This window comes from Nicotiana tabacum, chromosome 23 (genome assembly GCF_000715075.1).
Source record: "Nicotiana tabacum cultivar K326 chromosome 23, ASM71507v2, whole genome shotgun sequence".
NCBI classification, from domain to species: Eukaryota; Viridiplantae; Streptophyta; class Magnoliopsida; order Solanales; family Solanaceae; genus Nicotiana; species Nicotiana tabacum.
In genome coordinates, this window is record NC_134102.1 from 100,229,969 (window position 1) to 100,302,057 (window position 72,089).

The window sequence follows — 72,089 nt, forward strand, 5'->3', positions numbered from 1 at the left end:
GTCAGAGCGAAGCTCTCTGATTCTAGGTTCTATCAATTAAAACGGTTTTTAATTCCGACATTCCAACATCGAGATACAAAAATTTTGGTGAAGTCGCGATTATCTGAAACTGATGGCGCGTTAGAATATAGAGTTGACTTAAAAACATCATCTGGAGCTATCCTAAAAGTATTTAATTCTGAATTTCGGATATGTTGTAGATCTTGAATTCTAGTTTCTGATTAATCAAACGGTTTACAATTTCGAGGTCCCTACATCAAGATATAAAACCTTTGGTGAAGTCAAACAAATCTAAAACTGATGGCGCGTTAGAATATAGATTTGATTTCAAAAAAATTATTTAGGATTATCCTGGAAGTTTTTAATTCTGAATTTTGGATATATGTTGTAGATCTTGAACTCTAGTTTCTGAAAAATTAAACGGTTTGTGATTTCGACGTACCTACATCAAGATATAAAACTTTTGGTGAAGTCGCACAAATCTGAAACTATCAGCATGACAGAAATTAAGGCTAGCTTCGAAAATTCACCTAGGGTGATCCGCGAAGATTCTAATTCTGAATTTCGGATATGTTCTAGAACTAAAAGTCTAGCTTCTGTAGAATCAAACAGACTGTGATTTGAACTTTTCTACTGCAAGATATTAATTTTATACCACAGATATGCTGGCAATGAAAAGGTGACAAAATTTGAAAGAAAGAAAGAAAATTTACCTGTCGAATATGGGCGATAGGCTTCTGAACTTTAAATTAATACTCAAAGCACATGAAATATGGAGTTTATATAAATGCTTCAAGGAGGTTATAGGGATATAAATTCCGGTGTGGGACTACTCTAATTAGACCTCAAAAAGGTGTCAAATTACAAAGTGTTATTCTTCTGATTGGAAAGGATTTCCATTAGGCAGTGGGCGTTTCCTACTTGCGAGCAAATTTGGGAAAGATCTTGGAGTTATAATAAAATAAGAAAAAACATCTTAGTAGGTGTATTAGTATCGACATGCAAGAGAAATCCAACTCCTTTGATGATTAGGCTAATAGGCTATCTGAGAATCAAATTGATGTCCCTACAAATTTGATATTGATCTACGTAAAAGGAATGCATTTTGCTTTGTTGAAAACTAAAGCATCAGTTGTCTTATTAATGCATGTGAATGGAAAAGTGAAATCCTCACTACAAATTTCAAATGCAAGAAAAAAAGTCACTTGCAAACTTTTAGAAATCAATAAGAACAGTTCGTCAGTTCATTTAAAATGAGATTTGACGTACTATTACTCTTTTCCTTACTTTAACATAAGGCTGGCAAGTGGGCCGGTCCAGGCCCGGGACCGGTTCGGGATCGCGGGCCAAACGGCTAAACGGACCAGGATCGTTTGGTTCGATTTTAGCGGGCCTGGTCCGGTCTCGTGGGCCGGTCCTATGATTTGGGCCCGTCAGACCCGGGACCGTTTGACCCGCCTGGGGCCCGGGACCGGCCCGGTCCCTTAGCGGGTCCCAACGGCTAAAAAAATAAAATAGCTGTTGGGCTGTCAAAAATAGTCGTTGGGTTGTCAAAAATAGTCGTTAGCTATTTATAAAATAGCCATTTAACCCTCCCCCCAACTTTGTTTTAATCCCAAACTTTTTATAATTACACTTTTTCCCTATTTTCAACTATAAATACCCCATCATTATTTTATTTTTTCTTACAAAATCATCAATCTATCACAATCTCTCTCTAATTTACTTCTATAATTGCTACTATTGCTTACTTTATTGTTACAATTTATGAAATAATTGTGAAGTTAGTGAATTGAAGTCTTCAACGACAATCAATTTTCAACAAGTTGTTCGTCAATTCGGTAAACTCGTTCTAACTCTTAAGTTTTAATATTATAATTTTGTTTGTTTTATTTACTTTGCTTGATTAATTAAGATGGATTATACCTTAAAAAATATGTTTAGTAAAAATAAGGAAAAATCGAAGAGTGGTGAATCTAGTGGCCAATATGTTCCTCCTTCACTTCCCCCGGCTCCCCGACCCAAACATGTTACCCGTCCTACACCTCCTATTCTTGATAGCGATAATAGTTTATTACAATTTACCGAGAGTCAATTTTGCCATAATATTGCACCCGGTGAACAATTAAACCATGAATATATGAATGCTCTTTATGGTAATCCAACTATTGATGAAAATGATAATGAAGAAATAGATTTTGATGAAACGCAACCGGATGACGATACACCCACTAGTCCTGCTCCTGAAGTTAACCCAACTAATAATAATCTAGATGATCCCCCGTCTGACCCTCATGTTACTGCCCCTACTTTTTCTAGACAACCTTCTAAACGGGCAGAAACATCTCTTGTTTGGCAATTTTTTTACTCAACTAAGAGAAAAAAATAGGGCTAAGTGTAAAACTTGTGGCAAAGAGTTAGTTTTTAAATATGTTGGAAGTCGGGGGGGAGGGGGGAGTTTGACTAGACACATATTGCTACACCCTCAAGATAAAGCTAGATATTTTCGTATGAAAGCTTTGGCTGAGGGGACAAGTGCACCTAGTCAGGCTGACCTTAGTACCGGGTCAAATTAATTTCAACCGGGAATTAACACTGTTACCGGTGGTATTTTATATTATGATCCAAAAAAAGATCGGGAAGAATTGACAAAAATGGTTACTGTTATGTGCTTACCCTATAGTTTTCCTTCTAATCCCCACTTTGTGCATTATATTAGAAAAGTTTATAATCATACTTATAAAGGTTTTTCTCGCATAACCGTAAAGAGTGATATTTATAAATATAAACATGAATATGAACAATATTTGCGCTATTTATTTACTCATATAAATTGTCGTCTTGCTATTACAACTGATATTGGTAGAAGTGGTAATGACTGTGATTACCTTACTGTTACCAGTCATTGGATTGATGAGCATTGGATAATGCAAAAGCGCATTATTGCTTATAGAATAATTAATTCACGTCAGACAGGGCAGTTTATTTCTAGCACGATTGCGGATATTTGTAGATATTTTTGCATTAGTGATAAAATAATGTCAGTTTCAATGGATAATGCTACTAGTAACACAAATGTTGTAGCCTTGCTTACCACTACACTAAGTCCTGTATTTAGTAACATTTTTCATGTTAGATGTATTTGTCATATTTACCATTTAATTGTGGGTGATGGTATACGAATTTTAAATGTTGAAATTGAAAAGGTTAAAATATCTCTTAATTGGCTTTTTTTATTCAAACCATAGAAGTAGACTTAGAGAATATTTTAAAAGATGCGATGAATTTGGCCTAAGAGAAAGAAAGGTTCCTAAACCTTGTCCAACTAGATGGAATTATATGTATGAAAGTTTAGTTGTTGCATATGAATATAGAAACCCCATAAACTCAACGTTTAATGCTCATGTAAGTGATGATGATGAGCACCTTACAAATGCGGATTGGGCTAATGTTAAAATGCTTGTAGATTTTTTAGAAAAATTCCATATTGCTACAAATGAATTTTCTAGGCAATATTATCCTACTATTTCTAACTGTTTAGTTTATATTGCAGAACTTGCAAATTTGTTTGATCATTTTTCAGAGGGTGGAGAAATTTATCAACTTGCTATTGATTCCATGAGAAAAAAGTTTAAAAAATATTTTTTCCCTATTCTCCCTATTTATGGTATTGCTGCATTGTTAAATCCTACTATGAAATTAGGAGGTCCTCAATTTTGGTATGAAACTGTTTATAATGGTTTAGCACTTGAAGATGAGGAGTTGTCTAAACTTCCGAACGCAATAGCCTCAATTAAAATAAATGTTCAAACTATTTATAATGCTTATCAAGTTGCATTAGATCATGCTAGACCAAATGTTCCAACTCCTTCTTCTTCTAGTTCTCAATCATCTAAAAGAACTGCGGGAGTAAGAGCACTTAGTGCTTGGGCAGGGTTCAGGGGTTCTCAAGATTCTAGTACTAGTGATTTTTCACAACTAAATGAGATTGAAGTTTATTTGTCACAGGGAATTGAGGAAGTGAATCCCGACGGCTCCTTTAATATTTTGGAATGGTGGAAGGACAAAGAAAAATACTTTCCGATTCTTTCAAGGATGGCCCGAGATATTTTAACTATTCAAGCTTCAACAGTGGCATCAGAGAGCGCTTTCAGTCAAGCAAGACTTCAACTCGGTGATTATAGAGCGTCTATAAGGGAGAGCTTGGAAAAATCAGTACTTTTCAGAGATTGGATCCGTTCGGAAAGAAGAAATTTTGGACTTGCTGAATCACAACCAGAGGTAGACGAAGCTTACGAAGAAATGCTAGCTAAACTTGCGGAGGATGATGCTTCGCCTGGAAGCGGTGATGACCAAGCTTCATTTTCGCCACCACCAACGGAAATTCCTCCGAACCTTGAAGGATTTATGAAATTTGTAAGAGATACCATGCAAATTAATATGTAACTTGTATTTTGGCACATCTTGATTAGTTTCTTTTTCTTCTCAATGGTGGTATTAGCACCTTGTTATGCTCATTCCATAGGGGGGAGGAAGACTAAGAAAGATATTGCCATAATTTTTAATGCTATAATAAAAATATAACGCATTGATTTGAATATCTCTTTACAATATTTTTGTCTTTTTATATATCTTAAGCTATACATATAGTATAATATAGTATAGTATAGTATAGTATAGTATAGTATAGTATAGTATAGTATAGTATAGTATAGTATATAGTATATATATATATATATAAGCTTATATTTATACTATACTATAGTCTATACTATATATACATCTCATAAGATATATAAGCTATATTCGATATACATATATATATATATAAGCTTATATATATACTATACTATACTATATATACATCTTAAAATATACTAAGTATACTAGATATATAGTATATATAGTAGATATACATGTATATATAGTATATCTTAAGATGTATACTATCGAATATGGCTTATATACTATGTATATATAGTATAGTATAGTATAGTATAGTATATATATACTATATATACAACTTAAGATATATAAGCTATATTCGATATACTATATATATATATATATATATATATATATATATATATATATATATATATATATATATATATATATATATATATATATATATATATATATATATATATATATATATATATATATATATATATATATATATATATATATATCTATAATATACTATATATACTATAATATATATACATAGTTTATAAGTCATATTCGATAGTATACATCTTAAGATATACTATATATACATCTTACTATATATATATATATAGCTTATATATCTTAAGATGTATATATATATCTTAAGATATATATATATATATATATCTTAAGATCTACTATACTATACTATATATATATATATAGTATATCTTAAGATGTATATATAGTATATTTTAAGATGTATACTATGTATATATAATATAGTATATATATATATATATATATATTTTAAGATGTATATATAGTATATAAATCGAATATAGCTTATATATCTTTATTACTATTTTTTTCTCTAACTTTTATAAAAAAAAAAAATTAAAAATAGAAAGTTTCTGTTGGGCCCGTTTAGGCCCGGGACCGGCCCACTCAACCCGGGACCGTTAGTTCGTGGTCCCGGTCCCGAGCCGGTTCCAGCAATAAGCCCGCAAAACCCGCGAAGCCCACTTAGGATCGGCCCACTTAGGACCGGGCCCGCGAAGCCCACTTAGGACCGGGCCCGGCCCACTTGCCAGCCTTACTTTAACAGAATGAGTCATTTTGAGCTATTCGTAAATACTTTAAGCTAGTAACGGAGATTGCCTACTCAAAAGTCCTGAAGTAGAGGGCAGGCATATAAATTTGATTAAAATTAAATTCATAAAATAATTTAGAATATATTTTAAATTCAAGATATATTGTTCCAAATAAATATAATGGGCTATTATAATTGAAATTAATTATATAACTCCAATATATATAGATTAAATAAATAAGTTTTAATTCATTGGGCTAGTCCATTTAGTTGGGCTACAAATGATGAGCCCACTTCATTAGACTCAATATGACATCTTCTTAGAGGTCCGGTTTGGTACCACGTGTCAAATGGCGTGGCACGCCAAGTCAAACAGAAGAACCAATGAGATCATGCCACGTGTAAAAATGACAAGGCATGTCAAGTCAAATTAAAAGGCCAATGAAACCGCGCAACATGTGCAAGTGACATATTCTGTCCAATCAAATGCGGCATTGTCACACTTCAATCTTATTGGTCGGAAAGAGTTTGTTCTTATCATAACTCTTTCCCCCCACAACTATAAATAGGGGTATTCATAACTCAGAAAAGACACTAAAAGTTATAACAAGAAGCAAGAAAGAGCTCGTAGATCAAACACTGTAAATTCCTCCACAAGTTCAAGTTCAAGCAATCAAGTTCAAGTTCAAGCAATCAAGTTCAAGTTCAAGTTCAAGCAATCAAGTTCAAGCTCAAGAACGGAGAACAAATCAAGTTCAAGAACGAAGAACAAATCAAGTTCAAACTCAAGGACGAAGAACAAATCAAGATTCAAGGAGTACGAGTTCAAATCAAAGTTCGTGCTAGTTGAATTCAAGATCATCGTTCGTGGAAACAACTACATATTCAAGATGAAGCTCAAAAGTCTTTGGATTTATTTACTATTGGAAAGAAGAATCAGAGGAATCATATAGATTGTAACACTCAAATTACTCGAAATCAAATACTACGATTGTTGTAATATATTCCAGTCTCGATTATTTTCTTGACGTAAATTTATTGTCTACAATGTTCATAAAGAGATCAAATTGGATTAACATATTAAGAATAGGATATGTTGATTCACATTAAAAACATTTGTAGTTGCTAATATTTTTACCAAATAAAGGATATATTAAGAAAATGTGTTAATGCAGGTGGGGATATATGCAGAACAGGGCATGGAATTAGATATGGAATAGTAAGTGCATGGCCGCACCTAAGATGTATACCAGGAATAGTACTTGGCCATAAGTGCTGGTGCTGTGCTACTACTTCTGGCGTTGGATGTTTTACTAATGTGGCTGATTGTCTTAACAATAGAAAATGTGATGTTTCTAACTGGAATTTATTTTAATTTGATGTTCAAGCTTTCTTTTTTTCATGTATTTTAATTTTGAGCTTGATTAGATGAATGACAAAAGTTGAAGCGGTATAAGCTTCATATGTACTGTTACGCGGCGCCTTCCTGAAGTTCCTTGGAAGGGCGACGTAAGGCTAAGCAACCGATGTCAGTGCGGTTGCTATGCGCCAACTGAGGCCCTCGCCGTACGCTAGACTAGATTGTCAGTGCCGTACGGGAAAACCAATGTCGTGAGCAATTGAGCAGCGAAAAATGAGCAATTGATGATGAAAGCTGATGATTGTATTGATGATGATGAAAGCTATTACAAGATGAAATGCGGTGTCGGGGGGGAGAGACACCAGTACAGAGAATTGTTTGAATGTTTGAATGCTTTGGTCCCCTTTAATAATGCTTAAAAAAAATAAACCAAAGTTACATGAGTTAACCTAAGAAAGCTGTAGAAGCACACTGAAAATGAATGAAGTAAAACTACTCCATAATTATAATGAAAAGGACTTAGTCTTCTATGGAAGCAAGTCCGATGGCAGCAACTTTGTCTTGAGCAGCAGGGTCTGCGCGCGCATTGCTGTGGGCACGCGCGGCACTATTTGGATCTGCCAGCGGCTGGGCGCTGGTGCTTGGCATTGGGTCTGCGCGCGGGGCACTGTCTGGGTGTACGGCGCTGATGGCAACATGATGATTTGTGCACGCGGTATTGTCGGTGCGCGCGGCACTGATGGCATTGGCCAGCCGCTGGGCGCTGGCATTGATTATCGGTGGGGCGACAGAGGCGCATGCTCGCTTGTCACTTGGCGCTGCCGAGACCACGGGGCCGACCATGGCGCTAGGCGTTGGGAGGCTTGCCGGGACGCCACGGGGCGCGTCCAAGAGGTCATGGGTCGATGATGGAAAGCAGCCCATGACATTCTCCCCCACCTGAGTTGGCGACGTCCTCGGAGCCTTACCTGCAGGATGATGATGATTGGTCAGGCTCTTGATGGCTGGGAGGTCTGTTCCCCTCGGTGCTGTGAGATGTCTTTCTGAATGATCTTCCATGCATTTCTGAAATGGCCTGAGGCGGCTGACATGGAAGACTGGATGGATTTTCCACCAGGCTGGTGTGTTCAGCTGGTATGTGGATTTCCCGATGCGCCTTTCAATGGAAAAAGGCCCGATGTAGCTTGGCAATAGGAGAGGATCTTGGGTCCTCTTTGCAAACAAGTTTCGCCTCGGGGTTCTTACCATCACTTTGTCCCTTGCTTGATGTTGGGCAAAGCGACAGTTTTGTTCGGCATGCCTCATTGCCCTGTCTTGGGCATTGACAAGATAGCTCCGCACTATCTTCAAAGTTTGTTCCCATTCTATAGAGAAACTGGCAGCTCGATGAGATGATGGTATGGTTGGTGCATTCACATTATGTGGGAGTAGTGGTTGCTGTCCGGTAACAATTTCAAAAGCGCTTTTGTTTGTATGGGCACACTTTTGTGAATTGAAACACAGCTGAGCAGCATCCAGAAGCTTCACCCAATGTGTTTGTGACCCGGTAGCAAATTGGCGGAGATATTCCTCCAGCATGTCATTGAACCGGTCTGTTTGATCATGTGTTTGCTGATGATGATGGTTTGAGTTGTAACTCAATTTGGATCCGAGGCAACTGAAGAGTTGGGTCCAAAACTTGCTAGTGAAGCGTGGGTTGCAGTCACTGATGATGTTGCTGGGCATACCCCAATGTTTGACAACATGGGAGAAGAAGAGTCGAGCTGTTTCTTCTGCCGACATGTTCTGTGGGGCTGCGATGAAGGTAGCATACTTGGAAAACAGGTCTACTACCACCATGATGGTTGCATGATTTCCGACCTTGGGTAATCCTGTGATGAAATTCAGGGAAATGCTTTCCCAAGGTCTCTGTGGGACAGGTAGCGGCTCCAAGAGTCCCGCTTGTGCTGGGTGATCCGACTTGGCCTTTGGGAATGCTTGGCAAGTCTTCACACAATGAGGGGCGCCATGAGCTGTTGGACCCCGATGATGTGATGCCTGTTTGATGATGTTGAGGGCAGCCGGAACTGTGGGTTCAGGTCTGTTGGTTCCCTCCTTAAACTGCATGGCCGTGATGTTTCCAGCGGCCATCTTCTTGGATATGCATGGTATGGTGTGGGGTTTGGCCCCGTTGTCTCCCATCATTAGGAGCATGTTGGCATATGGTACCGGGATGGTGTTGGTCTGCCTGAGGAATTCCAATCCCACTATCAGTTCGAAGTCATCGATGATAGCTATGCGTAGGTCGAATATTCCCTTGTATGGGCCAAGCTGGATTGGCGCTTCTTTGGCTATTCCATTCACTTGCTGAGATGGAGAGTTGATAGCCTTGACATGACCCTTGCATTTTTGCACTGCTAGACCGAGGAGTTGCACCTGAGTTGAGGCCAGGTAGTTGTGGCTAGCACCCGTGTCTATCAATGCCCAAATAGGTCTGCCATTTACTTTCATGTCAACGAATATTAAGGTCCTCTTTTGTGATGTGGGAGGCCTCTCGTCCGCCTTTCCTTTCCCTTTCTTGTCGATTGGGAATGCCTTCTTCTTGGGGTTGCCAGTACTGGTTCCCACCAAGGTATCATGAATGGAGCCGATAAATGCGTTGAAGGCACCTACTGGATCGGTACCGTCTAAGTCGTCGGCATCTGACTCGTCATCGCCAACAGTTTGTTGAGCATTGACTTGTGTATTGGGGCATTGATTGTTCCAATGTTCCCCGCCGCAATGACGGCATTCTGATGGGGGCTTTCTCCCCTGATGGTTGTTGACTGATGCAGTAGTGTTACTTCTTGAGGAAGGATTCTTGGATTTGGATGCACCTCGATATCCTCCGTTTCTGTTGGGGCCACCGTTGCTAGGTTGGCTCTTGTTGTATCCCCCTCGGACAGGCAGCTGGGGCCTATCCTTCTGAGTTTCCAACTGATAATCCCCAAGGCACTCTGCAGCTTGAATGGCCTTGGTCAGGGTATCTACCCGTTGTCTTTGCAGTTCCATACGAGCATGAGGTTTCAAACCTTCTATGAATGCGAACAGTTTGTCTTTGTCCCCTATATCCCGTATGTTTAGCATGAGTGCGGAGAATTCACGCACGTAGTCCCGCACCGACCTGGTGTGGCAGAGTTCACGCAACTTTCTCCGTGCATTGTATTCCACATTTTCGGGGAAGAACTGCAGGCGTATGGCGGCCTTCAGTTCTGCCCATGTCTGGAGAGTATCTTCACCGGCCCTGATGGCTTCGTATTTGACTCGCCACCAGAGTTTTGCATCGCCTTGAAGATACATGGCAGCAGTTGCTACCTTTTTGGATTCTTCCAAATGTCCAACGGCATCGAAGTATTGTTCGATGTCGAAGATGAAGTTTTCCACTTCTTTAGCATCCCGGGCTCCGTTGTATGGCTTGGGCTCCGAAATTTTCAGCTTTTGTGGAATGGGGGCAATGTTCATGGCACCCCTGATGTGGTTTTCGCCTCCTTTGAGCAGGCTTTGTAGTGCAGCATTGACAACATTGAGCTGGCCTGTCAAGTTGTCTATGGTTTGCTGCATGACTGTCAGTCTGTCTGCCTCTAGTTCCCGATGGGCTAAATCCTCGGCACGCTCCTGTTGGAGGTCCTCGAATTGGCCATGAATTTTGGTTGCCTCGACGGCAGCTGTTTGTCGGTCTTCCTCAGAGTCTTGACTGATGTTTGCTATGTCATTTTCGGCCTGCCGCATTCTGCGGTCCAGGTCGTCCAACCTTTGCACTAGGCTGGTTTTTAGATCAGGCAAATCCACGATGGGCCGTAATGCGTCAACCGTCTCTTCTAGAGTCGTGATGCGATCCCCGTGATTCACTATGGTCAGAAATGGTGATGATGATGCCAATGAGTTCCCTCGTCCAATGTCGAGCCTAGGCTCTGATACTAACTGTTACGTGGCGCCTTCCTGAAATTCCTTGGAAGGGCGACGTAAGGCTAAGAAACCGATGTCAGTGCGGTTGCTATGCGCCAACTGAGGCCCTCGCCGTACGCTAGACTAGATTGTCAGTGCCGTACGGGAAAACCAATGTCGTGAGCAATTGAGCAGCGAAAAATGAGCAATTGATGATGAAAGCTGATGATTGTATTGATGATGATGAAAGCTATTACAAGATGAAATGCGGTGTCGGGGGGGAGAGACACCAGTACAGAGAATTGTTTGAATGCTTGAATGTTTGAATGCTTTGGTCCCCCTTAATAATGCTTAAAAAAAAACCAAAGTTACATGAGTTGACCTAAGAAAGCTGTAGAAGCACACTGAAAATGAATGAAGTAAAACTACTCTATAATTACAATGAAAAGGACTTAGTCTTCTATGGAAGCAAGTCCGATGGCAGCAACTTTGTCTTGAGCAGCAGGGTCTGTGCGCGCATTGCTGTGGGCGCGCGCGGCACTATTTGGATCTGCCAGCGGCTGGGCGCTGGTGCTTGGCATTGGGTCTGCACGCGGAGCACTGTCTGGGTGTGCGGCACTGATGGCAACATGATGATTTGTGCGCGCGGCATTGTCGGTGCGCGCGGCACTGATGGCATTGGCCAGCCGCTGGGCGCTGGCATTGATTATCGGTGGGGCGACAGAGGCGCATGCTCGCTTGTCACTTGGCGCTGCCGAGACCACGGGGCCGACCGTGGCGCTAGGCGTTGGGAGGCTTGCCGGGACGCCACGGGGCGCGTCCAAGGGGTCATGGGTCGATGATGGAAAGCAGCCCATGACAGTAAGTATGAACAAATTCAGACTGTGAGATCACTTATCAGTAATCAAAGGGCTCGATTCTGAATTCTGAAATTTAAAAATCTTTCGGCATAAGGCGCTATATCACTTTGTGAGATTATATATCCGATACGAATTCGAATTAGCCATGCCAACTTCGCACGCCGAATGGTTAAACTGAAGAACGCACTCATATGTATTTGCACCTCATTTGGTTTTTGGCGCAATAGTTGAACTATCTTAACATGGGAAAAAGAATAACATATGCTTTTGTTCCTCTTTTTGTTAAATCATAAAAATCATATCGAAAAGATTGTGGTTAGAAAGATCTTTACATGTTAATTAATACTGAGAAAAAGAATGCAAATCATCAGTTTGTGCTCGAGACACTTGTGTCCTGCAATGCAATTGGATATATATACTTCATCTGCTATGGAATTCGATAATCAAGCTAGATCGAGTAACTGGATTATAGTTTCATATGAGACTAGAAAAATCATAATAGAATGGATACTTCTAAACAGATTCAAGTAATATATATTCCTTACATATTTACAATTAAATGTTAAAGTTGTTTAATTGGGTATAACTTGTCCCTTTTTAGCTAATCAACTTAAACTTATCATGAACGGTTGCTTGTAGAGATTTAGAAGTAATGGTACTCACAGAACGATATGAGTACGTAGGTTAATTGGATTGTCACATCGTTGTAGAATGGCCTAGCTTGAGGTTTTGGCCCACAGTATCATCAAATGGAAATGTAACAGATTGTGGTTTTCTCTATAGAATTCATTTCATGTTTACAACAAAAGAATGAAGACATCGCTTCAATTTCGAGTTGAGAATTTTATAGTACCAAAAGGAGCATATGGATACATGCTTATGTTTATGAGGTTGAATAAATGGCGTAAATTAATTCAACAGCTGATACATGAGGTTATTTACTAAACATATATGAATCTCGAAATAGACATCTTATCCTAATGATCTTTGACACGAAGAGTACAATATTGAATTATTGATGAAATTGTCAATGAATTGGATTTAGACATTTAATATCATGTTCCAATGTCTTCTAAGATATCGCTTATAAGAAATACAATAAAGTTCTCTCATGAAATGATTTTTTAAAATTGTTCTTTTTTAATTAATCCACTTGTATATGTTTATGCAAATAGGATTACTATTTCCTACCTTTTAGCAGTATATAATAATTTAAAAAACGAAATACAATATGTTTCAACCATTAAAATCCATAATCTTGTTTGTAGCTTCATCAATTGCCAAAACCTGCACATACTCTACTGCACCAAATCTTGAATATGTGGAGACTAGTAGTGGACGTTTGAACATAAAAGACATGGTATTTAAAAGGGGAAGTTATATATTTTGCCACTCACCTAAAATTATTTATATCCATCAACAAATATACATAAATTATACATATATTATACATTGAAAGAAAGAATATGATAAATCTTGCTTGCTCTTTGTATCTTATTTGTCTCATTTAAAAGCTAGCCATTTTAGTGCCTTTATTCCACACGAAAAATAGAGGGTGAAATTGTATTATCAAATTATTGATAGTGATCTGAATCAATATTTTTCATAAAAATAGAAAAATTAATGTGAATCGAATATTCATTGATCAAATTATTCAATTCATTCACTCCATAGTCTCATAGATATTTTGACGAACTGATTAATCGGACGAGAATAAAGATAGAGTCTTGTTCTACATGTCAATACCGGCAACAATAAAATTTATAGTAAGGAAAAAATCTGTCAGACTTTAAAAATCGTGAGAGTTCAAGTCCCTTTATCCCCAAAAGACTATTTTTATTCGACCCCTTTCCTTAATTAGCAGTTCTAAATTACTTATCTTTCTCATTCACTCTATTCTGTTAGAAATGTAGAATACTTGATCTTAGCCAAAAGGCAGATAAGGTATAAGTAGAATGGAACACGGAAGCATAGTGATGAAGAAAGGTGAGGAATAAAATCATTGTCTATTCATAATGCTTTTTCCGTAGGCAAAACTCAAAAAGTAACAAAATCTTAGGTGATAGGCTTCTCGATTATGTCTCTTTCTTGTTCTTTCCTTTTTAGCCACTTTTTTATACAACACCAACCAAATCTTCAAAGCACTCAATGCTTATTACTGGGGGCAGTAAAAGGCAGGACGGTTGGATATAAGCGGGTCAAAAATAGGTAATACAAAAAATAAATAAAATATTCGATTCGATCCATATTTGATATGGATAAAAATAGATTAACCGGCGTATAATATGAATATTCATTTTATCTATTACTTCTTGAATATGATTACTTTTAGGAGAATTTCTAATCTCCCAAATTTGAAGAACCCCAATTTGAGTATTTACTAATGTAAAACAGTAAAAGTTAAATCTATTGGTTATCCATTTTTTAAAGTGGACAATATGGATCTTATTCATATTTGACCAATTTTTAAAAAGTTCATTATTCAACCTATTTTTAATAGATAATTAATTTTTATTTATTTTGCCACCGCTACTTAATACTGATTTTCAAACTCACATGTCACAGTTCCAATTTCACAAGATAAGACTAACTGTTATGGGGCAACACATTTTTGGAGTCATCTTCTGATTAATTTATATTATCCTTTGTGTACCATAAATAATTGAAATATTAACCTTAACACAAACGACTCCTCCCCCAACAAACAAACAAAAAACACATCTAGCTATAAGCTGATTATTAAGCATCTATTTTGTTGGACAAAGAAAAATTACAAAAAGCAACCCAAGAAGATGGAAGAGAAAAAAGGGGGGGGGGGAGGGAGGGAGGGAAAAAAGTGCATAAAAGTTTGTGGGTACTTTATAAGTAAATATTTTATTTTGTTTAGTGTAACTTATACGATATAACTCTATTTATGACAGGAAAAAAGAAGTTATCCAGATCCAAAATGCTCAAGCATCTGAGCAGAAGAAGACTTTCCTAGTTCCCTTACCCTGAAAATATACATTAGAAAACAAACTTAAGAAAATTGCGAAAGAAAAAGAAGAAGAAAACTTTCATAAAACTACCTGCTACCGAAAGTTTTCTGTTTTGTTAGAGGAAAAAGATAAAGTGATATATATTCTACACTTTTCTCATTAAAGAAAATAAAAGAAGATATTACGTACTACTGCATGTCTTATACTCCAATTTGCATTTCTTATATATATAGTTATATACTACCCTTTTCTCGAAAAAAAAAAACAGAAGAATGAAAAGATTAGTACCTACTGCTGCATTTCCTGTACTCCAATTTGCATTTTTATGCTACTCCTTTCTCTTTGCTAATCTCTTTGATAATGGAGTAATAGAAATTATTAATATTATCTTGTACCATATAGAAAAGATAATATAGGGATTTGGGGTGGGACCTGTTTTATCATTTTATACTCTATAAGAAAACTAAAAATCAAATATTAACAAGAAAAGTCAAAGTCTATATAGAAAAGGGAACTGGAGGCCAGGTTGAAGCTAAACTCAAAAAACCCAAATATCTATCTAAATACTCAACAACCCCATCAACCAAATGAACCGCGCCTTGGAATTCTGTTATACTCTCCTTCAAAAAAAGATTGTATAAAAAGAGAAAGGAAGAATAACATTACAAGGGGAAGAGAATCAAAGCCACCCCAGAAGTTGTGTTTCCCTTTCCCTGAATCTTGAAACCCCATATAGGAAACCTTACAAAGATTGCATTTTTATTTTAAAAAGCAACACCAGAAGTTTGTTTTTAATCTTTCTGAATCAAGAAACCTCAGGTACAATCAAAACCCATATAAGAAACCTTACAAAGATTCAATTTTTTTACTTTCAATCTAAAAAAAACAAGAAATAGAAAATGGTGGAGGAGGATGGTGAAGGTGAACCGAAGGGTTTCGTTTCAAGAAAATCTGAGCCGTCCAATTGGTGGACAACTTTCAATCGAGATCTAATGGCAGGGGCATTGATGGGGGGTGCTGTGCACACGATTGTGGCACCAATTGAGAGAGCTAAGCTATTGTTGCAGACTCAAGAAAGCAATATAGCCATATTGAGTGGTCCGCACAGGAGGTTTAAGGGCATGTTTGATTGCATAGTACGTACTGTTAAGGAAGAAGGGGTTCTTTCTCTTTGGAGGGGCAATGGTAGCAGTGTCCTCAGATATTACCCTTCTGTTGCTCTCAACTTCTCTCTTAAGGTAAACTACTCTTCTCACTATTCACATTTCAACTCATTTTGTGTTTCTGTAACATTGGCAAGAAATGGATTTCTTTTTATTGAACATTTGCTTTGTAACTTCTTGTGTCTGTGAATCCCTGAACTAATTATTCTGTGAAAAGCAACTGTAAAGTTGTTTCTATGTGACCTATAGGTCACAAGTTCGAGCAGTGGAAGCAGCCACTTATGCTTGCATTACATCGTGCCCCTTGGGGTGCGGCCCTTCCCCGGACCCTCCGTGAATGCGGGATGCTTTGTGCACGGGCTGCCCACCAATTTCAATAATGTATGATGATATTGAAAGTTCGCTACATTTAGTTGACTTGATATTCCTGTTGGTTATTGATTTCATTTGACAGTTCTTTATATTGGTAAATGTAAATGTTTATAGCTGATTAAGAGTTCGGAATTCTATTCTGTCAAGGTGAATAAAGGCATACTGTCACTTGATTTCATGAAATGGAAACTATATTTTTCTTTGGTAGTCTTGAGCACAAGTATGCTGAAGTTTCGAAATGTTGGTTGTGTTGGAAGAAAGTGACATATGCGTACAAAATGTGGTTCTTTTTTGAATGGTTTAGAGGATAAGGTAGCATGACTTCTCAGAGAGACTTTTATCACTGCGAGTAAGATCCAAGTTTTAGTCTTTTATTTTTGTCCTTCTCAATAGTTTATCACTAATCTGGTGCCTGCTTCCAACTCCTTCCCATATCTCTACCTGTAAACATCAAGTCCACTCTAATTTGGTCATCCTTTTTGTCTTTAAAATGCTTAGAACAAAATTGTTGCTTCTGAGGTATCAGAAATTGAAAAACCAGATCGATTTTTTATGCTTCTGGAAACATGACGCTATAAACAAAATCAGCGTTTTTTCAGCAAGAAATCAACTTCCATCTGATGACCTTTCTGTGTTCAAGTATAACTTTCCTAGTTGGATTAGTGACTGTTCAATCATATAAGTTTCTTTATTTTCTCAAATGCTAGGTTGCTTTTTGGAGAAGAGGCTTTTAAATAACAATGGCAATGGGGCGGTTTTGTCTTATCCCGCTTCAACACAGTGCTGTTCCTCAGGCTCAATAACCCACTAACGATCTGTCCTGCATACCCCTTAACTACCCTCTTCCGCAAAATCACCTCCAGCTTTCTTTCCTAGTTCATATGTTCTCTCTAAGGATATCCAGAAAATCCAGCAACCATGAAGATAAATAGACCTGGAATTTCATCTAAAGATCATTTACTAATCATTCTTGGAAGAGAGTTTATGCATCCAACACCAACCTCCTCTAGAAACTAGACGTTTGTAGTTTTAGGCGTCAAATTCTTATCAACTCTTTTCTTCTTCGGGTTGGCTGCAGCAATGTTGATCCACTGCATTCAAATTCTTCTGTACAAGGGATTTGTTTCGGGTGATTGAAAGAGTTTGGTTAGAGGAATTTTCTGTAGAGAAAAACTTTTGGAAGTGGAGGGACTTGAAGGAAAGGCTGTTATGGATGAGGGTGGAAAGTGCCACCTATGTGTGGTATTTTCAGCTGAGAATTGGGCATGCTGCTGTAAAAGGAGAGGGATGAAGCGCTAATGTTAAGAGAGACTGGAGCCGTTGTTTCGCTCACTTCACTCTGTCCCACCTCGGCTTGCCTTCTTTGAGAGGTTCTCTTTGCTCTGGCGCCGACTAACATCTCCCCATCGCCGCCCCACTTTACTCTACATGTGGCAGGTCATACTCTACCCTGGTCCATTTCCATCTCTTCTTTCATGTTCATTTGGAAAAGCAATGGCCGTCAGTCCTTTCCAGTCTGGACTTCACCACACTGGCTAGATTGGAAGTACCAAAGCTAAGAGTTTGCTAAATGAAAAAAGCTAAACAGTAGTAATAATAGAAAGAGAAATTAAGAAGTTAAAGGATAAAGAGGAAGAAGGAAGAGGGACGCCTTTGTCAAGAAGTGTGTGAATGTTCCGCTTGCATCTGTATGTAACATATGTCATTGGATTGAATACACCCAAGATTTATTTCAGATCTTGCCCCCTTAGATGCTGGTTCAGCGGTGAAGGAAGTACGATGCAGGATGTGCGGTAGGCATATGTCACAAGTTTGAACCTGCCGCTGACCAAAGTCTGATATTTAAGTGGGAGGAGGGTAGACTGGCAGGCCCATACACCACTGGGCACGAGCCAGCTAACCTACAGGGGATTTCTTGATTATAAAAAGAAAAGAATTATTTTGAATCTTCTGCTAAAGTCTAAGCGGCATTTCATGTGAACATGAAGATGTGAATATCTTGAAAACTAAGGGGACACATCATGAACTAAACAGAGATACTAAAGAAAAATTATGAAAAGACAGAAAGGACATAATAATTTGGTAATGTCATTGATTCTAGCGTAGAGAAAGAATGTTGTCAAGTAATTCAACATTACAACCATGGTAAATATTCAACGCAACCACATCCTAAAGAGAGCATAACGTTACAGTGCATGTGTAATCTATTAGAAGGCTCTCATCATTTTCTTCTAATGCTGTCGTGCTCGAATCATGTTCAACTGATTCTGGCATCGGACTCGACTACAACAGTATGTTACCTTAGGGTCAATTGTCTAGGATGGGAATGGAAGGAACAGGATGGAAATAATGGATCTTTAAAAGGCAACTATTTTAATTAGGTCCTTTTTCTTTCTTTCCTGCTCCCTCTGACCTAGAAACCCCTATGTTTTGTTTCCCTTATTCTGGAAGAACGTGTAAGATAATTAATGTTGAGTTACGAGACAAAGCAGTAGCTGTGGTGTCAACATGTTCATGGTATCCATGATTCCTCCTTTATGCATACTACGCGAATAAATGAATTTGGCTTGAAAAGTTTGTGTTAGTTTAAAGTTAGCTCGCTAATACTCTAACTAGCACATTCCACTATCATATTCCAGTGCTGAAGCTAAATTAAAAAGATGAATTGACAGAACTAAGGATGGCTCAGAAATATTTCTATATACAAAAGATAGTCTTTAAAAGAACTTAATCCGTTGCTATATTTGCTTGAATTAGGGCTGTAAAGCTGAAATCTGTCACCCTTCTTGTTCTTGCTGGCAAGTATCTTGATACAGGAGCTAGGAATGACTCTTTGCAAGAAGATTTTTGAGTTCTGAGCTGCATGTTTTACCTGTTTCTCTGTTTTCAATCTTCTGGATTCTCATGTGAAAGGTCATTGGAGAATGGAGATCCATGAAACTTGTTAATACACTAGAAAACAGGCATTTCCAAGGCTTTAGTTTACGTCGTAATAGTCTGTATTGAAAATTGTTTCCTCGATTGTCTGCTAATATAGGAATTGGAAAGCGTTTACACCATAAGTTACAAGTCATTTCGTTATTTCTTTGTTGAAAGAAAAGAGACCCTTCTCCTTACCTTATCAAAAAAAAAAGAAGAAGGGGGAGACCCTTCTCTACATTGTTTTTCTGACATGTTTTTTTTTTTTAAAAAAAAAAAAAATTCTTAACCCACTAAAGGCACTCCAACTCAGTGATATGGGACCCAAAATACCATAAAACACCAGTACAGAAATTGAAGCAAATTTTCCAATTTCAGTTTGTCAGTGACAATCTCATCACAACCCCAATTTCGAAACTTCACTTGCTGAAATGGAGGTCGATTGAGGAGCTTAAGGTGATCGTTCAAGTTTTTCCGGGTTAATAGCTCGAATCAAGGTTTGAAGAATATATGGCTCCACTCCATCATATTTAACTTCCATAGCTTTCAATGGTCAAGATTTTATCCTTGATTCTCATAGCGTTGGCACCCTCTTCTTTCTTTATTTCCTTAGCACTTTTCTTTATGATGTGATTTCTTCTATGGTCTTTGTAACACCGCGATTGTCAGGGGAGGAAGGTGGTTGTACGGTGGATAATATAATGGTGGTGGGGTTAAAGGGTACTCATTTTTTAAGGTGGGAAGGTTGCCAGTTTGTTCGGATTGTTATGGAGCTGATGAAGGATGAAAATAAGTGGTGTTTCAGCGGTAAAGGTGGAAGGTGAACTGGTGGTGTTTCTTGCTTATAGGAATGAGGTGGTTTTTGGAAGGAAGGAGATGGTGTGAAAATTGTGTCGTTAGATTAGAGCTTGTTATGATCTACTAGTTATGGGTGTTTGTGAAAACATCTCAAATATGATGTTTGACACACAATTATTTTTTGGTGGAAAGATGTGGCAGTTTTGTGTAGGTCGAGAGGTGTTTATGGTGGAGATGGACTTAAAATGGTGGTGCAAAAAAGGAGATGAATTATTCTGACATGGACAAAGTACTTTATAATGGAGGAGGTTGAACCAGTTTAGAGTTTTCGGGTGGGTTTTGGTATTAGTGAGGAAAATGGGTTAGGGTGTTTAGAATGCCGCCACATGTCCACCTGAAATGGAGGGGTAAATATGTTTAAATGGGTAACGGTAGGGGTAGAAAGCATCGAAAAGTATAACGAGGGGTACATATAAACCTTTTCTGATAGTACAGAGAGGGACACATAGTTTTCTGACATGTTAAATCCATCATATACTACTTTTTAGGGGTAGTTGTTAAGAGTCAGCAATACTATGATATCCTGTTATTTTCTCTCCTCATTGGCCCGCATGCACAGAGCTTTGAGTCAGATACAGGGTTTAAAACACATTTAATATTGAAGAGATTTTGTCTCAAGAACTGATCGCATGCTTTTCTGAACACAGGATCTCTATAGGAATATCTTACACAGCAACTTTCGAGATGGTCACCTTTTGGCTGGTTCATCGGCTAATTTTGTTGCTGGGTCTGCAGCTGGTTGTACAACATTGATCATCATCTATCCTCTAGATATTGCACATACACGGCTCGCAGCTGACCTTGGTCGGTACGAAACTCGTCAGTTCCGTGGCATTTACCACTTTCTGAGGACAATACATGGGAAAGACGGGATTCGAGGCATTTACAGGGGGCTTCCTGCATCTCTTCATGGAATGATCGTTCACAGAGGGCTTTACTTTGGGGGTTTCGACACCATGAAAGACAAGATGGCCGAGAATTCTGAAGCGGATGTACCATTATGGAAACGATGGGTGGTAGCTCAAGCTGTCACAACATCTGCGGGCCTGTTATCCTATCCATTGGATACAGTTCGGAGGCGAATGATGATGCAATCTGGCTTGGAGAAGCCAATGTACAGAAACACATTGGATTGTTGGTGGAGGATTTACAAGACAGAAGGATTTACTTCATTTTACCGCGGAGCTCTCTCGAATATTTTCAGAAGTACTGGAGCAGCAGCTGTTTTAGTGTTATATGATGAGGTGAAAAAGTTCATGAATTGGAGCGGATTATAGCACAAGATGTTTCAGGTCAATGTTAATCAATGACAAATGGGATTAGAAGATTCAGCCATGGTACAAAGACCAAATTAGATTAGCCTTACTCGGTAAAAGGATGCATTTTGATAGACCTCAAAGGTGACAAATATACAATGGTGTAAACATGTCCAGATTCTTTCCACTTGGTTCACAATAAAAATCAGAACTTTTACTGTTAAAGTTACGCACATTGCAGTCCTTTACCATTTACAATTCCTATTTTGAATTTTGTAGCAAAAATCTTGCCGGAATAGAGGAAAATATTTCCTCAGTGTGAAGAAAAATATTTGCCTTGTGTATTTGCAAGGTGTGGTATATGAGAATGTGCAAGGTGTAATATATGGTATGATATGTTCTGGTGATGTTTTGGATATTAAAGATGTATAACAATGAAATATCTCTAAAAGAAAATGACTTCCTTCCATAGGGAAGGGAAGTCATTTTCCCCATTTTGGTGGAATACATTTTCCATATTTTAAGGTAGCCAAAACATTGAAATTTGAAAACCAAATATTTTACTTCATACCCCAAAGGATTTTGTTCCATAATATCTAAAGAAAATGACTCCATATGCCTTGAATTCACCAGATAAAGCTACTTCCCAAGTTAAATTAGTAAATAATGAGGAATGAGCAATAGAAGTGATAGTTATCAGGAAACTTATGTTTACCAGTTTGCTACAAATAGGAATTATCTCACATGAAAATAGGAATTGTCTCACATATCAGAAAAAATCAACACTGCAAGCTCATGAATCTGCTAAATTGCTGGATAAACCATTTAGCTGCTTGTTCAAAAATAGCAACTGTCTTCCTGCCCAATGGCTATTTTTTAGAGAAACATATAAGATAATAAACAAATAAATAATAAATAAATAAATAAAATCAATATATTAAGCAAATGGTTTCCACAACACAAACTCTGAGCGGCTACTCAAACCGCTACTGTCCGCTAGTTTCTGCACTGCCATTTCCCTGCAATTATCAAAAGTGAAGAAGTGTATTATTTGGACTAAGAGAAGGAAAGATAACAGGAACAACAACAACAACAACCCAATATAATCCCATTAGTGGGGTCTGGGGAGGGTAGTGTGTACGCAGACCTTACCCCTACCCTGAGGTAGGGAAGCTGTTTCCGATAGACCCTCGGCTCCCTCCCTCCAAGAACTCCCCACCTTGCTCTTGGGGTGACTCAAACTCACAACCTCTTGGTTGGAGGTGGAAGGTGCTCACCATTAGAGCAACTCACTCTTGTCTAAGGAAAGATAATAGTAAAATGAACCAAAATTCAAATTTAATATGCTCTTTGGATACCATCACTATAATAGCAGTATGGTCAAGAACAACAAGAAGATGAACTAAAATCTAGATTTAACATGCACCATTTGCAAACAATCACTAGAATAGCAGTAAGATCAAATATCTACTGAAGCTACATCTCAGAATATCTTAGCACTTGTATGCTTAACTGCTGATACTTCAACTTAAGGATCTCCCTTTTTCTCTTCCATGAGGGAGGGAAAATGGGAGGTGGGAAAAGAAATAATTTACCTTATTGGTGTTATTTACATTTCTTACATTCTCTTTTTCCTTCTCATTCTCATCATCCTCTTCTTCATCATTCTCTTCCACATAATATTCCTCTTCCCCATCATCATCGTCGTCATCTTCTTCTACTTCTTCTTCTTCTTCTTCTTCTTCTTCTTCATTGTCAATGGGGACAGCCTCTCCAGTAAACCAAGACACGGCATGAGGAATGATCTTTTCTCGAATGGTTGACCTACAATGACAAAATCAACAGAACAGCTCAGCTTTTGATCAGAAAAATAGCTTAGCAATCAATGTGTGGACATGCACCTCTAGAAAGATTATGCTATTGGACAGTTCAAATATGTTAAGGATATTTTTCCACCTGCCAATACTTGGCAGATATAGGGGGCATGCTTCTTGTTCTTTTTCTTAACTGATGTTTCTAGCTGGAGATGTCATCCTTGAACTTTCTACTCACTCTTTATTCTTAATAGCAACTGTATAAGTTATTACTCGAAGGAATCCGATTTTAGTTTGCACAAAGTTACTAATCCCTGCAGGGCAGTTAAGCTGAAGAAACAAATATCCGACAGGCGACAGCACAAGAAGCTTGTGACCCCTAGCACTGTACATTCAAAGAATACAACAGTGTTTCTTCCAAGAATGTTTAGCATATATCAAATAAAAGATATTGCAGAAAGAGCCACATTATCAAGAATAGCAAAGTTGATGAAGATTGTGAAATTCAGTATAACCATGCTTTTCATGTCATTTCAACTATTCATCTACTTTACACTATCAGTTACTCGGGGGTTGAACAGTCATTAGTACAGAACTTACCCAATCTCATAATCTTGTTCCATCTGACTCTGAAGCAATTCAGCCTTCAAAACATACAGCCCAAAAAGTGAGGCCAATTATCAGCAAGAAGTGGAAAGCAGTCTGCATGTTTTAAATAATGTATTCTACAAAATCACTTACGGTTTCCTCATCAATTTCCTCTGCATCTTCTGGCAGCTGAGGTGGATCAAAAAAATGAAAGAAACTTTCACATTCCTCAGTTTTTATGATTGGTTTTGTATCGTTGGATCCCTTCTTTGGTTTTTTCTTTAGGATCTTCTGTGTCAAACTTTTCCCAGGAAACCATTCGATCTTTGTCCTAAATATATCCAACAAACACATGCATTTAGAAGGAAACAACTTGGAGAGAGTTTTCATATTGGCAAAACAATAATATAGCTGTACCCTATTGCATTCTCAAGGATATGCTCATCCTCGCTAATCATATGATATGTTTTTGTCAGCACAATGTTGCTAAAATAGGGATTTGTATCAAAAAAGAACTCAAGCTTAAAGCCCTTGGCATCTTCAAGTCTACTCCATTTGACGTCTTTCAGATACTGGAGCGCACCTTCATCTCGCTCAGTAATCTGATATATACGCAGACTGGTTAATCAGTAGAACAAGCTATAGCAGAGAAATTAAATGGAATATCAAACTCCGGTTACCTCCTTAGAAATTGCTTCATTATTTTTCATTGCCAGCAGCCAGAAATGGGGGATACCTTTATCTGCATGCAAGACACATTATTCATCAGATACAAAACCAGAAATATAGCAAACCATAGGACTGAAAACATGATTGACTCGCAAAAGAATACCTCCTGCTGATTCATTGGTTTCTTTATCTACTGTACCCTCATTTTCAGCTTCAACCACGCCATTCACAATTTCATATCGCTGCATATGCACCAAAGAATATGTTTCAGCAGCTATACATATATGTATACAACACACACACACACACACAAAAAAAAAAAGAAAAAAAAAAAAACCTCACCTTGCTGTAAATTGGCTCATACAACTTCTGGAACTTTGCTTCCAAAGCTGCCCTCTCCTCAAGGAACTGTCCTTCTAATTCATCATATTGGCCCTGCATATATCATGTCAGAGATCAAGGATTGAAACGAATATGGGAAGGAAAACAAAATTTTGATATTTATACCCGACTAGGCTTTGAATTCAAGCAACTAAAACAGAGACAACAGATAGAAACAAAATGACATAAAACCAAACGAGGCAACAACACGTCTTTTTCTTGATTGTCTCAACACCAACTATAGTTTAACCATAAGACTAACTTCACTAGTTATAAAACTAAACTCAATTAGTTGATGCAAATAATGGTTACACAATGATCTGCTTTATTGTGATAGAATAATTGGATAGCTAGAAATGCATTGAGGAATCAACTTCTTAATATGATACCTGAAAGTGCATAATTACAAATAATGCCAAGAAAAGAGTGCAATCAGGATCAAGCTCACTATGTAAAACTTCAAATAAGCATTATCAGGTAGATGAAATTCTTTGCGATTAGAGTAAAACCTGAATCTCTCTGAGGACATCAACACGTTTCCTAATATTTGGGGGGAGTTTTTCCAGAAAACCAGAATGATCCTTTGCCAAATCATGAAGCTTGGTCTGCAGCAGATTTAACCAAAAAACACAAGATATATCACTAATAACATACATTGTCTAGCAAGTAACTTAGCAGGACAAAAAGAGTACCTTGATGGCATTTACAAGATCTGCACGATCCTCAGCAGAAAGAACTAAAAAAAACAATAATAACAGATAATAAAATCAAAATGTGAATCAGTTAGCAAATGATCTCATATTCATTAAGGTTAATAGTTTCATACCAGCAGTGGCAGCAGGGAGATCAGATTCTACATTATAAGCTGTATTGACCTGATCCTTTTGATCACTCATAGTTGTTACTAGTAAATTCTGAGAAATCCAAGAAAGTTTGATAATTGGTGTGCAAGAACAATTAGGCAGATTAAAATAAAAGTCAAATTGTAGCTAAGAAGAAGAGAAAAAAAAGAAAAATCTTTGAGGACAGAAAGAAAGCACACGTTGCTGATGTTTCTGGTGTAATTAGATATGTGATGATTTGTGTCAACTTTGTCACTGTTGACTCCTGCCAGCACACTTGGACTGTCAGCTGTTCACAGTTCACTCCATATCAGCAACATTTTACATTTTTTTTTATAGATAGTGGAGCTTTAAAGCAAAGGTAAAGTTGACCTAACGGTCACGGTTCAAGCCCTGAAAGCAACCACTAATACTTGTACTAGGTTAGGCTGTCTACATTACATTCTTGGGGTGCTACCTTTCTTCGGACTCTGTGTGAATGTGAGATATTTTGTGTAATGGACTGTCCTTTTTAATAATTATTAATTTGTGTGATATATAATATACTTATATTATGTATAATATTCTAATAGTATTTTTGTATTTTTCATTATGAAATTATGAGTTCTATTTATTAACTAAAATTTCCTACATGAGAAATTTAATTAGTATATATATTTTTACGCTATCATTTGATTTTTCTTTTTTAGTATTTTAAATTAGTATATATATTTTAACTTTATCACTTGATTCTTTTTTAGTATTCTTCCTTTATGACTATTTGTTTATTATGATTTTAGTTATGTGTATATGTACGACTTTTCTCATCATAATTCTAATTGTAAGTCTTATATTTATATATTTTCCCATAATTTGTTTTTGGTTCCTTGCTTATCTAATTGTATTATCCATTATTTAATATTATGAAATTGACATATAAATATTTAATAAATTGCCATTTTATTATAATACAATGAATATAATTTTGTATTACCCTTGAAATTTAACTTGACTTTATCCTGTATGACTTTCTCAAATTATTTTGATAGTTAAATTTATCAATAATATTTTCAAGTATTATTTATTTACTTAATTTTATCAAATAAATTTAAAGTGTGGATAGAATCACATTATATCTATTCTTCTCTTTATACATTTGTTTTTGTTCGACAATATTTAATCTTTTTCATTTAGGGGTTATACAATATTATTGTATTATTATTCTAAATGGGTGGTGTTGAATTAGTTCAAAGGTTAAATAGAGAAGTTCTTTTATTATATGTCATAAATCTACTAATTATTATAATCATGATTATTTTTGTATTATTTTCAATAAGAAAATAAACTGAATTCTTCTTCCCGTTTGTATTTAATATAAATTACTTTATATGTATTTGAAATTGTCGTCTTGTGATTTTTTACTGTTAAAAATTGGGACTTTTTTGATAAATACTTTATTTTTATGTTTCTAATTGCCAGCTTGTGCTTTTTTATTGTTAAAAGTTGGTTCTTTTCTTACACACAACTTTATCTTTGTTTCACATTGTCGCATTGTTTTTTTTAAGTTGGGACTTTTCTGTAAAATCCTCTTGTGTTATTATTTGTGGATGTAGGTGTCACGACCCCAAATTCACCTTCCGTAGGATGTCTTGATGGCACCTAATCTCTATGTCACGACCCATTTTCATATATAGGTCGTGATGACGCCCAACACTACAGCTAGGCAAGCTAACTTAATAAATTAAGCATATATTGACAAAATTTAAAATCAAGAAAATAATAAAACCCAAATTCTACCAAAGTGTGTGCCAACACCTGGTGTCACAAGTGTATGGGCATCTAGTAGATTATAAAAAACTTCAAATACTCTCTAAAATAAAAATAGACAGAATGAAAATACAAGGAGAGACACTAGTAGCTGCAGAACGGCTCAGAAAGTGCAGCTCACCACTATGCCCCTGGATAACGTGGGTGTAAGATGATAGGTCCCCCACTAGTACTTGCCTCAGGTCCTGCACAAAAAATATGTGCAGCAAGTGCAGTATGAGTACGAAAACAACGTGTACCCAGTAAGTATCAAGCCTAATCTCGAAGTGGCAGAGACGAGATAGCCGACTTTGACACTCACTATGGATCAATAATAATAATTGAAATACAACTAGGATATTTAAATCAACATGATTTACAGAATTTAAAATAATTTATTTAATCAGCGGAAATAATCAAATTCCTTCAAATGCAACAATTCTCAATATATTAATTAAATTCCTTCAATTCAAATAATTTCTAATTTATCAATTAAATGTCATTTACAGGAATAACAATTAATTCTTTAACAAGCAAGAATAATAATTCATTAAATTTCAAGGATTTTACAATTTATCAATTTGCTTCACAAGCTAAAATAAGCTATTAAAGTATCATGTAATTATTATTATAATTAAGCACGATTTCTGCCGAGGACGTACGGCCCGATCCAGAGTGTCGTGTACACTGCCGAGGGACGTGCGGCGCGATCCATAGATGCATCTATCCTGCCGAGGCGTTCGGCTCGCTCCACAAGAAAGGAGGACATTTTTATTTGTACCTCCGGAAAGAGAGTATATTTATTAAAAGATAAATTCGGGAGGAAGGACAATTTCTTTTAACAATTAATTGATTTAAACTGAAAATCAAGCATATGAGATTTTCATCCTTTAATATCTTTATCTAACAATTCACAATATATTCATATATATATATATATATATATATATATATATATATATATATATATATATATATATATATATATATATATATATATATATATATATATATATAATATCAATTTAATATTAATTAATAAGGGAATATAATTTATACAAGTAATTCATGCTTTGAGTCTTAAACTACCCGGACATTAGCATTTATAGTAGCTACGCACGGACTCTCGTCACCTCGTGCGTACGTAGCCCCCGCAATTAGCAACAATTATTCAATTTAATCCCTATGGGGTAATTTCCCCCTCACAAGATTAGACAAGAGACTTACCTCGTCTCAAAGTCCACTTTCCGATTATCGCGTCGCGTAAAATTCTCGATTCAATGCCAAAAAATCCGAAACTATCCAAAAGCTATATAAAATAATTAATATATGTTCAACAATTCGAAATTCATCTATTAAATAAATTACCCTATCCAAAATGGTAAAATTCCTAAAATTTACCCCGGACCCACATGCCCGGACTCCAAAATTTTTCGGATGAAAGCGTTACCCATAATCTCAAGAACTCAAATATATAATTTCTATCCAATTCCATAACCATTTTCATGGTTAAAATTTCATTTTTATAAAAATCTAGATTTTTCACCTAAACCCTTCATTTCTAAGATTTACTAGTTATAATCTACCCATAATTTATGTATTTAACTCAAGGGTGTAGAATTAATTTACCTCAAAGTTGTTAGTTGAAAACTCCTCACAAAGAGCTCTGAAATCGCGCAAACATGGAGGAAAAATGAACAAAAATGGACTGAGCTTCGTCCATTTTAAGGTTCTGCCCAGACAGATTTTTTTCGCACCTGCGGAAGGTGTTCGCACCTACGGAAAAGCCTCACAGGTGCGAGATTTTTCCTCTTGGACTGGCTCCGCACCTGCGCCAAAAGGACCGCACTTGCGCGTCCGCTTCTGCGCCAAATTCTTCGCATCTGCGATGGCTAGGCAGATCCTCCCCTTCGCACCTGCGGCTGGTGGCTCGCACCTGCAGCTGACCATGCGCAGGTGCGATCATACCAGAAGCTGGAAGCTTCAGCTATTCTTCAAAATTCCAAAATTGATCCGAGGCTCGTCCGGTTAACACTCGGGGCCCCCGGAGCCCCGCCCGAACATACCAACAGGTTTGAAATCATAAAACAAACTCACTCAAACTCACGGAATGTGTAAAACAACATCAAATCTAAGAATCATACCCCAAACCAAATTGAATCAAACTTAAGAACTTCAAGTTCTTCAATTTACTTCCAATGCGCCGAAATATACTTAAACTAATCGGAATGACACGAAATTTTACGTGCAAGTCTTAAATCACTATACGGAACTATTCCCAAACTCGAAATTCCAAACGGACCTCAATTACTCAAAAACCTCCCCCAAACCAAATTTAAAGAATTTTAAACCTTCAAATAGTTGATTTTTACTATTTAAGCATCAAAACGCTCCCGGGTTATCCAAAACTCGATTCGGACATACGCCAAAGTCCAAAATCATCATACGAATCTATTGGAGCAGTCAAATCCCGATTCCGGGGTCGTTTTATCAAAATGTTGACCGAAGTCAAACTTGTCCATTTAAAGCTAACTTAAGGAACCAAGTGTTCCGATTTCAACCCAAACGCTTCCAAATCCCGAACCAACCATCCCCGCAAGTCATAAATTAATAAAAGCATATTCGGGGAGTTTTATTTTAGGGAACGGGTTTCTAAAAGTTAAAATGACCGGTTGGGTCATTACATTCTCCACCTCTTAAACAAACGTTCGTCCTCGAACGGGTTTAGAATAATACCTGGAGTGCTAAATAAGTGTGGATATTTGCTCCACATGTCCTCCTCGGCCTCCCAAGTCGCTTCCTCGACTGGTTGGCCCCTCCACTGGACCTTTACTGCAAAAATCCTCTTGGACCTCAACTGGCGAACTTGTTTATCAACAATGGCAAATGGCTCTTCTTCATAACCCAAACTCTTATCTAACTGAACTGTGCTGAAGTCCAACACATGTGATAGGTCGGCATGATACTTCCGGAGCATAGATACATGGAAAACCGGATGAACTCCCGATAGACTGGGAGGCAATGCAAGCTCATAAGTAACCTCCCCAACTCGTCTCAACACCTCAAATTGGCCTATAAACCTTGGGCTCAACTTGCCCTTCTTCTCGAATCTCATAATTCCCTTCATCGGCAAAAACTTCAAGAGAACTTTTTCACCTACCATAAATGATAAATCACGCGCTTTCTGATCCGCGTAACTCTTCTGTCTTGACTGTGCTATACGAAGTCGCTCCTGAATCAACTTTACCTTTTCCAAGGCATCCTTTACCAAATCAGTACCATATAACTTAGCCTCACGGGGCTCAAACCATCCGATAGGTGAATGACATCGACGACCATATAAAGCCTCAAATGGAGCCATCTCGATGCTGGATTGGTAACTGTTATTATAAGCAAACTCGGCCAAAGGCAGGAAACGATCCCACTAACCTCCAAAGTCAATCACACATGCTCTGAGCATATCCTCCAAAATCTGAACTGTCCGCTCTAACTGCCTATCGGTCTGCGGATGAAAGGTTGTGCTGAGCTCTACCCTGGTCCCTAATTCACTATGTATTGCTCTCCAAAAATGTGAAGTAAACCAAGGGCCTCTATCTGATATGATGGAAATTGGCACACCGTACAACTGAACTATCTCCTAAATATAAATCTGGGCCCATCTTTCTGAAGTATACGTAGTCACAGCAGGAATAAAATGTGCCGACTTGGTCAACCTGTCAACAATTACCCAAACTGCATCAAACTTCCTCAAGGTTCGCGGCAACCCAACTACAAAGTCCATAGTGATTTGTTCCCATTTCCATTCCGGTATAGTCATCTGCTGAAGTAGGCCACCCGGCCTTTGGTGCTTATATTTAACTTGTTGGCAATTTAGACACCTAGCTACATACTCAACTATGTCCTTTTTCATTCGTCGCCACCAATAATGCTGCCTCAAGTCACGATACATCTTTGTAGCACCTGGATAAATAGAGTACCGAGAACTGTGTGCCTCCTCCAGGACCGTTTTCCTCAGTTCGTCCATATTAGGAACAGACATACGATCCTGGAGTCGCAAAACACCATCCGCACCAATAGTAACTTCCTTGGCGCCACCTCGTAGTACAGTTTCTCGAAGAACCATTAAATGTGGGTCATCATATTGGCGAGCCCCGATCTGCTCAAATAGTGAAGACTGAGCTACGACACATGCAAGAACTCGGCTGGGCTCTGAAATATCCAGCCGCACAAGTCTGTTGGCCAAGGACTGGATATCCAAAGATAATGGCCTCTCTTCTGCTGAAATGAAAGCCAAACTACCCATACTCTCCGCCTTTCTACTCAAGGGATCTGCAACTATATTTGCTTTACCTGGATGATATAGGATATTAATATCATAATCTTTTAGTAATTCCAGCCATCTGCGCTGCCTCAAATTTAGGTCCCTCTGCTTGAACAAATGCTGCAAACTGTGATGATCAGTATAAACTTCACAGGACACCCCATAAAGATAATGCCTCCAAATCTTTAGAGCGTGAACAATCGCAGCTAACTCCAAATCATGTACTGGATAATTCTTCTCGTGGGGCTTCAACTGACATGAAGTATATGCAATAACTCGCCCTTCCTGCATTAATACACAACCCAAACCAACGTGTGAAGCATCGCAATACACTGTATACATTCCTGAACCGGAAGGTAACAATAACACTGGTGCTGTAGTCAATGCTGTCTTGAGCTTCTGAAAGCTTGACTCACAATCATCGGACCATCGGAACTGAACACCCTTCTGGGTTAAGACGATAATAACCTGCTAAACCCAAAAAACTCCTGATCTCAGTCGCTGAAGTGGGACGATGCCAATTCTGAACTGCCTCAATCTTTTTGGGATCAACCTTAATACCATCACCCGATACAATATGCCCCAAAAATGCTACAGACTCTAGCCAAAACTCACATTTGGAGAACTTAGCATATAGCTTTTGTTCCCGCAATGTATGAAGCACTACTCTCATATGTTGCTCGTGTTCCTCCTTACTGCGCGAGTAGATCAAAATGTCATCAATGAAGACAATGACAAACGAATCAATATATGGCCTGAATACCCTGTTCATCAGATCCATAAACGCTGCCAGAGCATTAGTTAAACTGAAAGACATTAACAGAAACTCATAATGACCATATCTAGTACGGAAAGCAGTTTTCGGAACATCCGAATCTCGAATCTTCAACTGATGATACCCCGACCTCAAGTCGATCTTAGAGAACACCTTAGCACACTGCAACTGGTCAAATAGATCATCAATATGCGGCAACGGGTACTTGTTCTTAATAGTGACTTTGTTCAATTGGCGATAATCAATACACATTCGCATTGTTCCATCCTTCTTTTTCACAAATAATACCGGTGCACCCCAAGGCAATACACTCGGTCTGACGAACCCTTTGGATAATAACTCTTCAAGCTGTTCTTTCAATTCTTTCGGAGCCATGCGATACGGTGGGATAGATATAGGCTGAGTATCTGGAGCCAAGTCAATACAGAAATTAATATCCCGATCAGGTGGCATACCTAGAAGATCTGAAGGAAATACATCGGAGAACTCCCGAACTACTGGCACTGAATCAATAGCCGGAGTCTCTGTAGTAGTATCCCGAACATAGGCTAGATAAGCCAAACAACCCTTCTCAACCATGTGTTGAACCTTTATAAAAGAAATAACCCGATTAAATGAACTAACCGACGAACCCTTCCACTCCAGCCTAGGCAAAGATAGAATAGCCAAGGTAACAGTTTTGGCATGACAATCTAGAATAGCATGATATGGAGATAACCAGTTCATACCCAGAATAATTTCAAAATGGATCATCTCGAGCAATAAGAGATCTACTCTAGTTTCATAACCACAGAATGTAATAATACAAGACCGGTAGATCCGGTTCACAATAACAGAATGGCCTACCCGAGTGGACACATAAACAAGAGTTCTCAAGGACTCACGAGAAACACCCAGGAATAGAGCAAATAGAGATGACACATATGAATACGTGGATCCTGGATCAAATAATACTGAGGCATCTTTGCCGCAAATAGAAATAATACATGTAAGTAATCACAGCATCTGAGGCCTCTACATCCGGTCTAGCTGTAAAAGCATAGAACCGAGCTGGAGCGCCAACTGGCTAGCCTCTGCCTGGCAGACCTCCTCCTCTAGGACGACCCTTACCCACCTGTCCTCCACCTCTTGGTGGTCAGACTACTGGTGGAGCAACTGGTCCGGTAAGCATAGGTTGCTGACCCTGCTGTACTGGTCTACCCCGAAGCCTGGGAAAAAACCTTCGTATATGACTGGGATCCCCGCACTCATAACAACTCTTCGGTGCGATGGGTTGCTGACGAAGAGTCTGGACCTGGGGACCTGAATATCCACTGGGAGAACCCTGAATAGCTGGTGGGCGGTAGGAACTCTCTGGTATAGTACTGAGATAAGGTCGCACTGGAGCACCTCGAGGAGGTGGTGGTGCTGGAAATAGGGGTCTGCTGGACTGCCCCCTCACAAACTGACGTCTGCCCACAGACGGAGCACCTCTGAACTCTCCAGAGTACCTGAACCACTTATCTCTCATAATTTGCTCTTGGCTCCGCTGACGCACACCCTCAATCCTCCGGGCTATCTCCACAACTTGCTCATAAGAAGTACCCATCTCAACCTTTAGAGCCATAGTGGCCTGAATACCAGTATGTAAACCGGCTACAAACCTCCGCACTCTCTCCGCCTCAGTAGGGAGTATCATAAGTGCATGGTGAGATAATTCAGAAAACCTCGCCTCATAATCAGTCACTGACATCTGACCCTGCTGGAGCTGCTCAAACTGAAACCGCAACTCTTCCCTCTGGGAGGGTGGAATATACTTGTCCAGGAAGATACGAGTGAACCTGTCCCATGTCATAGGAGGAGAATCTGTTGGTCTTCCAAGAACATAAGATTGCCACCATCTAGGGGCTCTGCCCTCTAGCAGAAAAGTAGCAAAGTCTACTCCATGAGACTCCAATATCCTCATGTTGTACAATCTATCCTTGCACCGATCAATGAAGTCCTGTGGATCCTCATGTCACTCACCCCCAAAGACAAGAGGATGTAGTCTAGTCCATCTGTCCAATAATTTCTGAGGATCGGCGGCTACAACTGGCCTGGGCTCAGGTGTAGCTGCTGCCACTGGCTGGGCTCTACCCACGGGTAGTGCATCCTGGGTCTGATATACAGTAGCTGCCTGTCCATGAGCCTGTGCGGTAGGGGTCTGTGCTCCCCCGCCCGCTTGAGATGTGGCTGGGTCTGCCGGAAATAAACCAGCCTGAGTCATATTGTCCATGAATCGCAGCATACGACCCATGACATCCTGAAATCCCGGTGCAAATGTGAAATCCACCGGAGCTGGCTCTGCCACAGGTACCTCATCCTGTTCCTTAACAATGAGGTTCTCTGCTGGACCCACTGGCGGCATAACTGGAACAGTCCTGGGACATCCTCGCCCTTTTCCACGAGCTGGAGCCCTCCATCGGCCTCGGCCTCTAGCAACTGGGGGAGTAGCTCTTCCCTGGTCTGGAACTTCATTTGAGCGCGTTCTCACCATCTGTGAGAGAATAAGAGAAGGATATTTAGTACTACATTAATTGTACGATGGAATATGAAGAAAGGTAATTTCCTAACACCCTATAGCCTCTCGAAGATAAGTACAGACGTCTTCCTTCCGATTCGCAAGACTCTATTAGGCCTGCTCATAAATTGTGAGACCTACGTGAACCTAATGCTCTGATACCATGTTGTCACGACCCATTTTCACCTATAGGTCATGATGGAGCCCAACACTACATCTAGGCAAGGCAGTTTAATAAATTAAGCATATATTGACAAAATTTAAAACCAAAAAAATAATAAAACCCAAATTCTACCAAAGTGTGTGCCAAAACCTGGTGTCACAAGTGTATAGGCATCTAGTAGATTATATAAAACTTTAAATACTATCTGAAATAAAAATAGACAGAATAAAAATACAAGGAGAGACACTAGTAGCTGCAGAACAGCTCAGAAAGTGCAGCTCACCACTATGCCCCTGGATAACGTGGGTGTAAGACGATAGGTCCCCCACTAATACTTGCCTCAGGTCCTGCACAAAAAAAATATGCAGCAAGTGCAGCATGAGTACGGAAACAACGTGTACCCAGTAAGTATCAAGCCTAATCTCGAAGTGGTAGAGACGAGATGGCCGACTTTGACACTCACTATGGATCAATAATAATAATTGAAATACAACTAGGATATTTAAATCAACATGATTTACAGAATTTAAAATAATTTATTTAATCAGCGGAAATAATCAAATTCCTTCAAATGCAACAATTCTCAATATATTAATTAAATTCCTTCAATTCAAATAATTTTCAATTTATCAATTAAATGTCATTTACAGGAATAACAATTAATTCTTTAACAAGCAAGAATAATAATTTATTAAATTTCAAGGATTTTTCAATTTATCAATTAGCTTCACAAGCTGAAATAAGCTATTAAAGTATCGTGTAATTATTATTATTATCAAGCACGATTTCTGCCGAAGACGTACGGCCCGATCCAGAGTGTCGTGTACACTGCCGAGGGACGTGCGACGCGATCCATAGATGCATCTATCCTGCCGAGGCGTTCGGCCCGCTCCACAAGAAAGGAGGACATTTTTATATGTACCTCCGGAAGGAGAGTATATTTATTATAAGATAAATTCGGGAGGAAGGACAATTTCTTTTAACAATTAATTGATTTAAACTGAAAATCAAGCATATGAGATTTCATCCTTTAATATCTTTATCTAACAATTCACAATATTTCCATCCTTTAATATTTTTATCTAACAATTCACAATATATATATAAATATATATCAATTTAATATTAATTAATCAGGGAATATAATTTACACAAGTAATTCATGCTTTGAGTCTTAAACTACCCGGACTTTAGCATTTATAGTAGCTACGCACGGACTCTCGTCAACTCGTGCATACATAGCCCCCGCAATTAGCAACAATTATTCAATTTAATTCCTATGGGGTAATTTTCCCCTCACAAGATTAGACAAGAGACTTACATCGTCTCAAAGTCCACTTTCTGATTATCGTGTCGCGTAAAATTCTCGATTCAATGCCGAAAAATCCGAAACTATCCAAAAGTTATATAAAATAATTAATATATGTTCAACAATTCGAAATTCATCTATTAAATAAATTACCCTATCCAAAATAGTAAAATTTCTAAAATTCACCCCGGGCCCACGTGCCCGGATTCTGGAAATTTTAGGATGAAAACGTTACCCATAATCTCAAGAACTCAGATATATAATTTCTATCCAATTCCATAACCAATTTCGTGGTTAAAATCTCATTTTTATAAAAATCTAGGTTTTTCACCTAAACCCTTGATTTCTAAGATTTACTAGTTATAATCTGCCCATAATTTATGTATTTAACTCAAGGGTGTAGAATTAACTTACCTCAAAATTGTTAGTTGAAAACTTCTCACAAAGAGCTCTGAAATCGCGCAAACATGGAGGAAAAATGAACAAAAATGGACTGAGCTTCGTCCATTTTAAGGTTCTGCCCAGACAGATATTTTTCGCACTTGCGGAAGGTGTTCGCACCTACGGAAAAGCCTCGCAGGTGCGAGATTTTTCCTCTTGGACTGGCTCCGCACCTGCGCCCAAAGGACCGCATCTGCGCCTAATTCTTCGCATCTGCGATGGCCGGGCAGATCCTCCCCTTCGCACCTGCGGCTGGTGGTTCGCACCTGCGAGCTCGCACCTGCGGCTAACCATACGCAAGTGCGATCATACCAGAAGCTGGAAGCTTCAGCTCTTCTTCAAAATTCGAAAATTGATCCGAGCCTCGTACGGTTAAAACTCGGAGCCCCCGGAGCCCCGCCCGAACATACCAACAGGTTTGAAATCATAAAACGAACTCACTCGAACTCACGAAACGTGTAAAACAATATCAAATCTAAGAATCATACCCCATACCAAATTGAATCAAACTTAAGAACTTCAAGTTCTTCAATTTACTTCCAATGCGCCGAAATATACTTAAACTAATCGGAATGACACGAAATTTTGCGTGCAAGTCTTAAATCACTATATGGAACTATTCCCAAACTCGGAATTCCAAACGGACCTCAATTACTCAAAAACCTCCCCCAAACCAAATTTAAAGAATTTTAAATCTTCAAATAGTTGATATTTACTATTTAAGCGTCAAAACGCTCCCGGGTTATCCAAAACCCGATTCGGACATACGCCAAAGTCCAAAATTATAATACGAACCTATTGGAACCGTCAAATCCCGATTCCGGGGTTGTTTTCTCAAAATATTGACCGAAGTCAAACTTATCCATTCAAAGCTAACTTAAGGAACCAAGTGTTCTGATTTCAACCCAAACGCTTCCAAATCCCGAACCAACCATCCCCGCAAGTCATAAATTAATAAAAGTATATTCGGGGAGTTTTATTTTAGGGAATAGGTTTTTTAAAGTTAAAATGACCGGTTGGATCATTAAACTCTAATACTAGGTAAGCCTAACAATTTTTGCGGAAATACATAAAATAAAACTGAAGCCAAATTCTCAACATATGAAATAAATATAAAACCGCAACCCAATAATTTTAATTCCCAAAACCCGGTAGAAATAAGTCAGAAGCTTCTAAGAATTTGTTTTGAATGTCTCAATACATTAGAGTCTAAAGACAAATCAGGAAGACAACGTAATAAGAATAGAAGGGGACTCCGAGTTCTGCGGACGCTAGCAGAAGTACCTTGAAGTCTCCGTGTATAGCTAGTTCACCGATACCTGCTCTGATAGGAAGTACCTGGATATGCACAAAAGATGTGTAGAGTGTAGTATGAGTACACCATAACGGTACCTAGTAAGTGCCAAGCCTAACCTCAGTAGAGTAGTGACGAGGTCAAGTCAGGGCCCTACTGGTTTAAGAGAAAAGTAAGGCAGAAGATATAATAATATTTTTGAAATGACTGAGGATTTAAATAATAAGACATTTCAGAAAATATCAGCACAGTAAATAGAGGTAAACAACAGGGGCAATCCTGAGGTACTGCCTCATAGTCCCAAAAGTAAATATGCAGTACAGGGGAATCTCCCGAGGAACTACCTCGTAGTCCCAAAAGTAAATATGCAGTACAGGGAAATCTCTCGAGGAACCGCCTCGTAGTCCCAAAAATAAATATATAGTACAGGGTAATCTCCCGAGAAACAGTCTCGTAGTCCCAAAAGTAAATATGCAGTACAAGGGGATCTCCTGAGGAACTCCCTCGTAGTCCCAAAAGTAAAGATGCAGCAGGTACTCGGAGGAACAATAATTTTCAGCAAAAAATTTTACAGTTAAAGATTTAAATCAAATCAAGGAAAGCAGATAATTCAGCTAAGCTTGTTGCACATATTGCACGTAAGAGTTAAGGCACATAGACATGTGATACTAGGCTAAACATGATCACTACATATGCTAAGGTAACTCAGTTAAAGAATTTAAAAGAAGTCTACTCTACCAGAATCGATATTTCCAAATTTAGCCCGTGTACGCACTCTCACCTCGCTTACACGGTGCTCATATATCACAAATGTTACAACAGTTTCAAATCCTAAGGGGATTTCTCCCACACAGTGTTAGACAAGTCATTTATCTTAAGCCAAGCTCAAACAGTCAATAAGAATGCATTTCCCTCGATTTTCTGACTCTGATCAGCTCGAATCTAGTCATAATTAATTCGATTTAGTCAATACAAATTATAGGAATTAAGTCCATATGAAAATACAGATTTTTCAACAAAACCCCAAAAGTTAACTCAAAAATAGCTCGTGGGGCCCACATCCCAGAACCCAACAAAAGTTACAAAATATGAACGTCCATTTAACCACGAGTCCAACCATACCAAATTTATCAAATTCCGACATCAACTCAACCTCCAAATCTCAAATTCTTATTTTGAAATCCCTAGGCCCAAATCCTCTAATTTCACCTCAAAAACATGTAATCTAGTCGAAATACTCAATGATAATCCAATATTATTGACTAACAATGATCACAAGTGACTTACCTCAAGTTTTTCCGTGAATTCTCTCTGAAAATCGCCTCAAAACCGTGTTGGAAATGTCCAAAAAATGACAAAAACTCGGAACCCTCTGTTTTTGTACACTGCCCAGAGGTTCCGCTTTTGCGGAATTTTTAACCGCATCTGCGGTTCCGCTTTTGCGGTGAATCTCCCGCTTCTGTGACAACCTTCACTTCTGCGGACATGGAGTCCGCTTCTGCGGTCCAAGGCCCCCTTAGCCCAGGCTGCATCTGCGACCATTGCATTGCTTCTGTGGTTGCGCTTCTGTGGACCATCCGCTTCTGCGATGCCAGGCTCGCTTCTGCGAGCCAAATTCCGCAGAAGCGATTGCATCAGTAGGCAACAACAAGTTTCAATTGTTCTAAGTCCAAATTTTATCTGTTAACCATCCAAAACTCACCCGAGGCCCCCAAGACCTCAACCAAATATACCAACAAGTCCTAAAACATGATACGAAGTTAGTCGAAACCTCAAATCACATCAAACAACGCTAAAACCATGAATCATGCTCCAATTCAAGCATAATGAAACTTAGAAATTCCAACTTCTACATTCGATGCCGAAACCTATCAAATCAAGTCCGATTGACCTCAAATTTTGCACACAAGTCATAAATGACATAGCGGACCTATAAAAATTTTCAGAACTGGATTCCGACTCCGATATCAAAAAGTCAACTCCTCGGTCAAACTTCCAAACTTAAATTTCTATTTTATCCATTTCAAGCCTAATTTAACTACGGACTTCTAATTAACAATCCGAAAATGCTCCTAAGTCCAAAATTACCATACAGAGCTATTAGAATCATCAAAATTTTATTTCGACGTTGTTTTCATACAAGTTAACATCTAGTAAACCATTTCAACTTAAGTTTTCATCTTGGAGACTAAGTGTCTCAATTCATTCCGAAATCTCTCCGGGCCCGAACTGACTACCCCGACAAGTCACATAACAGCTATAAAGTACAGAATGAGCAGTAAATGGGGGAACGGGGCAGCAACTCTCAAAATGACTGGCCGGGTCGTTACATCCTCTCCATCTTAAACAAGCGTTCGTCCTCAAACGGGCTTAGAATTATACCTGGAGTGGTGAAAAAATGAGGATAACAGCTACGCATATCATACTCGGTCTCCCAAGTTGCCTCCTCGACTGGATGACCCCTCCACTGTACCTTTACTGAAGCAATGCTCTTCGATCTCAACTTTCTAACATGTCTGTCCAAAATGGTCGCTGGTTCCTCAACGTATGATAGATCCTTGTCCAACTGGATTATGCTGAAGTCTAACACATGAGATGGATCGCCGTGATACTTCTGGAGCATGGAAACATGGAACACTAGATGAACACTCGATAGACTAGGCGACAATGCAAGTTCATAAGCCACCTCTCTAATCTTCTTAAGTATCTCAAAAGGCCCAATATACCTCGGACTCAACTTGTCCTTCTTCCCAAACCTCATAACACCCTTCATAGGTGAAACTTGGAGTAGTACCTTTTCTCCTACCTAGAATGCAACATCACGAACCTTCCGATCCGCATAACTCTTCTGTCTAGATTGGGCTGTACGAAGTCGATCATGTATCAATTTAACCTTTTTCAAAGCATCCTGAACCAGGTCTGTACCCAATAGCCTAGCCTCGCCAGGCTCAAACCAACCCAATGGAGACCGACACCACCTCCCAAATATGGCCTCATACGGTGCCATCTGAATGCTCGACTGATAACTGTTGTTGTAAGCAAACTCTGCAAGTGGAAAGAACTGATCCCAAGCACCCCCAAAATCCATCACACGCGCACGAAGCATATCCTCCAGTATCTGAATAGTGCGCTCGGACTGTCCGTCCGTTTGAGGGTGAAATGTTGTACTCAACTCTACCCGAGAACCTAACTCATGATGTACGGCTCTCCAGAACTGTGATGTAAACTGTGTACCCCGGTCAGAGATGATAATTACCGATACGCTATGAAGTATGATAATCTCGCGAATATAAACCTGAGCCTGCTGCATCGAAGAGTAAGTAATAACCACATGAATGAAATGAGCTGACTTGGTCAATCTATCCACAATCACCCAAACTGCATCGAACTTCCTCTGAGTCCGTGGGAGTCCAACAACAAAATCCATAGTGATCCGCTCCCATTTCCATTATGGAATCTCTAACTTCTGAAAGAATCTACTCAGTCGCTGATGCTCATACTTTAACTGCTGGCAATTTAGGCACCGAGCTACATATTTCACTATGTCTTTCTTCATCCGCCTCCACCAATAGTGCTGTCTCAAGTCCTGATACATCTTTGAAGCACCCAGATGAATGAAGTACCGCGAACTGTGAGCCTCCTGGAGAATCAATTCATACAAACCATCTACATTGGGCACACATAGCCTATACTGTAAGGACCCGTAAAATTTTTAACCAAAAACTCGGGGTTTCGTGGTGCCAAGATAGATTCCTGCGTTACTGTAGTAAAATTTCATCGTGGCGAGCTTGCGAGTTGCGGTTCGGACTTTTTGGACTGAACAGTACCCTACAGACTTAGAGGAAAATGTTTCGCAGAAGAAAGCATTTTTGCAGCCCATTATGCGATCGCATAATCACTCTGCGGACTACATAATGGCCGCAGAGTGAAGCAGTAAGTTTGGCCAATTTGAGGTCAGTTTTGCGGCCGATTATACGACCGCATAATCGATATGCGGACCGCATAATCAATATGCGGACCGCATATCAGTCACATAATTCCTCTTGGGTTTTTGCGGAGGGAGTTCTGCGGTGTATTATGCGACCGCATACTGGTCGCATACCTGAGCCGAAAGTTTAAGCCCCTGAGGGCCATTTCTGCGGTCACTTTGCGGACCGCATAACCATTATGCCGTCGCATATGCGACCGCAGACCTGTGTCGGGGCACATTTTTTCTTAATTTAAAACCCGATCCCCATTCCGTTAAAACACACCTTTAGTCTATTTTGAAGCTCATTTCTGATATTTCTAGAGTAAGAGAGAGGGTTCTAGAGGGAGGGCCTAATTTTTCATCAAATTGATCTTCAACCATCACTCAAAGCCTTGGAAATATTCAAGTAGAGCACCAAAATTCTTCACCCTAAAAGGTAAGACTTCATCACCCAAGCTCTTAATTTCAAACATAGCTATAATGGGGTACTAGGGTGATACTTCATGGGTATGAGGGTGGTTTATCTTGCATGCATGTGTGATAAAGAGTGTGGGGAAAAAGTGAGCTAGAACCATGAACGTTTTCCTAATTCGGGGTTCAATTTGTATATTGCTAAAATAGATTGTGGTTGCTAAGGGTTCCGGATAATTGTAGAGTCTAAAGAAGTGCAATTGAGGTATGTATGGCTAACTCTCTTCTTCCTAGAATCAAACTCCTGGTGTCCGAATGATAGGTGTAAGTTCTAACTTGATCATACTAGAATTTTTTACCTTAGTATGTTGGATTGAAAGATTCATGTTCCCTAATTGTTTTAAATGGTTACCATGTCATCATGCTATTTGAGAACGTAATTATGTTATTTCCAAGCTCCTTCCCTTATGTGTGCAATGCCTTATGTGATGATGTTATTTGAACAGATAAAAAGGGAAAAGACTTGAATTGTAGAATGTTCCCAAGTGCCAAGAACTACTTAATAAATGAGGATGTTTGTGCCATGTAATGAAAGATGGGAAAGAAATGTGAATTTAGTGAACAATTGAAAGAGGTTATGTCTCAAGTGAGATGGCTTAGCCGATCGGGCCGAGATCGGACGCCATGCTATACATATGGTGGCATTTGTGTTGGAATTATTGATTTACATTGTGGATATGGATATGTCTCACTTGAGATGGCTTAGCCGGTCGGGCCGAGACCGGACTCCGTATAAAAACATGGTGGCATTGTGAGTTATGGCTTTGGCACTAAAGATTATTAATCTAAAAAGATGGAAAGATTGAATTGGAAACTATGTGACCCTTACTTGGTGTTTTCTTTGTATTTCTATGAAACTCTTATTGATTATTATGACTGCCTTCTCTTTGTTTCACTGTTCATTCTACTAAGATTGGTGTTTGTCTTACATACTAGTATTATTCGACAATACTAACGTCCCTTTTGCCGGGGGCGCTACATCTTTGAATGGATGTAGGTGGTTCCATCATAGATACTGCCGATCGCAGATAGGTGGTGCTCTCTTTCTCTCCTCACAGCAGTCTTGGTGAGCCCCATTTCTCCTAGGGGTCATGTAGTCCTTCTTTTGTATAAGTTTTCATATTTTTAGGTATAGCCGGGGGCTTGTTGCCGGCATTGTCATGTTGCTCTTTTGTACTCTTAGAGGCTCCGTAGACATTTATGTGGGTCATGTATGTATGTTGGGGTGGTTGTTAGATCGAGTTGTATTTTGGGAACTCAACTATGGCATGATGTATATAAGGGAAAATGAACTAGCAACGTTTATATATTTATATAACTGATCCCCCCTGTTTTACAAATAGTGATGCGATTCCCTTTTGGATTATGAATGAGTCGGGTAGGAAAGGTTTAGTAGGCTTGCTCGACCGGGTTCACTTGGTTGAGCGTCGGTTGCGCTCCCCGAGGTTGGGGCGTGACATATACTGCATTCACAATACACGATCATCTCCAATAGTGACTTTCTTAGCATCGCTGTACTGAACTGTGTCCTTAAGGACAAGCATATGGGAGTCATCATACTGATATTCTCTGATACGATCATAAAGAGAAGACTGAGAAACTACACAAGCCAAAACTAGACTTGGCTCAGAAATATCCAATCTAACAAATTGGTTGGCCAAGGCCTAAACATCCAAGGCTAAAGGCCTCTCTGTTACCGGTAAGTATGCTAAGCTGCCTAAACTCTCTGCCTTACGACTCAAGACATCGGCCACCACATTGGCCTTTTCGGGATGATAGAGAATAGTGATATCATAATCCTTAAGCAACTCCCACCATCTTCGCTGCTGCAAATTAAGATCCTTCTGTTTAAACAGATGTTGTAGACTCCAGTGATCGGTATAAACCTCACAATGGATACCGTACAAATAATGCCACCAAATCTTCAAGGCATGAACAATAGCTGCTAATTCAAGGTCGTGGACAAGATAATTCTTCTCATGTACCTTTAACTGTCTGGACGCATAGGCAATCACCCTACTGTCTTGCATTAACACTGCGCCGAGACTAATACGCAATGCATCACAATACATAGTATATGATCCTAAACCTATAGGCAACACCAATACTGGGGCTGTAGTCAAAGCAGTCTTGAGCTTTTGAAATCTCTCCTCACACTCATCGGTCCACGTGAATGGAGCACCTTTCTAGGTCAATCTGGTCATAGGTGCGGCAATAAAAGAGAATCCCTCTACAAATCGGCGATAATACCCCGCCAAGCCAAGAAAACTCCGGATCTTTGTAGCTGAGGATGGTCTGGACCAACTCTGCACTGCCTCAATCTTCTTCGGATCTACCTTGATCCCTTCGCATGAAACTATATGACCCAAAAATCCTACTGAATCAAGCTAGAATTCACACTTTGAAAATTTTGCATATAACTTCTTTTCTCTCAAAGTCTGAAGCACAGTCCTCAGGTGTTGTTCATGATCCTCCCAACTCCGGGAATACACCAGAATGTCGTCAATAAATACAATGATGAAGGAGTCAAGATAGGGCTGAAATACATCATTTATCAAATGCATAAATATTGCTGGGGCATTGGTTAGCCCAAATGACATTACAAGGAGCTCATAATTACCATACCGAGTATTGAAAGCAGTCTTCGGGATATCTGGCTCCCGAATCTTCAATTGATGATAGCCTGAATGCAAGTTAATTTAAGAGAACACTCTGGCACCTCGAAGCTGATCAAATAGGTCATCAATACGTGGCAATGGGTACCTGTTCTTTACTGTAACCTTGTTCAACTGGCGGTAATCAATACACATCCGCATAGAACCATCCTTCTTCTTCACAAATGAGACAGGAGCACCCCAATGCGATACACTGGGACCAAAAAACTCTTATCGAGCAGTTCGTGTAACTACTCTTTTAATTCTTTCAATTATGCTGGGGCCATAGAATATGGTGGAATAGAAATAGGCTGAGTGCCCGATAACAAATCAATGCCAAAGTCAATATCCCTGTCGGGTGGCATACCCGAAGGATTCGCTTGAAATACATCGGGAAACATCCCTTACTACCGGAACTGACTCTACGGTAGGAGTATCAACACTAACATCTCTCACATAGGCCAGATACGTATCACACCCCTTCTCAACCATCCGTTGGGCCTTAGGAAATGAAACAACCCTGCTAGGAACATAATCCAAGGTACGTCTCCACTCTAGCCGCGGTAGACCTAGCATAGCCAATGTCACCATCTTGGCATAACAATCAAGGATAGCGTGATGGGGCGACAACTAGTCCATGCCCAAAATAATATCAAAATCCACCATACTGAGCAATAATAAATTAGTTCTGGTCTCAAAATCACTGATAACAATCAAACACGACCGATACACACAGTCAACAATAATAGAATCACCCATGGGTGTAGATACATAAACAGAAGAACACAAAGAATCACGGGATACGCCCAAATACGAGGCAAAATAAGATGACACATAAGAATAAGTGGAGTCTGGATCAAATAAGACTGATTCAACTGCCTGTGATAGACCAGAACAATACCTGTGATAACTGAATCAGATGCAACTGCCTCCATCCTAGCAGGAAGGGCATAATATCTAGCCTGGCTTCCCCCTTTAGGGCAACCTCTACCTGTCCGACCTCCACCCCTAGCTGGCTATGCTGGTGGAGTGGCAACTGGTATAGTAATCATGGCCTGAGAAGCCCGAGGGACCTGTGGAATAGATGGGGCCTGAGCGATCTGTGGAGGAACACCCCTCCTAAGTCTGGGGCAATCTCTCACCATATGACAAGTGTCACCATACTCAAAACAAGCTCTCGGAGGACGTGGCTGTTGTGACTGGATCGGGCCTGATCGACTGAACTGACAGCTGGAAGCATCCCGTACAGGAGGTACACTAAACACTGGTGGTGCATAATAGGGATCCTGGGGCCTAGGAGTGGCCGAAGTACCGTTGGCGGATGGAAGTGCTGAATGAACATGGCGACTCCCATAACCCCTACCCTAACGAGCTGTAGCTGGGGAACGAGAACTGTTATACGTGCCAGAATCTTGAGGTCTCTTAGCTTCTCTCTCTTCTCTCCCGGATCCACATACCCTCCAATCTCCTAGCAATTAACACCACCTACTGGTATGCGATGTCCATCTCTAGCTCTCGGGCCATACTGAATCTGATACTAGGGTGGAACCCCTTAATAAATCGACGAACCCTCTCTCGAACAGTAGCAACCAAGGCTGGTGCATGCCTAGCCTAATCACTGAATTGGACCGCATACTCTGACACGGTCATAGAACCCTGGCGCAAATGCTCAAACTCTGCGCGCTATGCATCTCTAAGACTCTGAGGAACATATTCCCTCAAGAACATATCTGAAAATTGAGTCTAAGTGAGTGAAGCTACCTCAACCAGACTATCCAACTCGTATGCCCACCGCTACTGGTAGGTTGCTCCTCTAAGCTGGAATGCTGTGAAAGAAACCCCACTAGAATACACCATACCTATAGTACGGAGGATGCAATGACATTCTTCAAGAAAACCCTGAGCATCCTCCAAAGCCAAACCGCTGAAAGTGGGAGGGTGGTACTTCTTGTACCTCTCAAGCTTGAATTGTTCCCCCTCCGAAACTGCTGCCTTAACCTCGGGCTGAACTGGGACAAGGGGCTGCACTAGTATAAACTCTAAGGCATGGTCAACCTGGGCCCGTGGCTTTGGGGTACGAGCGGGGGGAGTTTGTGCTCCCTCCCCCAGCCTGAGATATGGCAGGAGCAAGTGGAATTAACCCTGCCTGAGTTAGAGTGCCAAACATGCTAAAACACTGGGCAAGGGTCTCCTGAATTGCAGGGGTAGTAACAGGCGTCTCAGGTGCCTGCTCTCCAACTAGAGCTACTGGTGGTTCTGCTGCAGCAGCTTGTGCAGGTGCTTTGGCTGCACCACGTGGTCTTACTCAGCCTCTGGCTCGGCCTCTACACCGACCCCGGCCTCTTGCGGCTCCAACATGGGCGTGGGTGTCTAATCATCGGATCCAGTTGTGCGTGTTCTTACCATCTGTGAGATAATAGAAAAACAAAGGTTTAGAATTTTGAAGTCAACAAATGCACACGATAAGGAATCAAAGAAGTGAACATTTTCCTAACAGTTCCATAGCCTCTCGAAGATAAGTACAGACGTCTCCGTACCGATCCGCCAGACTCTACGAAACCTGCTTGTGACTCATAATACCTATGAATCTAGAGCTCTGATACCAACTTGTCATGACCCTAAATTTACCCCCCGTAGGATATCGTGATAGCACCTAGTCTCTAAGACTAGGTAAGCATAACAATTTTTGCGGAAATACATAAAATAAAACTGAAGCCAGATTCTCAACATATGAAATAAATATAAAACTGCAACCCAATAATTTTAACTCCCAAAACCCGGTAGAAATAAGTCACAAGCTTCTAAGAATTTATATTGAGTGTCTCAATTCATTAGAGTCTAAAGACAAATCAGGAAGATAACATAATAAGGATAGAAGGGGACTTCGAGTTCTGCGGACGCTAGCAGAAGTACCTTGAAGTCTCAGTGTATAGCTAGTTCACTGATACCTGGTCTGATGGGAAGTACCTGGATCTGACAAAAGATGTGTAGAGTGTAGTATGAGTACACCACAACGGTACGCAGTAAGTGCCAAGCCTAACCTCTGTAGAGTAGTGACGAGGTCAAGTCAGGGCCCTACTAGTTTAAGGGAAAAGTAAGGCAGAAGATATAATAATACTTTTGAAATGACTGAGGATTTAAACAATAAGACGTTTCAGAAAATATCAGCACAGTAAATAGAGGTGAACAACAGGGGCACTCCCGAGGTACCGCCTCGTAGTCCCAAAAGTAAATATGCAGTACAGGAGAATCTCCCAAGGTACCGCCTCATAGTCCCAAAAGTAAATATGCAGTACAGGAAAATATTCCGAGGAACCGCCTCGTAGTTCCAAAATAAATATGCAGTACAAGGGAGATCTCCCGAGGAACCACCTCGTAGTCCCAAAAGTAAAGATGCAGCAGGTAGTCGGAGGAACAACAATTTTCAGCAAGACATCTTACAGTTAAAGATTTAAATCAAATCAAGGAAAGCAGGTAAATCAACCAATGCTAAAACCACGAATCATGCTCCAATTCAAGCTTAATGAAACTTAGAAATTCCAACTTCTACATTCGATACCGAAACCTATCAAATCAAGTCTGATTGACCTCAAATTTTGCACACAAGTCATAAATGACATACATACCTATAATAATTTTCAGAACTGGATTTCGACCCTGATATCAAAAAGTCAATTCCCTGGTCAAACTTCCAAACTTAAATTTCTATTTTATCTATTTCAGGCCTAATTTAACTACAGACTTTCAATTAACAATTCGGACACGTTCTAAGTCCAAAATCACCATACGGAGCTATTGAAATCATCAAAATTTTATTTCGAGGTCGTTTTCACCTAAGTCAACATCTAGTCAATCATTTCAACTTAAGTTTTTATCGTGGAGACTAGGTGTCTCAATTCATTCTGAAATCTCTTCGGACCCAAACTGACTACCCCGACAAGTCATATAATAACTATAAAGTACAGAATGAGCAGTAAATGGGGGAATGGGGATGCAACTCTCAAAATGACTGATCAGGTCATTATAGTAGGGTAATATATGGCTTCAAAATATTTTAACCTAAGATTAAAAATTAGAGGGATGATGGTGAGTGAGGTGTGGCCTATTTATATTGGGGGTAGGACAGAACATATTTTCAAATATTGATAAAGATCATTTACCAATTCCTGAACTGGCAGATTATGCTAGGAGTTTTGGAATTACTAAGTTAGGAAAGACCTTTATGGTTCTATCTTGGGGGGAGGGGGGGTAATTTGTTTGAATTGAAAAATGATAGAGACATATATGGCCTTTCACTATTGTTATCTGATGAGGACACAATAGATATTTATGTGGGTGAAGACTCAATTATAGAGGAAGGGGGTCTTATTGGTTTGTCTGGTAGTCAAATAACAAGTATAGATTCCAATTTAAGTATAGTGGGTGAGCCTTTTAATGCACCTGTTAGCATTAAAAGAGGCATCATGGAATCTGATTGTCTTCTTGCTCCATCTACTGTTGCTTTAAATGTTGGGGTGGGTGAACAAGATGCAGATGTAAATGAAGATGAGTATTCTTCAATAGACTGGACAAATACAGAGGAAAAAGATGTTGCACAAGACCTAGCTATTAAATGAAGAAAGAAGAAGTATGAATGGTAAACTATTAGCAGATGAGCCATATTATGATAGTTCTGACTGTGATTCCTTTGATTCTGATAAGGAACCTGAACCTGTATCTAACGATGAAGGTGAATTAGGACAATTAAGTGGTAGAAGAAAGAGTAACAAGGTGAATTATGATCTAACATGCAAGATTGTGATTTGGCAGTTGGGTTTGGTATTTGAAAATGTGACCGAGTTTAGGACAACAGTAACAAAGTATGCTTTGAAGAAGGGAGTTGAGTTAGACAAGTATGTGAATGAGCCTACTAGAGTAAGGGTTAAATGTAAAGGTGGCTGCCCATGGTTGATCTTTGCTATCAAGGAAGGAAGAAGTGAAAATTTCACTGTCAAGACCTACAATCCAAAACACAAATGTCATAGGAAAGAAATCAACTTCCTTTGTAATTCAAAATATCTAGCAGTGTACCTCAAAGATAGAATTATCTCACAACCTACAATCAAAGGGTGGAAAATTCAAGATTTGATAAGGAAAGATCTAGGTAAGTATGTAGGCAAAGTTGTGTGTTTAAAAACAAGGAAGTTAGTATTGCAGAAAGCTATGGGAGATCATGTGGCAGAGTTTAATAGGATTCTTGAATACAGAGATGTCTTGCTCAAAAGTAATCCTGGTAGCACATGTGTGGTTAAGTTGACAGATACAGTAGATGGGAAGAAACAATTCAACTCTTTCTACATTTTCTTTGATGCTATGAAGAAGGGATTCTTACAGGTTGTAGAAAATGTATATGTCTGGATGAATGCTTTCTTAAGGCTCCTAATAGTTGTTGCCAAAGATGAAAACAACCAAATATTTCCAGTGGCATGGGCAGTAGTTACCCAGGAAAAAAAGAGACATGGAGATGGTTTTTTAAGATTTTTCAACAAGACATTCACTTGGGAGATGGTTCACAGCTCACTATCATTAGTGACGTGCAAAAGGTAAGTCTTTATCTTTATATTAAATATGCATTTTATTACTATTATTATGTTTCTAAGTACATGTTCTTTGTTCTTGAATGACAGGGATTGATATCTGTAGTTGAAGAAATACTACCTGAATGTGAGCATATGATGTGTGCTAGGCACATTTTAGCAAATTAGGCATAGAAATGGGAGAGAGATAGAAAGAAGGAAAAGATTCTGGGATTGTGTTAGGGCTACTTATGAGACAGATTTTATGAGAAAGCTTGATGGTCTAGCTCATCTAGGGAATGGGATTGTTGAAGACTTAAGCAGATACAACAAGGAAAGATAGTGCAAGACTTACTTTTAAACATTCTCCAAATGTGATAGTGTAGACAATAATATAGCAGAAAGCTTTAATGCCTAGATCATAGGCCCTAGGAACAAGCCTATTGTTACTATGTTGGAAGAAATTAGAGTTAAAGTGATGATTAGGGTGAGCAAGTCCAAGGCATTTGCCGAGACATGGGTGGATGGGATATCTCCAATGGCAATGAAGGTGTTCTATAAAAAATATGGAAAAATTAATGCAAATAATAATAGATTGGAATGGAGATGAAGGGTTTGAAGTGTCAGAAGAGGTAAACAAGAAACATATTGTACACTTAGAAGCTGAAAAGTTCAGTTGCACAGCATGGGATTTAAAAGGGATCCCATGTGCACATGCTATAGCAGCAATGCACTGTTTGAGGCAGGATGCATCAGAGGGAATTTCAAGCTGGTACAAGAAAGAGACATATCTGAAGGCATATTCATAATTTATTCAACCTGTGTCATGTATGGCAATGTGGCCAGAAACTGATAATCCAAAGGTTGAGCCTCTTCCAGTGGTGAAAATTATTGGAAGACCAAAAAAGAACAGAAAAAATGAGGTTGGAGAAATCAAAAGAGCTGAAAAGTTACCAAAAAGAGGCATAACTATGACATGCTCAATCTGCAAGGAAGCCAATCATAACAAAAGGGGTTGTCCAAAGAATCTCAATCCTAAAACCAAGGTTAAAGCCCCACCAGAGGTAAAGTTTTAACTTTTAAGTTATTTATGCCTCTAATAATTCATATAGCTCACTAATTATAGTTTTGTTTATGTACTAGTTTGCTGAATCACAATAATCCTCAACTGTTAATCCAAAGAAGAGAAATATAGGTGATTCTGGTACAAACAGTAAAAGTAAAAGGGCTAGAAGTGGTTACAAGAAACCAAGGGTTGTGGGACATGGTGTATTTATTTCGCAAAATGGATATACTAGTATTAATGTAAGTGTCTTAAATTATAAGTTCACTATTTTTGTTAGGCAGAACAAGATCTTGTGCTAATGTAAGTGTGTATGCCTATTTCAGCAAGGGCTGCCTAGCATCAGAATAATTAAAACTCTATTTGCAACTATGATCAATTCAACACATGTGACCGGTGACATTGGTTACCAACCAACCAAAGGGCTTAAATGGAAAGGCAAGACATCTATAACTCAAAGACAACTCCAAGTCCAAAGTGCAAAATATTGTATCACTACTAGATCAAGGGCAGCTGGAATTCGAACAAGGGCACAAGTCAAGGGAAAATCTCCCTCCAAGATCCCATCTTAAATATGTTTTTGTTGGCAGTCTTAACTATTGTTGTGGTATCTTTGAAACAAGGAAGTTGTGTTGTTGACAGTCATATCTTTTGAAACTGCTATTGGGTTTTGGTATTGTGTTTTGGAATGTATTTAAAGCAATAGTTGAAATTGGTACTCACTATATTGTTGCTCTTTGAATGCTGATGAACAACATTTAATAGTGGATGAATTCTAGTTATTTTGAATAATGATTCATTGTGAATGCCTTCAGTTATTTTCGTCTTTGTATACTTTGAAATGGCAGGATGGTCTATGTTGTATGAACTAATTGAACCCATAAAAAGAGAGCAACGGAAACATCAAAAATTTGAAACATATCTCCGAAAACCGAACTCGACCATACATGTAAGTCATAACACATAATACGAAGCTGCTCGAGACCTTAAGCCACTGAACGGTACGCTAATTCTCAAAACGACCAATCAGATCGTTACATCCATTAACAAGATTATAAACAAAAATTCAAATACATTATTACATTGCATAACAAGATAAAATATAATATTAGCTTCAACACTTTCTTCCACTTCAATTGTCTTTGTTGATTGTTGCTCTTCTTTAGCAAACTCAATATCACAACATTTGCTTGCCTAGGGAATTGGGGGTCATACCACTCGAAATATTCACATGGGCTGCGCCATTTAGACCGTGTGGAATCAAAATAAACAAAATTAGAACTTAGGAAAAATCAAACAAAATACAACTCATTCGAAAATTTCAGAAATTAACCTACCCCATAGTACTTACAACCGAAGAATCTAAGCCCCGGATTATCATTTGACCATAAAATTTTCAATACTGGAGGATACCCCCACACACAAAATAACTTCCGCTTTGAATCCATGAAGTTAAATTGGAAGAAGACGTAGAAAGTTGATGGCATGAATAAGGAAAGGCACAACAGATGTTCTTTAATGGAGGAAGGGATGTAGAAGAGAATATATAGGAAAAAAGAGAGAAAGAGTCGTTGGAGCAATCATATTTGGGTTAAAATTTATGTTCCACGCGCCCAACTAAGTTGGCATCTACTTCCTATGTCAGGTGACATAAGAAGGGGGTATTTAAAAATGAAAAATTTTAGGACCCCGTATAATAAAAGGGAAAACTAAGTAAAAGTCGTCAAGTGTGGGAGAGTCCCTAATATTTTTTCCTTTTCTCTATGGAGAAAAAAATCAATCGAGGAAAAATAAGGGAATGATAGAGGAGACGAAAGTCATGAAGATGAGTTAGAGTGAGGAATTGACTTTCGGAAAAAGTTTAGAACACAAACTATGTATTTTCCTTAGTTTTTTTGAATTTTAATTGTTTATGGGAGAATATAGCAGCTCTAGTCCCTCGATTATTGCCTTTTTATGAATTTGGTCCTTGTATTAGTGGACTGTACATCTAAACATCAATTAAATAAAATGTGCAATTTTAGTCCTTAATCAGCTAATCTTTTTTACTTCCACCCTTTCTTTTCGAGTTTCTTACAATGCTTTGTGACCTATCCAAGAGAAAATGTCAAAATGGTTGAAGATTTTGGGGGTAAAGTGTAGCTGGATATTAGTATTAATTAGTATATATGTAATGTAATCTTACTATATCAGGTAAGGATTTATTGTTTGCTAGTGGCTACTTCCCTACCAAGATTATTCTTATCTTTTATAATAGTATATACACTTGTATGAATACAAGGATACACTATTATGACATTATTTCATTGCCAAATTTGATAAGCTTGTTTCCAGAACAATCTTCTTTCTACATATTCTATAGTTTTGTGCTTCTATCTCTCAACTTAACCAATCTAGGTGACTCTAACTTCTTACCAGGTTGAGGTTTTTCTTTTTGCTCCAAGCTCACCCTGTAGCTGGACTCTGTATTCCTTTTTTTTTTCCTTGTTATATATAAGAAGCAAGTTTTTTAGATAAAATAGATAATTGGAGAATGACATATCTTTTTTGTTATGGTTTTTTTTCTCTTTCTTTTTCTTCGCTTTCACTATCTTTAAACAAACAGTCCAACAATTAGGGGTGGGAATAAAATCCGAAAAATCGAATTCCGAATCGAACCGAATTAATTTGGTATTTCGGTTTCGATTTTTTAGGTATTTTAGTTTATTTCGGTACAGAAATTACGGTATTTCGGTAGTTCGATACGGTATACGGTCTTGGATTTTTGATATTTTGATATTTCGGTATACCTAAATACCGAAATAGTTTAGTCCAAGATTAACTTTATTTTTATTTTTTAGCCCAATAACCTTAAGCCCACACCCCAAAAGTCCAAAACCCCTAATTCCCTAATCCCTTACCCTTAGGCTTAGTCGCTTAGAGGCAGACAAGAATTTCAAAAAACCCTCACGACTTTGCTTGGTTACTGCGACAGTCGGATTCACAAGTTACGACTAACGACTACAACCTCGGCGACGACGACTCCTCTCCTCGACGATTGCTTGTTTGCTCATTGTTGACCTTCATTCAGGTTCATAACTTCTCCATTATTCATTGTTGATCTTCATTCATGCGAGCTATAATCATATTTCTAAGCTATAACAATTTGTAGGCCCAGAATTATTAACTTCTAAAGTTGTTGTGGCCTTTTTATGTAGGTCTACTTAAGTCTAATAGAGTTACTACGGTGTTCTATATTTAGAGATGCGCTAGGTCATAGTTGTCAGTATGTGTTCATCTTTGAGGTTTAGCTTGTTGTACTGGTGCGTTCAATAACCCTAATTTACTTTTTTCGGGATCTATGTCTACTATGTGTATTACATTACCAGATCAATAAAAAATATATTGTAGTATTTTGATTACCAGATTAATTTGGATTAGTTTTCTTAGAGGGTTAGAGCTTTTACTACAGAGTATTAGAGCTTTTGCTACTATCAACAGATTACTGCGTAATCTACCTATATTTCTGTATGTTATTCTAAAATTTTGGCTTTTTTCGAGCTTAATCATACTAGAAGTAGAAAATGACCACTTTATTTATTTCCAGGAATGACAAACTAACTAGATGGGGAATAGTTTTTCCTTATGGTGTGTGATCTGCTCTTGTATTAGGCTGTTCTCTGCTCATTACACGACCATTCGCCCTTGTAGTGTTCAATTTAGTGTTTTGGTTTAAACAATTTGTGTTTATATTTATTTTGATTTTTGTATAGATGGTGGATGAAAGTAGAGTAAGTGATGTTGGTTCAACTAAAAGCTTACCTATTACTGATGATAGCAACGCCAACACAATTGATACTCAAGATTCTAAGAAAAAAAATGGCATAGAACCTAGATCTGAAGTTTGGAAATATTTTGATAAATTTCAGAAAAATGGGGTCGGTAAAGCAAGGTGTAAATATTGTAAGCAAGCTTATACTGCTAATTCATCTAAGAATGGAACAACATGATTGAGAAGTCATTTGAATAGATGCAAAGAATACCCACCTAACAATGATAAAGATAATACTCAGACAAGGATAAACTTTAAATCTTGCCAAAATGATAGAGGATCGCTTTGAAAATTCGAGCTTGGTAAGCTTTAATAATTTGTGTGTATTTTAGTTCAAAATAATATATCATACTAGTTTATTTGTATGCATATTTGGTCGAATTATCTTTAGATATGGAAAATAATGGAAGCACTACTAGCATTATTTGATGTATAGTTGCAATTTGCAACTTGAATGGTAAGTTTAATACTCTATTTGTTTGGTGATATACTTTTGTAGTTTTGTTCTATTATCATCAAAAAATAATATTCTAACTTATGATTTATCTTTTTTATTTAGGTTCAAGTGCAATCATGCCATGTGCTCCTAAAGTACGCTCTCATATTTGGGAACACTTTGAGGTAATAGAAGATAACGGAGAAGTTCGCAAAGTAGAGTGCAGGCATTGTGGTCGAGTCTATAATGTTCATCCAAAAAGGGATGACAGATATTGTTTAAGGAAGCATATTAGGCGTTATGTTGAGCGTCTTCCTGAAATCTGTATTTAAGAATTAAGACTAAGTTGATTCTAGACTATTAGTGTAAACTTGAATTCTGTTTGGTAGGTTTATGCCCTCTCTATTTTTGTTGCACTGTGTTTAATTCTGCTGCTACTCGTTAGTGGTTGTTACTATCTTAGCTTGCTGTGATATTATTTACTTCTTTTCCCTTTCAAGTACTTACTGTGAATGTGATAACCAGGTGTGCATCTGCCATGTATGTGTTGCTGCATGTTGTTAGGCAGATTTGAATATTTCTTACACGTCTTTTGTTAGGCAGAATGACAGATTATTTATTTAGTGTTGCTGCCTTTTGTTAGGCAGAATGGCAAATTGTTAGGCAGAATGGCAGATTGTTTACTCGTTAGTGGTTGTTTCTGCTTGCTTAATGCTTAGGCTTTTAGCACTTAACTGTACGTGACACATGAATATGTATTAAACCGAAACCGTACCGAACCAAAACAAGAAATACCAAACCGTGCCAAAATACTTTGATACGGTATTTGGTATATACAATTGATAAATCGAATACCGAAATATCGAACTGAAGTACCGAATGCCCACCCCTACCAACAATAACAATAGCTAGCTAAAATTTATTAAAGAATAAATAGGGACGTATGTTCGTCTTTTATATTTGCTTTTTTCAAACGACTTTTGAAATTCAATTGATTCAAAGTTTTAATTATTAAGTAAAAGTCCTAAATATTACGATATTATCTTTTGAGGAATTATGTCATGGAGAAACAATCATATATAAACAAAAAATATTGCAGATTACAAATCCTGAAAACCGGCCACTTTATTAAAATAAAAACAACAACATTAATGTTCTGCAAATAATTGAACAACCTTTAGACTAACAAAAAGAAAGAAACCTGACCGAAATACATGAAGGAAATTAATTACCTCCAGAGAGACTCATGTTCTGAGCGTGCGGCAGGCAACGACACTTGATAATTAAAATGTATTATTAATGAACGCAACGAAGGCTGAAAACCCACGTGAAATTGCTATAGCTTGGAACTTCAAGAATAAATTTTTGACCAAGAATTTATGTGATGATGGAGATTAATTACCTTTAAAAAGCTTAGTGTCTGCATGCAACAATGGCTGAAAACCATTTATTAGAAAATTCAATGAGGCGTAAGAACATGTGGAGTTAATTGGGTTTGTAACTTCAAGAATATGCAGGACATAATATAAGAAAAGATTGGAACTTGATTGAATTAGAATTTCATGCAAATCCATATTAGGAAAATATTAGTACAATTTTATCCAACATAAATATAATATGGCCATTAATTTGGCTTTTTTTCAAGTGGAAGCCAAGTTTTTATGACATTAATCATGACATCATATCCACTGTAACAAAATTTGTGGACCAAGTTTTCATGACATCATATCCACTATTAGACCAATGATTTCTTGCTATAAATAGAGGAACTTCTCCTCATTTGTAAATACACCAATTCAAGAGCTTTTCACTCTTGTCTTTTTTTCTCCTCCTTTATTTCATTATAGAGTATTTTGTAAGAGAGTGAGTGTTGAGAAACACTTGTGTGAACCCTTTCTTTGGAGTAATCTTGTGAGGTTATTCTCTTGGGGTATTTGGGATTAATTAGAGTATTTACTCTAATTTTGTACTCTCTTTTGTACTCTTGTTGGTATAGTGAAATTGCTCCTCTCCGCTTGTGGACGTAGGTCACCTTGACCGAACCACGTTAAATTTGTGTCTTCTTTAACACCAATTCTGTTCATACAAAGGGGTACATTACAAATAATTGAAATATAAGTGAATGTTGCTACTGCATTGTTAAACAAAATGAAAGCTACAAACTGTTTGACAGGAATTATTTGGCAAATATGGGAAGAGCAAGTGTCACGACCCAAAATTCCACCACAGGTATCGTGATGACACTTAGTCTCTAAGACTAAGTAAGCCGATTTTAATTATAATTTAAGCCATTTTTTTTAATAAACGAAACCAACAACGGAAATAATTATAACATCTTCCCAAGACTGGTAATACTGAGTCACGAACTCTAACTGAATACATAGAATGATCACGAGGACCAAATATACAATACTGTTTGATTAAAAATTAACAGTACAATGAAATGAAGAGACTCCAAGGGACTGCGACGACCAAGCAACTCTACCTTGAATCCTTGCGATCATACTCTAACTCTGTCCGGGTCCGATACCTCCAATACCTGGCTCTGCATAAAAATATGTAGAAGTGTAGTATGAGTACACCACGGTCAGTACCCAGTAAGTATCAAGACTAACTTCAGTGGAGTAGAGATGAGGTACAGTCAAGACACTCACTAGTCAAATAACCTGTACAATATAGCAGTATACAATAGTACTGGAAAACAACTAGCAATGATAATAACAAACTCAACCAGTGATATAACAACAAGGCAACAAGAACATCATAATTATTACTCAGGCGAATAAGGAACATAAGTACAATCAATAAGTCAAGTCCTTCAAATATAAATCCTTCACATATTATTCTTTAAGATAAATATCTTTCGAATCTACTTCTTTTGAATAATTATCTTTCAAATATACTTCTTTCCAATAAATATATTTTTATGTAAAAGTTACCATGTGACACCTCATTTCACAATCATAAAAATTACGGGTCTCAACCCACTTTCATATTTTTCACGGCACCTCATGCCCATATTTTTATCACCATCACACCGACAACTCACGTGTCAATAATAAAATCATCATATTTTTTCCCGGCACCTCATGCCCATATTATTTTCATAACTGCATGGACAACTCACGTACCAAAATATCAATGTATATAAGATCCGCAGGATCAATTTATTTTCAATAAAGTAAGGTTAAAAATCTTTAAATCAAGTAAGAAATCAACAAAAAGATAAGTTTATTTTAGAAATCATTTGAGTGAGGAAAAATGACATTTCCATTAAAATAAAGCATCAGATAAACTACTGATTTGGATGTAGAATTTATTAAATTAAAGATATTATAAATTTTTCTTTTATTTAAAATAACTCCATCATCAAAAACAAGTACAACCCAAAAATACAAATCCTTAAAGTCTCGTAAAAAAAGTCAAGGTCAACACAATACATCAAGAAATACAAAACACTTAATATTAAGTCAAATAATACATCACGGAAAATACAAGAATTTATAAATTTATGGAAAAACAAAATAACCAAAGGCAAGTGTAGTCATAGAGAAAGATCTCCCGAGGTACCGCCTCATAGTCCCAAATCATAAAATAAATTGACAATCTTTTGTTCTATCACTACGGGAGCCTTTACATATTATTCTTTAAAAATTATTTTTTCCGAAATAGCATCCCGCCTTTTAGCCACCCTTATCACACCGCATGACTTCTAGTATTCCCCTACTAGCATGCGTTTCAACACCCTGACCTTATATCACCGCATGACTTCTAGTAGTTCCCCTACTAGCCACACGTTTCAAGCCACCCTTATCTCACCGCATGCGTTTCAACACCCTGACCTTATATCACCGCATGACTTCTAGTAGTTCCCCTACTAGCCAAGCATTTCAAGCCACCCTTATCTCACCGCATGCGTATCAATATCACAATATTTCACAAATCGCACCTCAAGTGCCCAAATATCACAGCATAATATAACTTGCACCTCAAGTGCCCAAATATTACAGCATTTCACAAATTGCACATCAAGTGCTCAAATCTTATCTCATATCACAAATTGCACATCAAGTGCTCAAATCTTACAACATATCACGAATTGCACATCAAGTGATCAAATCTTACAACATATCACGAATTGCACATCACGTGCTCAAATCTTACAACATATCACAAATTACACATTAAGTGCTCAAATCTTACAACATATCACAAATTGCACATCAAGTGCTTAAATCGTACAACATATCATAAATTGCACATCAAGTACTCAATTCTTACAATACATTATTTTTCCACAATAAGGAGCCACGACTCGATCATAATGTGCACAACATCTTAACAAAATGTTCGGGAGTGAACAACTCAACCGAATAATATTACACAATTTGGCACTTTGCCTCAATATGATTCACGGCCTTTATAATTCAATACCAAATTTTCAACAACGTGAACTGACAAGTAATTCATCCAGGAACAACACTTCTTTTAAATCACAACTTCAGAGAATAAATAGATTTATTAATCTTATTAACCAAATTTTCCATTTAAATTATCTATAATTAAAATCAACAATGAAAGTATTTTTCATAAAAATGGCAACTCAAACAAACACAGAGTTCACATAAAAGTCAAGTGGCAATCACATAAAATTATCATATAAAAATAACCTCGGCAAACAAGGAATGAGGCATGACAAATAAGGGATTTAATAAGTTACAATAATTTTTCCAACTTAATACTTAAGGGCGTCTACGAATTTCAACAGATATAATTTGCACATATAAACCAAGTATGTACTTGTCACCTCGCGTACATGATTTTCAATTACATAATTTTCATAAAAGACTCAACGCCTAAGGGGTAATTCCCCTACTCGAGGTTAGGCAAGATACTTACCTCGTTTCAAAACCAATTTCAAGATTCCAATAAACCTTTGCCTCACGAATTCGTGTCCGTAAGCTCCAAATCTAGTCACAAACAATTTAATATACTCAACACGAATCGTAGGAATTAATTCCATATGAAAATATAAATTTTCCAACAAAATCCGAAATTTAACTCAAAAATCGCCTGTGGGACCCATGTCTCGGAATCCGACGAAACTCACAAAATCCGACAACCCAACGAGTTCACCCATACCAATTTTATCAAATTCCGATATTGGATTGACCTTCAAATCTTCATTTTACATTTTTAGAAGATTTTACAAAAATCTGATTTTTCTTCCATAAATTCACGGATCCATGATGTAAATGAGTATGGAATCATGAAATATAATCAATATAGGATAAGGAATATTTACCCCAATATTTACCCCATGAAAATTGCCCAAAATTCGCCGAAACCGAGCTCCCCAACTCTATTTTTGTCAAAAATGGTAGAAAACCCCTGTTTATAGGGCCTCAGCTATTTCGGGCGCCACAAATAGAGTGGGGAGCTGTCGGTAGCGCTATTTACAGTACCTTTAACATCCCAGCGCCAGGGCTAACGCCCCACGCTACCCTGGGCGCTGGCGGCGACGAAAAATTATTCCTGACATGGAAATGGGCATAACTTTCTCATACGATATCCGAATTCGACGATTCTTTTTGCTATGGCTCCAAAATTTCAATACGTATCTAATGCTTCAATCAAAACTGAATTTGGAGATCATTTGCTTAATGTGATACCACGTATTCATGAAGAATCAATGTCGAAATATAGCAAATCAAGTCCGATTGACCTCAAATTTTGCTCACAAGTCATAGTACATTATATGAAGCTATTCAAGACTTCAAATAGTAGAAAGGAGAGTAATAAGTCAAATCATCAAGTCGTGTCGTTACATTCTCCCCTACTTAAACATACGTTCGTCCTTGAACGTGCCAAGAGTTATTTTCCAAGCCATCAAATCACTATTCCATCTTACCGCGCACATACCTGGGGGTGATCCCACGTCACCCTATTCGATATAAGCCCGACAACACCATATCAATTGAGATTATCTCTTTTATCCATATTTGTAAACTGTGAAACTAAATTTCTTACACTCCAAACATTTTTAAAAGGCCTGATTTTCACATCAACGCACGATATTAGTCTTAACTGGCTATAGCAACTCGTGCCTACGCACACATCAACTTTTTTGATAGTGTTGAGGTGCTTCAAAATTTTTTCGGGGTGTTACATTCTCTTCTGCTTAGGATCATTCACCCTCAAACACATAACATAACTTATCCCTTCTTTTTGCAAATCTCACTCCCCCAAATTTTACTAACTCCCAAATTTTTCAGAAATTTCTGCAGAGTCTCCTTTGTAATTGGGCCTATCTACCTGATAGAGTAACACCAAAACAACACCTAACAGCACCACCATTGCATTAAAACACCCCTTTAGTCTATTTTGAAGCTCATTTATGATATTTCTAGAGTGGGAGAGAGGGTTCTAGAGGGAGGGCCTAATTTTTCATCAAATTGATCTTCAACCGTCACTCAAAGCCTTGGAAATATTCAAGTAGAGCACCAAAATTCTTCACCCTAAAAGGTAAGACTTCATCACCCCATCTCTTAATTTCAAACATAGCTATAATGGGGTACTGGGGTGATACTTCATAGGTATAAGGGTGGTTTATTTTGCATGCATGTGTGATAAAGAGTGTGGGGAAAAAGTGAGTTAGAACCATGAACGTTTTCCTAATTCTGGGTTCAATTTATATATTGCTAAAATAGATTGTGGTTGCTAAGGGTTTCGGATAATTGTAGAGTCTAAAGAAGTGCAATTTAGGTATGTATGACTAACTCTTTTCTTCCTAGAATCGAACTCCTGGTATCCAAATGATGGGTGTAAGTTCTAACTTGATCATACTAGAATTGTTTGCCTTAGTATGTTGGATTGAAAGATTCATGTTCCCTAATTGTTTTAGATGGTTACCATGTCATCATGCTATTTGAGAACGTAATTATGTTGTTTCCAAGCTCCTTCCCTTATGTGTGCAATGCCTTATGTGATGATGTTATTTGAACAGATAAAAAGGGAAAAGACTTGAATTGTAAAATGTTCCCAGTGCCAAGAACTACTTAATAAATGAGGATGTTTGTGCCATGTAACGAAAGATGGGAAAGAAATGTGAATTTAGTGAACAATTGAAAGAGGTTATGTCTCAAGTGAGATGGCTTAGCTGATCGGACTGAGATCGGATGCCATGTTGTATACATGGTGGCATTTGTGTTGGAACTATTGATTTACATTGTGGATATGGATATGTCTCACTTGAGATGGCTTAGCCGGTCGGGCCGAGACCGGACTCCGTGTAAAAATACGGTGGCATTGTGAGTTGTGGCTTTGGCACTAAAGATTATTAATCTAAAAAGATGGAAAGATTGAATTGGAAACTATGTGACCATTACTTGGTATTTTCTTTGTATTTCTATGAAACTCTTATTGATTATTATGACTGCCTTCTCTTTGTTTCACTGTTCATTTTACTAAGATTGGTGTTTGTCTTACATACTAGTACTATTTGACAGTACTAACGTCCCTTTTACCGGGGGCGCTACATCTTTAAATGGATGTAGATGGTTCCATCGCAGATAGTGCTGATAGCAGAGAGGTGGTGCTCTCTTTCTTTCCTCACAGCAGTCTTGGTGAGCCCCATTTCTCCTAGAGGTCATGTAGTCCTTCTTTTGTATAAGTTTTTATATTTTGAGGTATAACTTGGGCCTTGTTGCCGGCATTGTCATGTTGCTCTTTTGTACTCTTAGAGGCTCCGTAGACGTTTATGTGGGTCATGTATGTATGATGGGGTGGTCGTTGGATCGAGTTGTATTTTGGGAACTCAACTATGGCATGATGTATATAAGGAAAAATGAACTAGCAACATTTATATATTTATATAACCGATCCCCCCTGTTTTAAAATGGTGATGCGATCCCTTTTTGGATTATGAATGAGTCGGGTAGGAAAGGTTTAGTAGGCTTGCTCGACTCGGTTCACTCGGTTGAGCACCAGTAGTGCTCCCCGAGGTTGGGGCGTGACAAACTTGGTATCAGAGCCTAAGGTTTTAAAGTGTTCTAGGATATCTCAGAGCCGTGTCTAGTAGAGCCCTTCTTATCGGTGTGTTGTCAACCACATCTATAATTAGGGGGCTACTTGGACATTTAAGAATGATACCCTTCATTGTTGTTCTATATCGTGCGATAGAGCGGAACGCGACGTTTCTTTCCCCTAACTCGTGCATTGTTCTAACTTTCAGTAAATGGCACCTAAGAAGAGAGCGAGAATTGGCCAAGAAGCCAACGCCACACTAGGAGTGGCTGTTGATCCCTTATTTGATAATGCGAGTGAGGATAATCCCCCTACTATTACATTGCCTGATTAGTCGACTCCAGAACAGACTACTCCAGTTCCTACACCCGCTGAGGGTGCCACAATCCCTCCAGTTGATATACCTATTCCACATCCAGCCCCAGCTCCAGGTCCCGGTATTTCTGATGGGGATCTTAGGGGAGCTATTTAGATGCTGACTTAGTTAGTAGCTTCTCAGGACCAGAGGTCAAATGTTGCACCCACCTTATTTAGCTCGCAAGAGGATTCTTCTGGTTCCAGGGTAAACATGTTCCTTCACTTGGACCCTCCAGTGTTCACAGGTACTGATTCCGGGGAAGACCCTCAGGATTTCATTGATGAGATGCATAAGACTCTCTGAGTTATGCGTGCTACTGTAGTAGAGGGAGTAAAGTTGGCCTCTTATCATCTGAAAGGGATGGCATATTCTTGGCTTGAGATGTGGGAAGATTCCCGTGAGGAGGGGAGCCCTCCGGCGAGATGGAGTGAGTTCGCGGATGCCTTCATAGACCATTTCTTGCCTGCCGAGACTAAGACAGATCGTGTTGTGGAGTTTGAGACCCTTAAACAGGGTAGTAAGAATGTGTGGGAGTATCACATGGAGTTCGTGCGCCTATCTAAGTATGCTATTCATATGATGCCGACTATGGAGGCAAGAGTGCGTCGATTTGTGCAGGGCCTTAGCCCTTTGGTTATTAATGAGGCTCCCATAACTGCTCTAAATTCTGACATGAACTATGGAAGGATGGTGGCATTTTCCCAAGCTACGAAGGCTCGAAAGTTAAAGCTCATGATGGAACGGAAAAGTAGTAGTAGGGCCCGATCAGCGGGCAACCTTGGGGATTCATTCGGAGGTGGGAGATCATCTTTTCGGGGAGGATCATCAGGGCCATCCCAGTCTTATGCTCAGTCTTCAGCTAGTGCCCTGCCATCAGGGCACGACCAGCAGTAGATGAGTCACTTTAGGCCCGGTCAGGGCAGCAGGGGGTCCCACCATCAGGGCCGATCAGGAGAGAAATTCCAGCAGCAGAAGAGGACCCCATGCCCTAAGTGTGGGAGGATACATTCGGGAGTCTGCTACCTGGACATGCCAGTATGTTACGGATACGGAATGAGAGGCCATATTCAGAGGGAGTGTCGTGCATCCCGTCAGGGTGCAGGCAGGGGCACAACTTAGTCATCCAGTCCTTCAGCCGCCACATCTTCAGCACACCCTCCAGCTCGAGGCTCTTCAGCACCCACAAGGCGTGGTACAGCTAGGGGTGGTGCACAGAGTTCAGGAGGACCCAGCCGATTCTATGCTATGAGTGGTCAACAGAGTGCAGAGGCTTCCCAAGATGTCGTCACAGGTATATTGACTGTTCAGTATCATGATGTGTATGCCCTTATTGATCCCGGATCTTCTTTGTCCTATGTTACTCCTTATGTTGCTACGAGCTTCGAGATAGAACCGGAATAGCTTCATGAGCCGTTCTCTGTATCTACTCCGGTTGGCGAGTCTATTATGGCCGCACAGATTTATAGGGATTGTGTTGTCACGATGCGTGGTTGGGATACCATGGCCGATCTTATTGAACTAGGGATGATTGATTTTGATGTAATAATGGGAATGGATTGGCTCTATTCATGTTTTTCCAAACTTGACTGTTAGACCAGAATTATGAGGCTTGAGTTTCCTAACGAGCCAACTGTTGAGTGGGAGGGGAATAATGTTATGCCGAAAGGTAGGTTTATTTCTTACCTTAAGGCCACAAAGATGATCAGGAAGGGGTATATTTATCATTTGGTCCGAGTGACGGACACCACTGCTGAGGTGCCTACCCTTGATTCTGTACCAATTGTGAATGATTTCCCCGATGTCTTTCCGGATGAGCTCCTTGGAATACCTCCAGATAGGGAGATTGATTTTGGGATTGATATGATGCCATGCACGCAGCCTATATCCATTCCACCTTATAGAATGGCGCCGACAGAATTAAAAGAGATAGAGGAACAACTGAGGGATTTGCTAGAGAAAGGTTTCATCCGACCGAGTGTGTCGCCTTGGGGCACACTGGTTCTCTTTGTCAGAAAGAAAGATGGATCGTTGCGGATGTGTATTGATTACCGTCAACTCAACAAAGTCACAATCAAAAACAAATACCCATTGCCTAGAATAGATGATTTGTTTGACCAATTACAAGGTGCTAAGTTCTTCTCCAAAATTGATTTGCGGTCCGGGTACCATCAATTGAAGGTAAGGGAGCAGGATATTCCGAAAACAGCTTTCAGAACCCGGTATGGGCACTTTGAATTTTTGGTAATGTCTTTCGGACTAACAAATGCCTCGGCAGCTTTCATGGATCTTATGAATCGAGTCTTCAGGCCGTTTCTTGACTCTTTTGTGATAGTATTCATTGACGACATCCTTGTATATTCAGAAATCAAGAGGATCACGCCGACCACCTCAGGGTAGTTCTGCAGACTCTTTATCACCACCATTTGTATGCTGAGTACTCAAAATGTGAATTTTGGCTTGAATCTGTTACATTCCTGTGTCATGTCGTCTTCGGAGAAGGAAATAAGGTTGATCCTTAAAAGATTGCGGCGGTGAAGGATTGGCCTAGACCTACTACTCCAACAGAGATTCGCAGTTTCTTGGGTTTGGCCGGGTATTATAGGAGGTTCGTGGAGGGGTTCTCCACTCTTGCTTCTCTATTGACTAAATTGACACAGAAGGCGGTTAAGTTCTAGTGGTCCGATACTTGTGAAAGGAGCTTTCAGGAATCTAAATCAAGATTGACTTCAGCGCCGGTATTGACCCTGCCAGAGGGTACTGAGGGGTTTGTGGTGTATTGCGATGCTTCAAGGATCGGTCTTGGGTGTGTATTAATGCAACATGGTAAGGTTATAGCATATGCTTCAAGGCAACTTAAGAATTATGAAAAGAACTATCCAACTCATGACTTAGAGCTTGTGGCGGTGGTTTTTGAATTAAAAATTTGGCGTCATTATTTGTATGGAGTCCATGTAGATGTATTCATGGACCACAAAAGTCTTTAATACATTTTCAAGCAGAAGGAATTGAACTTAAGGCAGAGAAAGTGGCTTGAGTTGCTCAAAGATTTGACATCGACATTTTGTATCATTCGGGGAAGGCTAATGTGGTGGCAGATGCTCTTAGTCGGAAATCTATGGGTAGTTTGGCTCACTTGGAAGCATGTCAAAGGCCCTTGGCCAGGGAGGTTCACCAGTTGGCCGGTTTGGGAGTTCGTCTTACGGACTCTAGTGAAGGGGGAGTGATTATGCGGAATAGGGTGGAATCATCACTTGTGACGGAGGTCAAGGAGAAGCAATACAGTGATCCAGTGTTGGTGCAGCTGAAGGAAGGGATTCATAAACATAAGACTACGGCTTTTTTTCTTGGCATGGATGACGGTACATTACGGTACCAAGGACGACTATGTGTTCCAAACGTATATGGTCTTCGGGAAAGAATCATGGCAGAAGCGCATACTTCTAGATATTCCGTGCACCCAAGCTCTACAAAATTGTATCATGATCTCAAGGAAGTTTACTGGTGGAATTACATGAAGAGGGGTGTGGCAGACTTTGTGGAAAAATGTTCAAACTATCAACAAGTGAAGGCCGAGCATCAAAGGCCCGGTGGATTAGCTCAGAGTATAGAAATTCCAATATGGAAATGGGAAATGATCAACATGGATTTTGTGGTAGGGTTACCGCGCACTCCACGTAAGTTTGACTCAATTTGGGTGATCGTGGATCGACTCACAAAATCAACTCACTTTTTGCCAGTTAAATCCACCAACACTGTGGAACAATATACTCAATTGTATATCAAGGAAATAGTCAGGCTTCATGGCACTCCATATTCCATCATTTCCGATCGAGGGGCCCAATTCACAGCTAATTTCTGGAAGAAGTTTTAGCAAGATTTGGGTACGCAGGTAAATCTTAGCACTGCTTTCCATCCATGAACTGACAGGCAAGCAGAGCGGACTATTCAGATGCTTGAGGACATGTTGTGTGCGTGTGTTCTTGACTTCAAGGGTAGCTGGGATGATCATTTGCCGATCATAGAATTTGCTTATAACAACAACTTCCATGCCAATATTCAGATGGCGCTGTTTGAGGCCTTGTATGGTATAAGATGTAGATCGTTGATTGGGTGGTTCGAGGTTGGAGAAGCTAAACTAATAGGACCATACCTTGTGCATCAGGCTATGGAAAAGGTTAAGATCATAAAAGAGCGGTTGAAAACTGCTCAGAGTCGTCAAAAATCCTACTCGGATGTTAGTCACAGAGACTTAGAGTTCAAAGAAGATGATTGGGTGTTCTTGAAGGTATCTCCCATGAAAGGGATCATGCGGTTTGGAAAGAAAGGGAAATTAAGTCCAAGGTATGTCGGGCCGTATAGAATCATTCAAAGGATAGGTCAGGTGGCGTACAAGCTTGAACTACCACCTGAGATGTCATTAGTACACCCAGTATTTCATGTTTCCATGTTGAAGAAGGTAGTTGGAGATCCGTCCGCTATTGTGCCGGTTGAGACCATCGAGGTTAGTGAAGAATTGTCATATGAAGAAATTTTGATTGCTATTCTTGATAGGCAGGTCCGAAAGTTGAGAAACAAAGAAATTGCATACGTGAAGGTGTTATGGCGAAACCAACAAGTAGAAGCTACTTGGAAAGCTGAGAATGAAATGAAAGAAAAGTACCCTCATTTGTTTGAATAGCCATGTAATAGTTCTATGAAGTTGTTTCCCCTAAATTTTGTATCACTTGTTCGGCTAATATAAAGACACTCCTATCTAGCTATATGTCCCCCATGAGGAGTCGGTTGGTGTTATTTTGTATTTTTTTGTGTCATTTAATTCTATATATGTTGCTAAGGTGTGCTTCGGGGGCTCTCTGACAGATGGATAGGCCTAAATACAAAGAAAACTCTAGCAAAATTTTCAGAAAATTTGGAAGTTAGGCAAATTTGGGGCTGATGGTATGTGGCATAACTGAAGCTGTATTAAGTGAACCTTGATCCTCATTCGATGACGAATGATCTTGAGTGGGGGAGGATGTAAGGACCCGTAAACATTTTAACCAAAAACTCAAGGTTTCGGGGTGCCAAGATAGATTCCTGCATTACTATAGTAAAATTTCTTCGCGTCGAGCTTGCAAGCCATGGTTCGGACTTTTTGGACTGAACAGTACCCTACAGACTTAGAGGAAAATGTTTTGCAGAAGAAAGCGATTCTGCAGCCCATTATGCGGCCGCATAATCACTCTACGGACCGTATAATGGCCGCAGAGTGAAGCAGTAAGTTTGGCCAATTTGAGGTCAATTTTGCGGTCGATTATGTGACCGCATAATCGTTATGCGGACCGCATATCGGTCGTATAATTCTTCTTGGGTTTCTGCGGAGGGAGTTCTGCGGTGTATTATGTGATCGCAGAACAAGTATGCGGACCGCATACTGGTCGCATACCTGAGCTGAAAGTTTAGGCCCCTGAGGGCCATTTCTGCGGTCACTTTGCGGACCGCATAACCATTATGCGGTCGCATATGTGACCGCAGACCTGTGTCGGGGCACCATTTTTCTTAATTTAAAACCCGATTCCCATTCCGTTAAAACACCCCTTTAGTCTATTTTGAAGCTCATTTATGATATATCTAGAGTAAGAGAGAGGGTTCTAGAGGGAGGGCCTAATTTTTCATCAAATTGATCTTCAACCATCACTCAAAGCCTTGGAAATATTCAAGTAGAGCACCAAAATTCTTCACCCTAAAAGGTAAGACTTCATCACCCCAGCTCTTAATTTCAAACATAGCTATAATGGGGTACTAGGGTGATACTTCATGGGTATGAGGGTGGTTTATCTTGCATGCATGTGTGATAAAGAGTGTGGGGAAAAAGTGAGCTGGAACCATGAACGTTTTCCTAATTCTGGGTTCAATTTGTATATTGCTAAAATAGATTGTGGTTGCTAAGGGTTTCGGATAATTGTAGAGTCTAAAGAAGCGCAATTGAGGTATGTATGGCTAACTCTCTTCTTCCTAGAATCGAACTCCTGGTGTCCGAATGATGGGTGTAAGTTCTAACTTGATCATACTAGAATTGTTTGCCTTAGTATGTTGGATTGAAAGATTCATGTTCCCTAATTGTTTTAGATGGTTACCATGTCGTCATGCTATTTGAGAACGTAATTATGTTGTTTCCAAACTCCTTCCCTTATGTGTGCAATGCCTTATGTGATGATGTTATTTGAACTGATAAAAAGAGAAAAGACTTGAATTGTAAAATGTTCCCAAGTGCCAAGAACTACTTAATAAATGAGGATGTTTGTGCCATGTAATGAAAGATGGGAAAGAAATGTGAATTTAATGAACAATTATAAGAGGTTATGTCTCAAGTGAGATGGCTTAGCCGTTCGGGCCGAGATCAGACGCCATGCTATACACATGGTGGCATTTGTGTTGGAATTATTGATTTACATTGTGGATATGGATATGTCTCACTTGAGATGTCTTAGCCGGTCGGGCCGAGACCAGACTCCGTGTAAAAACACGGTGGCATTGTGAGTTGTGGCTTTGGCACTAAAGATTATTAATCTAAAAAGATGGAAAGATTGAATTGGAAACTATGTGACCCTTACTTGGTATTTTATTTGTATTTCTATGAAACTCTTATTGATTATTATGACTGCCTTCTCTTTGTTTCACTGTTCATTCTACTAAGATTGGTGTTTGTCTTACATACTAGTATTATTCGACAGTACTAATGTCCCTTTTTCCGGGGGCGCTACATCTTTGAATGGATGTAGGTGGTTCCATCGCAGATAGTGCCGATCGCAGATAGGTGGTGCTCTCTTTCTCTCCTCACATCAGTCTTGGTGAGCCCCATTTTTCCCAGGGGTCATGTAGTCCTTCTTTTGTATAAGTTTTCATATTTTGAGGTATAGCCAGGGACTTATTGCCGGCATTGTCATGTTGCTCTTTTGTACTCTTAGAGGCTCTGTAGACGTTTATGTGGGTCATGTATGTATGTTGGGGTGGTCGTTGGATCGAGTTGTATTTTGGGAACTCAACTATGGCATGATGTATATAAGGAAAAATGAACTAGCAACATTTATATATTTATATAACCGATCCCCCCTTGTTTTACAAATGGTGATGCGATCCCTTTTTGGATTATGAATGAGTCGGACAGGATAGGTTTAGTAGGCTTGCTCGACCGGGTTCACTTGGTTGAGCGCCGGTCGCGCTCCCCAAGGTTGGGGCGTGACATATACTGCATTCTCAATACACGATCATCTCCAATAGTGACTTCCTTGGCATCACCGTGCTGAACTGTGTCCTTAAGGACAAGCATATGGGAGTCATCATACTGACGTTCTCTGATACGATCATAAAGAGAAGACTGAGAAACTACACAAGCCAAAACTCGACTTGGCT

The 72,089-nt window shown here is 38.9% G+C and overlaps 3 protein-coding genes across 3 annotated transcripts; 2 read left to right on the forward strand and 1 right to left on the reverse strand.

The window, feature by feature from the left end:
- Window positions 1-15,398: 15,398 nt before the first annotated feature.
- Window positions 15,399-21,662, forward strand: LOC107771226 (putative ADP,ATP carrier protein At5g56450). Its single transcript, XM_016590572.2, has 2 exons — window positions 15,399-16,103; window positions 20,825-21,662. Exons 1-2 carry the CDS (start codon window positions 15,765-15,767, stop codon window positions 21,452-21,454), a joined length of 969 nt encoding a protein of 322 aa, XP_016446058.1. The 5' UTR covers window positions 15,399-15,764; the 3' UTR covers window positions 21,455-21,662.
- A 489-nt stretch (window positions 21,663-22,151) lies between these two features.
- Window positions 22,152-25,947, reverse strand: LOC107771225 (nucleosome assembly protein 1;4-like). The gene is made up of 11 exons (XM_016590571.2): window positions 25,712-25,947; window positions 25,578-25,621; window positions 25,395-25,490; window positions 24,847-24,939; window positions 24,668-24,746; window positions 24,516-24,577; window positions 24,253-24,437; window positions 23,989-24,166; window positions 23,848-23,891; window positions 23,029-23,257; window positions 22,152-22,452 (listed from the first exon to the last, which is right to left on the reverse strand). The coding sequence occupies exons 1-11, from the start codon at window positions 25,779-25,781 to the stop codon at window positions 22,420-22,422; spliced, it is 1,113 nt and encodes a 370-aa protein (XP_016446057.1). The 5' UTR covers window positions 25,782-25,947; the 3' UTR covers window positions 22,152-22,419.
- Window positions 25,948-50,078: 24,131 nt separating this feature from the next.
- On the forward strand, window positions 50,079-51,122 carry LOC142177294 (uncharacterized). Its single transcript, XM_075245769.1, has 2 exons — window positions 50,079-51,031; window positions 51,116-51,122. Exons 1-2 carry the CDS (start codon window positions 50,079-50,081, stop codon window positions 51,120-51,122), a joined length of 960 nt encoding a protein of 319 aa, XP_075101870.1.
- The last annotated feature ends 20,967 nt before the right edge of the window (window positions 51,123-72,089 follow it).

Excerpts from the sequence above, each read along its gene's own strand:
- LOC107771226 (XM_016590572.2), top strand. The coding sequence starts at position 15,765 with ATGGTGGAGGAGGATGGTGAAGGTGAACCGAAGGGTTTCGTTTCAAGA. Across the intron at positions 16,104-20,824 it reads CTCTCAACTTCTCTCTTAAG|GATCTCTATAGGAATATCTT; the intron begins GTAAACTACTCT and ends TTCTGAACACAG.
- LOC142177294 (XM_075245769.1), top strand. The coding sequence starts at position 50,079 with ATGAATGGTAAACTATTAGCAGATGAGCCATATTATGATAGTTCTGAC.
- LOC107771225 (XM_016590571.2), bottom strand. The coding sequence starts at position 25,781 with ATGAGTGATCAAAAGGATCAGGTCAATACAGCTTATAATGTAGAATCT. Across the intron at positions 24,940-25,394 it reads ATGTCCTCAGAGAGATTCAG|GGCCAATATGATGAATTAGA; the intron begins GTTTTACTCTAA and ends TGATATATGCAG. Across the intron at positions 22,453-23,028 it reads ATGTAAATAACACCAATAAG|GGAAATGGCAGTGCAGAAAC; the intron begins GTAAATTATTTC and ends TGATAATTGCAG.